Source organism: Glycine soja, chromosome 4, assembly GCF_004193775.1.
Source record: "Glycine soja cultivar W05 chromosome 4, ASM419377v2, whole genome shotgun sequence".
NCBI classification, from domain to species: domain Eukaryota; kingdom Viridiplantae; phylum Streptophyta; class Magnoliopsida; order Fabales; family Fabaceae; genus Glycine; species Glycine soja.
Window position 1 is genome coordinate 9,188,397 of NC_041005.1, and position 72,089 is coordinate 9,260,485.

Consider the following 72,089-nt stretch of genomic DNA (forward strand, 5'->3'; position numbering starts at 1 on the left):
TAAAGTCTTCTTCATTCCAACAAAAGTTGAAAGACCATAAACTTTTTCAAATTAAAAAGACGCAAGTGTCATTTTAAAATTAAACCATTTTCTTTTCACTATATTTCTTACATATTTCTCTCAATTCAAACAACACAACATTCAATTTTATTACTACACCATTTCTCTTTCTTTAAATTATCTCTTTTATTTTTATCTACTCTATCTCTCTCATTTAGATCAAATGTAGTTTTAAATTTTGGATTAGTTAAGTTAGATGCAAACTTATTAACCTTTTGTCGTTTACCTCGCGAGAAACATTTTGATATATATATATATATATATATATATATATATATATATAGTTATAGATATAGTTATAGTTATAGACCATGCGTGTGTTGTTGAAGACTAGAAATACCAATAATTCAATTCATATATATATACTATATGTTTTGCTTTGTACATTGAACATTGTATATTTATTCATCCAGATAAACAACAAATAAAAGAATCTCTTGGGTGATAGTGTAGCCCTAACATAGAAGCTAAGCACCCGAGTTTTAGAGTTACGGCAGAGTAGAACAAGCTGAAGTGGTAGGGTCAAAGAGTGCCGGCAACAAATATTTGCGGTGATTGACGGCGTTAGCATTGTAGCTAGCGGCGGTAGTGGGGTCCAGCAAGAGTTCCCCAGCGTAGCCAGGGTAAGCGCCCTTGCCGTACAGCCCTGTGCAAGCGGAAGCGGCTTCGAGAGGAGCCTCTTTGGGTCCTTGGAAGTAGCCATTCCCCCAAGGGTTTGTAACGGTCCCGGCCAATAGGGTGGCCACGTTGATGACCATTCCATCCAGGCCCACGTCGTTGTTGGGCGCTACCAATGGTGGGCTCTGTGGGCCGTAAATGGGCTGGTGGAAGGGCCATGCGCATTGGCCCGGGCACTGCGTCTCCGAGTTCCCCACCCACACGTAAGCCAACTTGCCATGGCCCACCGAGGAGCCGTGAGTCCCGCACCTACTGGAACAGAACCCCTCAACGGTTACGTCCGAGAATGTTAGAACAACGTTGATGGCGTCATTGGGAGCACCCTTGGATGCTAAACTAACGATGTTGTCGGTGGTGAGTGATTTTCCAAGGGAGTAGTTCTCGTCGAGGATTTGGGCACCGAGAGCGAGGGTGAGGCTGGGTTTTGGTGCCGACTTGATGAGTTGGTAGTATTTTTCAGTGCCTTTCCACCACGTGGCGACGGATGGTTGGGCTGTGGATTTTGGAGAAGAGGAAAGGGAGGTGATGAAATCGGAGATGATGGCTCGCTGGGAAGGCTTGAAGCTACCGTACCATATGAGATTGACAGAGATATTGCCGCTGAGAAGAGGGCCTTTGTGGTATTGGAACTGCAACTGTTGTTGGTCCTCCTTTTCACTCAGAATTCTTGCTGCTGCTGCTCCCAAATGGAGCGCAGAAACGATGAACAAGAGGTTCAAAAGAACACTTGAGGATGCAAGAGAGGCCATTGCCATTGATGATTTTGTGTAAATGAAAGCAAGTAGGTTGTGGAGAAGAGGGATGTAGGAACAGGTGTATATATATAGGTAGGGAAGGGAATTGGAAAATTGAGAAGGAAGAAGGTGTAAGGAAAGAGCCATATAGTAGGAAGTCAAATTAAGGTGGAGTGAAAGGTGCCAGCTTGATAACGCATTAACGCGTTGCTCTTTTAGATTCTAATGTTCATTGATTTGACGTTTGTGCGGCGCGTTTTCATGTTTCCACCGTATTCTTTATTAGCTGTATAATACTACTATAGTACTAGCTATACTCGAACATAATTTAAAAATACGAATAATGATCATCTTTCAAATACTATGAGAGATACGGTATATAATTAAGAAATTGTAAATATACTCCGTATGTCGTATTCGAAGAGGACATGGCCAGCTAAGGCGAACACAGACAAACAACACCGGATTAAGACAAGACAAGACAAGACAAACCAGACTGACTGGTCATGAGGGGGCAGGCATTGTGTTTTCACGGAATTTCTGCTTGATCTGCTTCATAACTTCAGGAACACTTCATGTTTTCGGTACAACTTTGTTAGAGTTTTCTATTACTTGCATTTGTTACTTCCTGTGGGCAATTTGGTAAGATTTGTTCTTAATCACTTTTCTACATATTGATGAAAGATTATGTATAATCACATGTACAAATCATTTCATTACATAATTGATTTTGCATTTATTGAAAACCATCCAAACATGTACTGTAATACTTTTCCTATTGTGGTTTATGCATGTGAATATACTTCATGAGTTTTTTTTTTTTTACACACAAATAATTAGAACATTAAAATATAAAACTTGTTTAGCATGCCGAATTGAGCAGGATATAAGAGATAAGTTAATCTATTTTTTTTTTGACAGAAAAAGATAAGGTAATCCAATAATGTAATACTAAGCCTTGGATAGATTTTAATTTGATATGCAACCTTATAGAAAAAAAATTAATTACAGCCTAAAAGTATTAATTTATTTTAAAAACAAATTAATTAATTAAAATCAAAATTAAAAGAATAATGAAATGTCTACGAATACTTATTTTACCAAAAAGACAAGAATGTAAAAATCTAGGGTGGAAAAAAAGCATATAAAAGGACCCTCTCCCTTCCAAAAAGCATAATTTTATTTTTCGGAAAATGGCCAAAAAGGACAAAAATGTATGTGATGCGGCTAAGCAAAGAAAGCAAGTTTCAGAACATTCTTTATAAGTTAGATGAGATGTTTTTGCAGAAAGCTGAATGTGGGACAACCCCATGAAAGATATTTGTTCTCTTGCAGAGTTCAGTAGCTAATTCTTTGAATTTGAAATGGTTTGCCGAAAGCTATGCAAATCACATTTTTCTATACTGTGCTGTGTCCACATACATTATTTCTGGAATTGGACAAATACTTCTCAATCATAGTGTTCGATTATCTTCATAATCATATTTTTATAACTACAGTGTAGGGTTTCATTTTATTTTTTCTAAAAATATCTCTTCATTTCAATAAAAATATGTATTTTAATTATGATATTTTATAATATTGCCTCCTTTATGTTACACTAATTATTTTAATGAAAAAAATTCTTTAATACTGCATTATTTATTTAAAATTTTCAATATAATATATGGTCTTTAATCAACAAATATTTAAACTGTTTACTATCTACTAGTTTAACAGAAAAATTTAGTAAAATTCTTAGTTTAATAAACTAACTTTAACATTTTCAGTTAAAAAATAATTTTCAAAAATTTCATCGGTTAATTTGTCAATTTTAGGCCAAATTGACATGTATGTTTTTGTTAGAATGATAAACTAAAATTGGGATAGTGGTCAACACTTTAAACATTGCTACTTTGTTACTCTCAAATGTCAATTGCTCCAACCTACTGCTACTTTTTTTTTTTTTTGGTGTGAATATTGACTAATGCTACTAGTACCAATTTGTATTGCAATCTTAAATCGCGAGGCAGCATTAACTCCAGAATTGCAGCCTCTTTCTTCTCTTTATTGGGGCAAGACCACTCAACCTGTCCCTGTACCTGTTACTGTTAGGGAGGTATGTTCCTTATTGGCTAATCCGGGCATTTTGACCTAATTGGGTTAGTTTTACAAACTTATTTTTAATATAAGTCTGTTCCAAAACTATTTTCAAGCTGGGTCTGTTTTTTACGTAGCCATGCAAGTGTATCGTCAACATGAATGGCGAGATACACAAGCCCTTAACACGTGGCTTGATACTGCCAATGGAGCTGGCGAGTTCGGTGTGGATATCGCCAGTGGAGCTGGCGAGTTTGGTGTGGCAAGTTCTCGCTACTCTCATTGGCGACTTGGCTTGAGCAACGTGCTTGACGAGACAGGTGAGGCAGGCTATGCATGGCAGGAGGCAGGCTATGCATGCTTCAGAGTAGCAGTGCAGGGTGCAGGTGAGCAGGATGGTCTCGCCAACACTGCTTGCGAGACGAGCTTATATCCGCCAATGGTATTGGCGATATAGGTGTGCATATATAGCTGCGTTTTCGGTTTAAAAATTTCTGAGAAAGTTTTGCTTTAAAATTTCTGAGTATTGAATATTAAGTGTTGAGCACTCACGGGTTTGGTTTAAAAATTTCTGAGAAAGCTTTGGCTTAACATTTCTGAGTATTGAGTATTGAGTGTTTGTATTTTTAAAGTTCATCTCTGAATCAATCAGTAATATTTTTCTTCTTTGGTATTGTTTTTATTTATTTAAAGTAATTATTTTTGAGTTTCAACTGACATTAATTTTATTTATTAATTTTTCTGGCATTGTTTTATTTTATTTATTTTAAGTTTGAAATAAAATTTGAGTTTTGAGTATTTTTTTTAATTAAATTTGTTTAGTTTGATGTTATTAATGTTAACATTAATTATTTATAATAGCAACTAAAATGTGTAGTTTGAAGGTTTCATATTCTGCCTTTAAAATTTGTAGTTTCAAAGCGTACAAGTTTTTTAAGTTTGTGCATGATATAATTAATTTTTTGTTACAATAAATTTATAATCTGAGGTATGAGTGTAGTATTTTTTTTAATTAGATTTATTTATTTTGAAGTTATTATTTTTAAAATTAATTAATTATAATAGCAATGTTGTTAATGGTTTGATGTGCCTTTAAAATTTCTACTTTGAAAGCGTATAAGTTTTTTAAATTTCTAACATGATATTTATTTGAAGTAATTAATTTTTTGTTAGAACAAAGTTTTAATTTGAAGTTTCACTAAAGACGTTTTTTGTTATTAGATTAATTTAATTTCAATTTATTATTGTTATGATTAATTATTTATAATATTATTTTTGCAGGTATATGATGAATTTGGTTATAACAATCTTGTATTTCAATGGAAGAGTATATGAAGAGACTCATGGTGTAATCTTTGAAGGCAGTAAAAAAATGATTCAGATTAAACGTGGAATTAGTTTCAATGCTTTGAAAAAAAATTGGAGATAAGGTAAAGTTAGAAAATAATGAAATTATTTCTGCTATCAGTTGTAAATTTTTAGTTTCTGGAAAATATGTTGCTTTGCAAATTTGTGATGATGAAGATATTGAAACCATGCTCGAAAGTTTTCAACAACAAAATCAAATGTCAGTTTTGGAATTGTACATAGAAAAGGATGTGACTGGTGGTTCTATGTTTCATTCTGCAAATTCTCTTACATCATGCGGAAATAATTTATCTAATTATGAGGCGCAACCGCCAACAAATGTGAGCAACTTACATGGTGATGAAGATGATGATGATGATGATTATCTTGTGTCTAACTCATACGTTGAAGAGTCTTTAGACGAAGATGATAGTGTTGACGGTATATCTAATACTGAAAATGAAGTCACCGACATGATTCAACCAGTAAGAATTGTTCACCCAGCAGAAGGTATAATTTATTAAATATAAAAATAGGTGAATACATTTATCATTTGATGTCAATTGTATTTAATGTTAAATAAGTATGATTTGATTATTTTTTTTTAACTATTAGGTGTACAACGAATTGAAAATCCATTTTGGAATGATGCTTTGCATTATAACAATATCAATTGGAGTCATCCTGATGAGGAAGACATTTGTGGTTTGGAGATGCCATCAAGTTTTAATGTTGGACAAGAATTATATGTTGGCATGGATTTTGATAGTAAAGATGCGGTAAAAAATGCACTGAAACAATATGTTATGAAGGTGCATCAAACTTTCAAAGTTGTTGAAAGCAAATCGAACAAGTATATTGTTTGTTGCTTGAATAACAGCGCAGAGTGTCCTTGCCCGTTCTATATGAGGGCAATTTTATCTAAAATAACTAATTCATGGAAAGTCACACAATGGGGTGGACCACATACATGTCTCAATATGACCATGATACAAGATCACGAAAAGCTTGATTCAGATTTAATTGCCACTTGTGTAGTAGGTACGAATTTTATGTTCATATTATGCTACTTTTGCGTTAATTGTCATTTTAATTTTGCTATTCTATTAACAGGCATGATCAGAGAAGATCCATCAAAAAAAGTTTCTTTAATTCAAGAGAGGATTAACAGTGAATTTGCCTACAAGGTGTCGTACAAAAAAGCTTGGTTGGCGAAGCAAAAAACCATTGCACTTGAATATGGCGATTGGGAAGAGTCATATGCGAAGCTTTCGTCGTGGCTAACACACATGCAAAATCATTCTCCTGGATCATATTTTCAAATACTACATGACGATTTTATTGTTGGGAACACGGTTAGTCGCGAACACTGTCAGTTTCATAGAGTGTTTTGGACTTTTGGTCAATGTAAAGAGGCTTTTAAGTTTTGTAAGCCAATCATACAAGTTGACGGCACACATTTGTACGGAAAATACCGGGGGACCCTCTTAATGGCCACATCACAAGATGGAAACGGTGGTGTCCTTCCTCTAGCATTCGTCGTGGTCAAAGGTGAGACGTTAACAGCGTGGTCATGGTTTTTGGCACACTTGCATGAACACGTCACAAATAAAAATGATATTTGTCTCATATCTGATCGTCACGCGAGTATAAATTCTGTTGTGGCTAACGAAGCACTTGGTTGGCAACCTCCCCACGCTTATCATGTTTACTGCATCCGACACATAGCAAACAATTTCAATCACAAATTCAATAATGCCAAACAAAAAGAAATGTTGAAGAAATTGGGTAAGATTTCATTTATCATGGTCACGTTAATTTAAGTTTCATGTATACTTAAAATTATTGTTGCTAACTAATTTCATGCATGCTACACTCCTTGCAACCGTATTTTTTTGTTGTCAAAATTTAGAAAAATTATGTCAACTGAGTCCAGCCATAGCAACATGGATTGATCGCATTTCAAAGGAAAAATGGACCCTGGCTTATGATATAGAAGGACGTCGATATGGCCACATAACAACGAACCTCTCAGAATGTATAAATAAGGTATTGAAGGATTGTCGCAACATATCCATAACAGCGTTGGTCAAATCAACATATAGTAGGTGTCAAAAGTACTTCTTTGATCGTGACCGCCATGCCCAAAGACAGTTAAATGAAGGACAAGTATATTGTTCTAAGATTGTTAAAGAACTTAGACAAAATCAAGAATAAGCTTGTTCGCACATCGTTCGCGTGTATGATATCCACTCGACAAGGTTTGAATTCAATCCTTTAACGCAACGTGGCGGACAAAAGTGGGCAGTTGACTTGAATGACCATTATTTAAAATATATCTTAAAAATATATCTTAAAAATATTTAAGAGCAAACTTTTAAATATATCTTAAAAATATATCTTAAAAATATATTTCACCAATCGTCTTATACTAATATATCTTAAAAATATTTATAATAAAATTTAAAATAAAGTAAAAAGAGCAAACTTTTAAATATATATCATAACATTGATTAGTGTAATAGTAAAAATATCTTAAAATATAATGTTGAAAATAATAGAAAAATAATGTAAATGGTATAATGATTAAAATAAAAAAAAGAAATATAAAAAAATAATAACATAAATAAATTAAAAATAATCTTATTATCTAACAATATTGATACTTATGTAATAGAAAATCCTATCTTATCTAAAGAAAAAGGTAATAATAATAAAACCTTACCTTATGTGCGGAAGAAGATAAATAAAATAAAATAAAATAAAACTTGCCTTATGTAGAAAAAGTAAAAAACATAAAAGTAATAAATATTTTTAAGACAAAAGGAGAATAAAAGTAAAAAGCTAAAAACTAGGAGTTAATATTTTTTAAAAATGTTTAAAATAGTGTCTCAAAAACTACTATTAACCATTAAAAAAATTGTGTATTAATTAATAAAGCTTCTTGGTTAGTAAACAAAAATTAAATACTAATTAAGATCACGTATCAAATGAAGTATCAAAATATATTCTTATATTTAACTATATACATTTTATTTGAGAGAATCAAAATTAAGTTTTAAAATATAGAGGATAAAAAAAGACAAATGGCCAAATACTAATTAGTGTTCAGTGTCTCAAATTATGCACTAAAAAAATAATAAAATCAAAATTTTGTTTAAAATTACGACAATCCAAGTTTTAAGTAATACAGTAAATTTTAATGATATGGATGAAAAAAATATAATTGAAAAAAGAGATCAATTATTAATAACTGAGAAATATTTTTCATTAATAAGAATATGATTTTCTTTTTTTAACTCACCCAAAATGAAGACACACCATAAATCGAAAACAAATATTCAAAACTCAATAACTCTATTTTACCAAGAAGATCCGTTTAGAAAACCGACTTTTTTATCTAAATTATCATTATATAAAAGTTTATGTTATAAGCGTATAAAATTTAATAAGTTATTTGAATTTGCATACAAATGTTGATAACCATTTACACAATTCTAATGTGTTTGTGTGCATTGCTAGGTAAATCCTTATAAGACATTGTCTCATTTTAACATAAGAATAAAATAATTATTAAAAATATTTTTTTAAAATTAACTTAAAAATTAATATATTAACATTATGCATCTCACAAAAATATAAAAAACTAAAAGTCACTATTCAAAATTTACCTATTTTTAATTTCTATAAAAAAATAATTAAGTTAAATAATTAATTAACATTTTATTAATGTGAATTGAAGAATTTTTCACACACATAATACAAACAAATTAAATAATTACTCAAATAATATAATCCAAAATTTATTTACACAAACAATATAAATCATTTTATAAAGTGAGAAATTGGTACTATCATTTTTTTTCTTTTTAACGTTGTATAACCAATTTTCCAAGAATCAATTTCACATGTTTTTTTTCCCTCATAAATAATGACCTTACTTAATCGGTTTCCATGGAATCGATGTCGTAAGGTGTTTTGTTTAAACACATTTGAGAATGTGTTTTTTTTTTTAATTTTTTTTTACTTATTTCAGTTTTTTTAAGTAGTTTTCTAATTTTTTTTTACCTTTTTTTTTTAAAATTATGTGTTTGTTTTTGTTTTTTTAAAATTGTTTTCGATTTTTTTGTTACAATTTTTTTAAAATATTGAGTGTTTTTTTTTAATTTTTTTAGTTTACTAATATATATATATATATATATATATATATATATATATATATATATATATTAATTTATCTAGACTTATGTAAAAACTTGAATATAAAATACATCTTTAAATTAATTAACAAATCAATTTAAACTTTTAAATAGATTAAATGAAAGCTAAAAATAGAATCTTTAATTGATTATAAACCAAACTCAATCCTTACATTTTTTTACCTTTTTATTAACATATTTTTATTTTTTTACATGTTTCTTTTGTGATCATATCATAAATCCTATAAAGTTATATTCTTTATAATCATTTTTCTCTCTCTCCCTAGATGTCTTATAATAACATTGTGAATGTTCATTAAACATTTTTTTTCCTATCAAATGTTTTGAATCATTGAGAAGAGACTAACATTGAATAAAATTTTAAAATTCAATTTTTAGATTATAAAAATATTTAAGTTAATGATCATATTAATTTTATTTTATTTTCAAATTTTAATTTAATAAAAACATTTAGCTTACTAAAAATAAGTGAAAAAAATATAAATGATCATAAAAAGAAAAAGTGCATGTAGCAAACAAGCAAAAGAAGATTAAAATATAACAACAAGTTGAATTGAACTAAAATATTTAAATTTGAATTAATACAACAAAAATTTTCAAATACAAACAACACGACATACATTCAATGTTGTTGGCTTGAGCCTATACGGTGAGGACAATATTTCTTTGAAAGACCTAGGATGTGACACACGAAAGATTGTTTTCGTTGATCCGATTCTCGGATATCCATTTCAGTGTGAATACGAGAGGAGACAGGAAGATCCTTAGTACTTCTTTTCTTTTCTGGGTTAGGGAAGATCATTGGCTCATGACACGGTGACCAATAGGTTTCATTGTGTAACTCTCCAAACAATCATTTGTATACGTTGGAGACACTTCCTAACGTATATACGAGATGTATGTAATTTTTGTACTTATGAGAACAGGAAATGTGTAATTTCTGGAATTTGCCACAGTCAAATCACCTTTCATCTAGTCGGACTGTGAAATCTCCAGCAGGCCAAACCTTTCTCGGGTTTATTGTCTCTTGGACCAAGAATTGTGTGTCATGTTGATCAAACTCAAGACATGTTGATCAAACACCGAGAATAATCCTAAAGAGGAGTGCAAGATGATTTTCACTAGGAGGGAAAGTGCTGAGAAGGAAAAGAGAATTGAAGAGGATGTGCATGATGAGGAAGGAGAAAAGAAAGAAGAGGGAGAAAAAGATAAAAGTAAGGAAAGTGGTGATGAGGTCTCAACCACTAAGACCAAGACCAAGAGCCAATTAGCTCAAGAGGCCAGAAGAGAGATACCACCAGCCTTATCAAGGGAGACACTGTACCCTATGGTGTCATCAAAGAAGGATAAGGAACACTATTTCAAGCAGTTCCTTGACATATTCCAGAAGCTGGAGATTACTATCCCTTTTGGAGAAGCCATACACCAGATGTCGTTGTACAAAAAGTTCTTAAAGGACATCCTTATAAAAAAAGGGAAAGTACATTAATAGCGAAACCATTATGGTGGGAGAAAATTGCAGTGCAGTAATCCAAAAGCTACCTCTCAAGTTTAGAGATCCAGGAAGCGTCACCATTCTATGCTTTATTGGGAGTGTATCCGTAAGAAAGGCTCTTATTGACTTAGGAGCAAGTATCAATTTGATGCCGCTCTCTATGTATAGGAGAATAGGAAACTTGAAAATTGAACCTACAAGGATGACGCTCCAGCTGCAGACTACTCCATTACAAGACCATTCGGGGTAGTTAAAGATGTTCTTGTCAAAGTCTACCAACTCACTTTTCCGGTGGACTTTGTAATCATGGACATTGAAGAAGATGCTGAGATCCCCTTGATTCTGGGTCGGCCATTGATGGTCACTGCAAAGTGTGTTGTGGGCATGAGGAAGGGTAACTTGGAGATGAGTGTGGAAGACCAAAAAGCCACATTCAACTTGTTTGAGGGAATTAAGCATCTTAGTGATAGCAAAACTTATTTTAAGGTGGAGGAGATTGAGTTAAAAGCTAACCTCGTTGGAGGGCACTTGATATTTGTGTTCCTAGAAAAAGATGAAGTCAAGCCAGTTAAGAATCCTACAGACTCTTTTAGGGTCTTTCTAGGGCCAAAACAGGTCAAAACTCGGTCCCTCCGCCAGATGTCTTTCTAGGGCCAAAACAGGTCAAAACTCGAGCCACTCCAGACATTCCACCAACTCCTCCACCAGTAGTCCCTCCGCCAGATGTCTTTCCTCCACCTGCCGGCCAGACCTTTATGCCTTTTTCTCAACCAGAGCAACTCCTCCCTATGTTGCATAGCCTCTACCATGGCCAGTACCTACTGATGCAGAGCCTCCACCACCTCTCCCTCCAATAGCCAATGATGACACCAGAGGCATTCCTAGCCCACGTTGCTTGGCCAGGAGTCCAACTTCCTTTTGTTAGAGGGGGTGACACCTTTAGTGTAACTGATGATGATTATGTTGCGAACATTAGTGATGCTCATAGAGCTTGGGATCCAAGGCCCACATAAGATTGAGACCCAATTTTTTACCAGGATTTTTTTCTCTCGTTTCTTTATGTTTCTTATCTTTAGTTTTTCTTTTCTTTAATTTCAGAAATTTAATTCCAGTAGTTTAAATTTAGTCATTAAATAAAATTGCATGATATTATGAAGTCATTGCCAAAGCTTTTTCTGAAGGACTCAAACACTTGAAATGTTGGATACCAATTTTTGTGAAAATGCTGGTTCCATGAAGGCAAGCGTCAATTCAAGTAGCGGAGTATGAATCACAACAAAGAGAGAAAATGTTAGTCTGTCTGAAAGAAATCATGGTGCGGTAAGCCACCAACTTTGTTTTGTCTCGGTGAGTTGTGTCAAACTTACTTATGAGAGAAAGTCTGTTTTTAATTTCCAAAATTTGCATCATTCTTAGGCTGTTAGATTAATTACATGAGATGGAAATGATCAAGGCCCTATTTCTTCTTATTTTCAGCTACTTAGCCAAAAAGCCAACCTTTGATGACAATTTATTCCTTGCACCTTATTTGAGCCAAAAATGATAATCATGTTATTTTTTGTACAACCCTTAAGCTTACTTTAATTATCTCCTACCTTGTTTTAGGGTTTAAGGGAGCATAAGGGTTTTAATTATGATATGTCCCTAATTTGGGGGAGGGTTAAGGTAAAAATTATCTCAGAAAGATAAAACAGCACACAATAAGGCACCCTAAAAAAAATCTTGTAAGCCCAAAGTTTCTTTCCTAAAAAAATGAGAAAAAAGAGATAAATCCTATAAAAAAAGAAAGAAGAAAGAAAAAAAGAAGAGAGAGAAGAATAATAAGGGCAAAAAATAAACAGGTGCCATAAGTGCTATTAGAACAATAAATTGAAGCTGAAAAACAAATAACCTTAGGCTGAATAAGTGGAAGTTTTTCTAAGATAAATGCTCTCTTATAATCCTAATTTTTTAAATCCTAGAAAACCATAATTTCTTTGATTAGCCAGGCCACATTACAAACCAATAAAAGTCCTTAGTGATCCACCAAGTGTAAGTAGGATAACTTTCACTAAGATGAAGTGCAAAATTGGGAACATTAATTGCAGGTTGTAGAATTTTAAACACTCACCTAAGACACTTGTGCCAAGAGAGAAACACTAAAGCCTTGTGAGGAAAAGTGAGGCAAGCCGACCTGATTGATTTTTGTTACTAACCAATTCTATCTCAATTTTTGTTTGTACTTCCATTGCAAGATCATCACAAATGCAAGAAGGTCCAGCTAAGGAACTTTAAAAAATTGCAGCTATTGAAAGTGTTGGAGCATTCGGAGTCTGCTCTCATTTTTGTTTTTTGCTCGAGGACAAGCAAAGTGTTTAATTTGGGGGATTTTGATAACTACTAAATATGAACTATTTTTTATAGTAAAAATATATTGAAAAGATCTTTAAAAATATTTAGTTAACAGTTATTTTTGGCTTAAATGCTAGGAATTGATATTTTTCTTATTTATGGCTTACACATATGAGTCCTACAAATCATTACATAATAAAATGATATTCAAATAAATTGGGGGGGGGGGGGGGGTCTTCATAACTTGATTCAAGGTTCATTACTAGAGAGATGTATTCATCCAAACCCTCAAAATTGAAAGAGTTACGAGAAATTGGTGGTGGATGTGCTCGTGTTTGTGTAGACGAGCCCGCGGTGGTAATATACAACTCCAGCCATGTGAGCTTGGAGATGTCTGCAAACATGAAAAACATAGTCATTACATCCTCGTCATCGTGCAACATGCATGCTATGTACTTCCCACAATCACCAACAAATGATACAAGTAATCGAAAATGTATATCATTGACCACCTAATAGACTAATGTTGTTTCCAATAGCTTGCATCAAGGCATCAAATGACATTTTGTTGTCAAGTTGAATGATCTTTGGTGAACTGCTTACAAACATTGAACCATGTTGAGTTGTTATGATGGAGCCATCATAATACACAATCCCATCGACTAATGATGAAGTTATGATTTAGGGTTAAGGGTTAGGCTTTACGGTTGTAGAAAGGTTCTGATTGAGGTGATGGATCAGACAACCTTATTGAAGACCATATCTATAATATTTAATGGCTTGTCAAATACACTTAAAAAAGAATGGGCAAGATCCCACTGACAAAATCAACGATCTAGATATCACTAGTTAGAGCAACGAACATTGAACGGGCAAGATTTCACCGACAAATTCAACGGCCTAGATATCATCGATTGCAGCAACGAATGTTCAACGTGGAAGATCCTTTCGACAAATCAAAGACTTAGATATCACCGATTGCAACAATGAACATTCAACGGGCAAGATTCTACTGACATAATCAACGGCCTTGATATCACCGATAGGAGCAATGAATGTATAAGGTGCAAGATCCCACTAATAAAATCCACGGCCTAGATATCACCGATTACATCAACGAACGTTCAACGAGCAAGATCCCACCGACGAAATCAATGACCTAGACATCACCAATTGTAGCAACAAACGTTTAAGATTATTTTCTTGAAAATTTTTGTAGACAAATGTGTTGCAATAAATTTATTGATATATAAGTAGTTGAAAATAAAAGTGAAATAATCAATTTATTTTTTCTAAAATCAAATTTTTAATATAAATTTTTTACAAAAAAAAACACTTACTTTACAATTTTGAATTGAGGACGGGGATACCTGATACCCAACGGGTACAGGAATGGGGTAACAAATTTCAACCCGTCGGGTATCGAGGACGGGTACAGAGATATCTTGTGAAGTCGGGGTCGGGGACTGAGAAGGAAATACCGACTACAATCAACGTTGCGATGTACTGACGACAATCAGCATCCCATAACGCATTGACGAAAACAAGGTTCATGTTCACCGGTTAGGAATCCTGCAAAGTTTTGTACTCTATGCTAGAAAAATAATGGCCAAGATTGCACTGATGACAATCAACGACCCATAACGCATTGAGGAAAATGAGGTTTCTCTTCACCCATCAGGAGTCTGTTGTGCTAGAAAAAAAATGTGACCCCACATTTCTTTTTCCCATACAATTATTACCTTACATTGTTTGTTTCGAGACGATGTGATTAAACAATGCTTTCTAAGAGACGATTTGACTAAACACTGATTTTTCCAAATAGCGCAAACTAAACATAATTAATTAAGACTCAATTTAAATTGTTTATATTGTCGATGCGATCTCAGTCGTTGATATCAGTCATGTGAAAACAATATATCACCTATTATATATAGAGCATGGGAGTTAGATGCAACTCAATACCTTTGTTTGCTACTCTGATAATTGCTAATTATAAGTATATTTTGGGGTTAAATTATATAGAAATTTGTAATTTTTCACTCCTAATTTTTCATTTTTGAACAAATAATTATTAAATTAACATCATTTAAGTTTTTGTGCAGGGAATATTAAAAGTGATGAATTTATGATGCTTAATGAGTAAAATAAGGAGAGTTAATTTTAAATAAAAAACAGAAACAAAAAAAACTCATAAATAAATACAAAAAAAGTTTTGAATTATCTTATTAGAAAAATGCCTTAGGACATCGTTCTCTAGAGAACTGATGTAATAAGGATCTTAAGAAAAAAGTAATATAACACAAAATCGATCGATTTCCTAATGTTAAAATAATAAAAAAAACATTAAGAAAATGAGCAATCAATTTTTCGCCTTAACGCACAGGAATTTATATTATGTACATAAATAATTATTGGATTATATTATTTGGATAATTTTTATTTTATTTATATTTTTAAGTCAAATTTACAAATTGAATCCTACAAAATTTAATGTTATTTAACCTTACATGGGCTTACCGTTTGGATTGAAATTTAAAAAGTCCAAAAATACTTAAATCTATAAAAGATAATCGGCATTTTTATCAATCGGGGGTAAAAAAATTTGGAATTTTCCATTTGGAGTATATTTTAAAAAATTACCAAAAACGGGATAAGTCATAACAGGTGTTATGACTTCTGAGCCAGAGGTCGTAACACATGTTACGACTTTTTAATTATTTTTTTATTTTTTTAATTGAAGTCGTAAAAATGTTTACGACTTCAGTGTAAATATATTTTTTTACGACTTTAAAGTCGTATTTTTTTTATAAAATAAAAAACCAAAAGTTGTATTTTTTTTACGACTTTAAAGTCGTAAAACTATTTTATTTTATTTTTTAAAATTTTTTAAGGTACACGACATCAAAGTCGTAACCTGCATTTTTTTTTAAAATATTATTTTATTATTTGCAGCCTGCTTTTAATTTGCTAACCTACTTTTTTTCGTAAATTTGTTTTTTTGAATTAAATAATGTTTACGATTTTATATTTTTAAAATAAAAAAGTGAAAAAAATATATTTAAATATATAATAAATAATATGAAGTTGATTTTATTATTATATTTTTTGTGATTTTATTTGATATGTTATTATTTTATTTTAATGTTTAATTATTTAAAACATGTTATATATATTTTTAATATAGTTTACTTTAAATGTTTTTTATTTAAAGTTTAAATAATCTATCAATAAAAATACATTAAAAAAATTGAAAGACTTTAAATTAAAAATTTGATTATATTTAAATAAAAATTACATATTTGTTAAACTAATAATGAGACGATGTCCCACAACTAGTTCTTCTAGATATGCGTCTGGGTATCTCATCTTGTTGGATTGAATTTGTCTGTGTTTGTTGTTCTCTCGGTCTACAGCCTCTATCTCCTCTTGTTCTAGGATGCTGACGTGTAATTGTCCATTGTTGTTGAGGAACATGATGACCACCGTTGTCATCATCATCAACACCATCACCATCATCATCGTCATCGTTGTTATTGTTGTTATCCTCATCCTTGTCCTCATCTTCGTGACTCATGTCACGTATTTGAGTAGGTAATGATGGACGATAACAAAAACTTGATGGTGCAAGATTATATGCAGATGGTGGAGTGTTGAAAGTGGTGACAAACATTTGTGAGGAGCCATCAAAAACATTTGAGATAGAAGGGACTTGAAATGAGTATTGAGGTATATATGATGAGAAACCCAGTGGTTGAAAACTTTGTTGACATCCTTGAGACGCATGACCAGAAAAACTTGTTGATTGATATTGTGCTTGTGATGGATGATGTTGGGACATAAATCTAGGAACATGCACTGGAGGTACATTGGGTTCCGCATATGATTGATGTTGGTGATGACCAGGATAATACTGTGATTCGAATTTATAAAGTTAGAAATAACAATGAATAATAATATTAAGAATGATTAAAATTGTAAAGTAGATTTACAACCTCTGTAGATACTGCTCCTTCACGCGATATATATCGTCTGGTTTGACGTATATACCATTGCATGTATTCTGAATTTTCATGTAAAAGACCTTGGTCCATTTCACCATGAACAATATAATTATTCCAATGATTCCATTTGAGATTCCAGTGGCGATGATGGTGAGGCCAAAAAATATCAGTTCTCCCTCTCATATCTATGTCGTGGATTTGATCTAGGTTTGGTGGGTCATCTGGAATAATTTGTCACAGTCCAAATTGTCTCATGACCCTATCTATTGGATGTCATTCGACAATTGCAAAACATATGAGAAGGACTTTTGCCCGAACAATCATTGATACCTCCTCATCATTAATTAATGGCCTTATTTCTGGTGTGTCATAAGGAGTCCACAAGAACTGCAACACATACATTATTATTGTAATATATTTATAATGGAATAGGAAACCGGAAAAATAGTTAATTCATGAAAATTCAAAAATGAACCTCATTAATATGTAGTTTATCAAATATGATGCGTATCAATCTCACTGAATTGGTGGGAATATTTGGTTCGGTCCTTGGATGAGACCACCTTTGTGCAAGAGGAAATCCGAGTCCTTCTTGTACTTCTTCCATGGATAGGTGATCTATCTTTGGGGTAATACATTTAATTCGGTCCCACGCCCACGACTGTAGCAACAACAAACATCCACCGATTTTTGTTTGGTCTGGCTTCACAGCCCGATCTAGAGCTCGAAAAAGGGATGCTAATACTACTGCACCCCAACTATAATGACTTTTCCTCGGTTAAATTTGATAATAAAAGAAGATACATAAAATGAACTCTTGCACCTGATGTATCTGGCATCAAACAACCGCTTATAATCATCATCATATGAGCTCTAGCATGTTGTGCAATAACAACATCATCAGCATCAACGGGAAGTTGCTGAAAATTTTGCCGCAACCAAGTTAGGTAAATCATTTTACTTTTTACATACTTATCAGGTGGAGTTTCCTCGAGTAATGTCTGACAATCAACACGTACATCGCCGGTGATGAAACCGGTTACCGACAATCCATCAATCTTCAAGCCTAACTGTAGGGCCACATCCTGTAAAGTAATGGTTGCCCCTCCATGTCGAAAATGAAATGTGTGTGTCTCCATTCTCCAACGTTCAACCAACGCACTAACCAAATGCTGGTTAATATCAACTTTTCCAACATTTATAATATGTCCGAAACCAGCTAAATTGATTAGATTTTTTACCCAATTATCTATTTGATCCAAGTGGGTAAAAGCCCAAACGAAAGTATACCTCGGACGGATGATTCTCTCTTGGTCTTCCCACACTTGATTTGAAATATAGTTGTCTTGTAAGCGCAACAAAGAACAATCAAGTGGTCCGGGTTGTGCATATGTCATTGGTAAATGGATACAAGGATGAAAATAAGAATGAGGAAAAATGAAAGGGGGAAGGTATGAAAGGAGGGTGGTCCGTGCTCAATAATTTTTGAAGTCTAATATGTTAACTTGTAGAATATTGCTTAACAATTTTTGAAGTCTAATATACACAATGAAGTTCGTACGTGCTATGATAAATCATTTGTACAAAATAAGTTAAATTTGACTACTTTATTACTTTCTATCAAGATTCCATTCTATGATAAATCATTTCACCATGTAGGTTGCTGGTAGCAGCTGCAAGATTCCCATGCTATCATAAATTGTCCATTGTCTATCATAAATCATAAAAGTTGGATTCCCTTAAGTACACACTTTGTGAGTGATTTTTATTTGACTTAAAATTAAGCAAATAAATATTTTCAAATAAATGAATAAATCTAATTTGTAAGTTTTATATAAATTAATAAATATATGATTTTATGATGATATAATAAAACTTTATCAATAATACATATATAACATTGATAACAAAAGTTGATTATTCAAGTTAATTAATTGTATCTATAACCTCTTCTGAACAACCTAAAAATTTATTTATTTTATTAATTAAAGTTAAAAATATCAATTTAAGATATTTAATTAAAGGACCAAAGCTAGACGTGATTTTAAAAAGAAAAAAATGTATAGATGTTGCAGGTCATGTATTTATATATTAGCATTTGTGTAATCATTTTTAAGTTCAAAAATAATTTTTATAAAAATAAATATTTTTGTAGTTAAATTTTCAATTCATAATTAAGGACAATATAATTGAAAAACTATACACCTAATCAAAGTTTTAAAAAATGGTATGAATTATTCTGACAAGAAAAATATTCAAAAATATTTTTAACTTCTAAAAGTTGAAGCGGCATATATCACTAATATTCTAAAATATTTTTCAACTTCTAAAATATGTTTCATGACTACTTCTATCCAAATACACCAAAGTACAACCATGAAATAGCTATAGGTGTTAATTATTGCAAGTTTGAAATTTTGTAAGCATTTTTCATGACTACTATTCATGCATGTGCAACCTTTACGGGTTCTAAAGCTATTCCCTTGCCTGATCTTTTCTGCTATTTCAGTGGTGCAATATGAGTGAACAATACACTGCATTAACATGAGTGAACAATATACTGCGCATGCTGTTTTCAAGGACCTATTTTTTACTTTTTCTTTGTCGTTTTCTGTGTTGCACAAGTGACTTAATGACCTTTCAATTTTCTAATTTTTTTTGCTGTTTATTTTCTGCTTTTTACTTTGGAGTACAACTTCATTATTAATTCATGAGACAATTGCTAAATTGTTGAAGTCATGGAATACCACACGACTTCACTATTAATTAGTTTTGCATTTTTAATATCACTTAGTTATTATTAATTTATGGTTTAGTGTTAAATTAATTTTGGTAAATTATTATTTTGTGTTTTAGAAAATTGGTGTTCAGTTATTATTAATTTACGATTTAGTTAGAGAAATTATTATACATGTTAAATTAATTTTGTTAAATTATTATTTTGTGTTTTAGAATATTAGTGTTTAGTTATTATTAATTTACAGTTTAGTTATTATTTTGTGTTTTAAAATATTAGTTAGACAAATTATTATTACATTGTTCACTCCCGTGAAACCTATAAAAGGAGGGTTCATTCTCACTTTGGTGCATCTGTTGCATCCAAACAATCAGCTTGGTTCTCTGATTTTGACGTGTTTCGTAAAGTCATACTGACATAATTTTTTTAGTGTTACATGCACGAAAAAGGTATTAAAAAAGGTTTTAATTTTTTTACGTTACATATAATCCAATGATTCCTTACTAATCAATAATTTTTTTTTTACAGATGGTTACTGAAGAACCCATAATAAAAGATAATGTTAGTGACTTCAGTGATGACGAGCAACAACATGATTTTGATGAACATGGTGAACCAACCAATCAAAGTGAGTCATCTTCATATTTTGAAACTATTAGTAGCCAACTTTCTGAAAATCAAGAGTACTCAAATCCTTATCAAAAAGGACAATGAGTGTTAGTACAAATGACCTTTATGAAGAGTTGGCATTTGAATCAAAACAAGTCGTTGTGAATGCCATTAAACAATTCCATTTTATGCATTCATTTAATTTTGATGTGGTTGAGAACAAGAGTGACAAGTACGTTGTCATGTGTAATCAATATGGTAATGAATGTTATTGGAGGGCGAGAGTATCGTTCAGCAAAATACGCAAAAGGTGGGAGTTGAAGAAATTAAACGGTATTCACACATGCATAAATTATACCATATCACAAGATCATGTTAGGTTAGATTCTTCTGTAATTACCCATAATATTGTTCATTTAGTGAAAACAAATCTAGGTATCGAAATCAAAACCTTGATTGCAGACATGCATCAACGGTTTCATTACATTGTTTCATACAAAAAAACATGGACAACTAAACAAAAAGCTCTTGAAATGGCATTTGGAAGTTGGGAACAATCACGCAGTTACCTGCCTATATGGTTCACAGCTGCTCAACACTTTATACCAGGTACCATAGTAAAATACAAAACTTCATCTTCAATGGAGGAAGGTGATGATAACCCTCTTAGGGTGATTCTTAACCGTGTATTTTGGGCGTTTAATCCATGCATTGAAGGCTTCAAATATTGCAAGTCACTTGTGCAAGTAGATGGGACATTTTTAACTGACAAATACCATGGTACTTTGTTGACTGCAATCAGACAAGATGGTAGTAGGAACAATTTTCCACTTGCTTTTGCAATTGTTGAGAGCGAGACTAAAGAAACTTGGATGTGGTTCTTGCATTATTTGCGAAGATATGTTACTCCGGAACCAAATTTGTGTATTATATCAGACAGGGGAACCAGTTTGCTAGCAACTTTACAATTCGAACACGTTGGCTGGAATGGACCAGATGTTTCGTCTGTGTATTGCATTCATCACATTGCATCAAATTTCAACCAACAATTTTAAAATGTTGACTTAAAAAAACAAGTCATCAATATGGGTATGTTTCTTCCTATTTCATGCATCATATTATTGCTTTATTACATATTCACCAAATTTATTAGTCATTATTCTATCTTTTCGCAGAGGGTATGAGATGAGGAAATCACGATTTGAGGCTAAGTTGCTCGCTATGCGAGTAGAGTTTCTACAAGCAGCAGATTGGTTGGATCAAATTCGTAAGAGTAAATGGACTCAGGCCTACGATGAAGGAAAGCGGTATAGCCATATGACTACCAACCTTGCTGAATGTATGAATTGTGTTTTGAAAGGAGCCCGAGCATTACCTATTACTGCCTTAGTCAATGAAACATTTAATAAAATAAATGATTCATTTGTCACTAACGGCATCAAAATCATGAATATGATAAAGGCATGGCATAGGTACTCCGAAGACGTATATGTCATGATGCAAGAAAATCAACACATTATTACCTCACATTATGTTCGCATGTATGTTCGAGAAACAGGGGAATTTGAGGTTCAAGAAATTACAAATACGCAACTTGGTCGACAAGCAATGACATGCACTGTCAAATTGAATGAATGGTCGTGTGATTGTGGACAATTTCAAGCACTTCGACTACCTTGTTCGCATGCAATTACACCGTGTGCTTTTTGCAATTTAAATTTTGATGACTTTGTTGACCTTGTATACAAGTTGGAAAATATTTTCAAAGTTTATCAACATCATTTTCATTCCCTTGGAAGTGAAGACACATGGCCTCAATATTTAGATCCGCATTTTATGTCTGATCCTTTGAAACGGCGACAGACATCAGGCAGACCGGACACTAATCGAATACATAATGAGATGGATGAACCAATTTCAAATACGCCTAATAAATGCTCATTATGTAGAACTGAAGGACATAATCGGAGTAATTGTCCATACAAACAAATATATAACTAAAATAACTTGTAGTTTTTATGTTTTTCTTTCATTTGTATTGTGCGTTTTATATTAATGTATTAATTATATTATTTTTAATTTTTATTGATAGATTATTTAAACTTTAAATAAAAAACATTTAAAGTAAATTATATTAAAAATATATATAACATGTTTTAAATAATTAAACATTAAAATAAAATAATAACATATCAAATAAAATCACAAAAAATATACTAATAAAATCAACTTCATATTATCTATTATATATTTAAATATATTATTTTAAAAAATAAAATCATAAACATTATTAAATTCAAAAAAACAAATTTACGAAAAAAAAGTAAGTTAACAAATTAAAAACAGGCTATAAATAATAAAATAGTGTTTAAAAAAATAGCTAATTACGAATTTGAAGTGATATACCTTAAAAAAATTTAAAAAATAAAATAAAATAGTTTTACGATTTTAAAGTCATAAAATAAAATATGACTTTGATTTTTTTTTTTTAAAAAAACATTTACCCTTAAGTTGTAAATAATTTTAAGACTTTAGTTAAAAAAATAAAAAATTAAAAAATCATAACAAATGTTATGATTTCTGACTCAAAAATTGTAAAATCTGTTAGGACTTATTTCGTTTAGAATAATTTTTTAAAATATATCCCGAATAAAAAGTTTCAAATTTTTTTAACCCCGATTAGTAAAAAAGCCAAGATGGGAGTTTAATCCATGCATTGAAGGCTTCAAATATTGCAAGCCACTTGTGCAAGTAGATGAGACATTTTTAACTGGCAAATACCATGGTACTTTGTTGACTGTCATCAGACAAGATGGTAGTAGAAACAATTTTCCACTTGCTTTTGCAATTGTTGAGAGCGAGACTAAAGAAACTTGGATGTGGTTCTTGCATTATTTGCAAAGATATGTTACTCTGGAACCAAATTTGTATATTATATCAGACAGGGGAACCGGTTTGCTAGCAGCTTTACAATCCGAACGCGTTGGTTGGAATGGATCAGATGTTTCGTCTGTGTATTGCATTCGCCACATTGCATCAAATTTCAACAAATAATTTAAAAATGTTGACTTAAAAAAACAAGTCATCAATATGTGTGTGTTTCTTCCTATTTCATGCATCATATTATTGCTTTATTACATGTTCATCAAATTTATTACTCATTATTCTATTTTTTCGCACAGGGTATGAGATGAGGAAATCACGATTTGAGGCTATGCGAGCAGAGTTTTCACAAGCAGCAGATTGGTTGGATCAAATTCCTAAGAGTAAATGGACTCAGGCTTACGATGAAGGAAAACGGTATAGCCATATGACTACCAACCTTGCTGAATGTATGAATTCTATTTTGAAAGGAGCCCGAGCATTACTGCCTTAGTCAATGAAACATTTAATAAAATAAATGATTCATTTGTCACTAATGGCATCAAAATCATGAATATGATAAAGGCATGGCATAGGTACTCCGAAGACGTATATGTCATGATGCAAGAAAATCAACACATTACTACCTCGCATTATGTTCGCATGTATGTTCGAGAAACAGGGGAATTTGAGGTTCAAGAAATTGCAAATACGCTACTTGGTCGACGAGCAATGGCATGCACTGTCAAATTGAATGAATGGTCGTGTGATTGTGAACAATTTCAAGCACTTTGACTACCTTGCTCGCATGCAATGGCATGCACTGTCAAATTGAATGAATGGTCGTGTGATTGTGGACAATTTCAAGCACTTCGACTACCTTGCTCGCATGCAATTACAGCGTGTGTTTTTTACAATTTAAATTATGATGACTTTGTTGACCCTGTATACAAGTTGAAAAATATTTTCAAAGTTTATCAACATCATTTTCATTCCCTTGGAAGTGAAGACACATGGCCTCAATATTTAGGTCCGCATTTTATGTCTGATCCTTCGAAATGGCGACAAACATCAGACAGGCCGGCCACTACTCGAATACATAATGAGATGGATGAACCAATTTCAAATAGGCCTAATAAATGCACATTATGTAGAACTGGAGGACATAATCAGAGTAACTGTACATACAAACAAGTATATGACTAAAATAATTTGTAATTTTTATGTTTTTCTTTCATTTGTATTGTTCGTTTTATATTAATCTGTTTTTAATTTTTATTGATAGATTATTTAAACTTTAAATAAAAAATATTTAAAATAAACTATATTAATATATATATATATATATATATATATATATATAACATGTTTTAAATAATTAAACATTAAAATAAAATAATAACATATCAAATAAAATCACAAAATATATACTAACAAAATCAACTTCATATTATTTATTATATATTTAAATATATTTTTAAATTTTTTATTTTAATAAAATAAAATTATAAACATTATTAAATTCAAAAAAAAATTTAAGAAAAAAAAGTAGGTTAACAAATTAAAATTAGACTGTATATAATAAAATAACATTTTTTAAATAAATAAAAAAAAAGATTACAACTTTGAAATTGTATACCTTAAAAAAATTTAAAAATAAAATAATTTTTTTACTAAAATCGTAAAATTATTTATGACTTCAATATAAATATATATTTTTTTTAAAAACAAAGTCATATTTTATTTTACGACTTTATTTTTTTAAAATATATATATATATATATATATTTTTTTTTTTTAGATTAAAATCATAAATAATTTTATAACTTCAATTTAAAAAAAAATTAAAAAATTGTAACGATTTCTAACTTAAAAATTATAAAACCTTTTACGATTATTTTCATTTTGGATAATTTTTTAAAATATATCTGTAATGGAAAATTTCAAAATATTTTACCCCAATTAGTAAAAAAGCCAAGATAATCTTCTTTTTAATTTAATACATTAAAAGAAGATTTTACACTAGTATTCACAAAATATTTTGCATACTTAAGATCGAGTCAAACTCCAATAAATAACAGTAACACCGGCTGTACTTGGCTCAAGCTGGTTCGAATTTTGAATTAACTTTAGTAACCAGATGGCTAACCAGTAAGTATCACATATTGATTAACTCGCCCGATAAGTGTTTCTAATTGCGAGAATCATCCAGAATCAGTATAAATATAAACTGACATTATATTAGTGTCTAAACCCCAGGCCCAGAAGACCAGAAAAAAGAAAATGCAAGCAAGGAAGTTTTGGTGAAGAGTAATAAAAATAAATTTTTTAATATTAAAAAGCAAAGGGAAGAACATTTGCTTCTACTACATAACATCCTTAATCCGCGTACATATCCAGAAGATAGTATAAACAAACAAATAAATGAAATAATTCTACAAAAATGTTTATTAGAAGCTTTGTACACCTCCCTAATCCGTGGTTTCTAACATCATCGTAGTAGCAGCATGGAACAGAACGATCGGCATCACCAAAATAACCCTTCTGATCACACGGGCGTTGAGCAAGACGACGTAGAAGGATCATACAGAGCAGGAACAAGGTACTTCCTCCCATTAGCCCCCTTTACATTGTAGCTAGCACCAGTGGTAGAGTCAACCAGCAAGTCCCCAGCATAACCAGGGTAAGCCCCTTTCCCATAAACCCCAGGGCACGCCGACGCGGCTTCGAGCGGAGCCTCCGCGGGACCCTGGAAGTAGCCGTTTCCGAAGGGGTTGGTGGCGGTTCCGGCAAGGAGGCTGGCGAGGTTTATGACCATTCCGTCAAGTCCCACATCGTTGTTGGGAGCAACCAAGGGTGGGCTCTGGGGCCCATAAATGGGTTGGTGGAATGGCCACGCGCATTGCCCCGGGCATTGGGTTTCGGAGTTTCCCACCCAGATGTAGGCGAACTTGTAGCTCTTGCTGTTCTTCTTCAGATGAGAAGCGGAAGAGCCGTGGGTCCCACATCGGCTCATACAGAAACCTTCGACCGCCACATCAGCGGATGTCAGAACAACGTTGATGGAGTTCCTCTGTCCGCCTTTGGAAGCCAGCTGGACGAGGTTCTTGCCGGTTAGTGACTTCCCCAGCGAGTATGTCTCGTCGAGAATCTGATCGCCGAGAGAGAGGGAGAGAGAAGCCTTCCTGGGACTCAGGTGGTAGTACTTCTCCGTGGTTTTCCACCACGTGGCAACAGAGGGTTGGCTGCTCTGAGACGCTGGGGATGACAGTGAGGTAACGAAATCGGTGATGATAGCCTTTTGGGATGGTTTGAAGTTACCATACCAGATGAGGTTGACGGCGATTTTGCCGTATAGAAGAGGACCATTGTGGTAATGGAGCAACTGAGACTGGTCCTGAACCAGCTCATTCAACCTCCTAGCAGCAAAGGAAACATGAAAGACTGAAACTACAAGCAAGAGTTTGAGAAAGCATTGGGAAGAAACAACAAGACCGGCCATTTTTTGGATGGTAACAACAATAACGGCCCTTTTTTTGAAACGAGGGATGGGTGGGTGTTGTGATGTGGATGAAGGGGATAGGAAGAGAGGTATATATAGGTCCAAGGAAATGTGTGTTTTTAACTGTGGAGAGAGATTAAAGAGTGACTTTTGTGCGTGGGAAGTGGTTAGCCCCTCTGGCATTTACGAGCCACGGCTTGCTGAGTAAGTTAAGTGTGGGACCCACAAAAAGTAACGTTTCTAAATCCCAGTTGAGTACTCATAGAGTGAAATAGACGCGCAGGACTAGAATGTGTAAAAACAGTCTAGTGTTGGAGGCGTGAGAGGGAAGGCAGTGGAACGCGGATTGAAAAAGAGAGAAGGCATTATGGAAATAAGTGAAGAAGGCTTTGGGGTGACAAAAGCGATACAGCTTGGGCCAGTTGTTGTTGTTGTTGTCGAAATTGACCCTGGGAATGGATAAGAACTGAGGGGGATTAGGTGGGAATGGGAGGGTAGAACGGGAAGAAGAGTAGTGGAATGATGGAGAGAGACGTTGAGATGACAGTCTGGATGGCTCCAACTGGCACTCACCCAATCGCAGCTTATGGCATCCGAGGAACCACGTGATGTAACGTCACACACACACCGCCCCCAATTTCATTTAATCCACGCGCCACTCACGTGACCTCCCAAAATCTGAATATCAAATACTACTTTACACTCTTTCTAGTTTTTATAATTTAGTTTTCTTTTTCTTTGTAAAATTATTTTAATTTATAATATATAAAAAAAGTTTCGTTTACCTCCTAGATCAATAAAGTTCTCTTATTAAATTCATCATCTACTATTTAACAACAGTTGCCTTGTCCTTTCATTCTACATGCCAGGTTGGATACATTTCACCTAAGAAATACATAATTTAAAATCACGAGAACAAAACTATCATATAATATGATCTTCAACATTAGCCATAAAGTTTGATTCACGAGGCAAAACTCTATGCTTCTTTTTATAGAGCTTAATTAACATATAGTATACGAAATAAATATTTGTTTGATGTCCGCATACAATGGCCTAAATTCCCGATAGTCGCAAAGACAACCTAATGCTAGTGGTAATTCATTCACCTTTTGAAAGACCTTGGCCTGATCCCAGTTTTGCAGACAGAGACATGACTTTTAACGTATATAATAAGGTCCCACAAATCTAACCCTACATTTCTTTTTCAAATTAACAATTAACCACACAAGCATGCACGATGGATCCGTCTTAAATATTTTATATTTAGGAACTTCAGACTTTGACTAAATTATTTGTATATTATTGGATTCTGTCTGTCCGTGATCCAGAGAACTAATAGCTGTGAACTGGTAGGTGCAAGAAAAGATTGTAATCAATGGAGTCAATTGATCTAGAATGCTCGTGTTCTCCCTTTGAATGTTTGGTGGAATTTATGAGTTTTTATTTGGGGGTGGCAGATAAGTGGGGGGGAGCTGCTACCTTGACCGAACAAGTTTGGTGCGTACCACTGTACCTTTATGTTTTCAAGTTAGCTCCCCTTAAAGACAACATCTACCTTAGCCTTTTAGTGAGTCCTCTCCGATAAAATAGTACGCAAATTCGTAGGAATTAAAAAGGAAGGTAGTAAAGGAAAATCATCAAGGGTAGAGTTGGAATGACCCATCTTAAACGCTTGTCCTGCAGCAAGAAATAACTCCATTTACCACTAAGTTATTGTGATTTATTTGTTTATTAGATGCAGTTTATGTTTATTTATAATTTCTAAAAGATAAATCATTTATATACAAACTGTTTAAAATTGCATGTTTCTAAGTTATGTTGAACAAGAAATAAATATTATGTTAAATACTGGTATGTATTGAATTTGATCCTTTAAAGTTTATTATATGTTGAATGAATATACGTATAATGTTGTTATTATGAATTAGTATACATGTAATTTTTATGATTTAATGTTGAACATGTTTGCATTATTAAGTATGTTATGCAAAGATTATTTTTGAATGTTATGTGATTAATATAATTTTATTAAATTAGAGAGTAGCCACAGCATCTTTAATTGAGTAAAATTATATGCTAAATTTATAATCACATTAGAAATATTAATTGTGATTAATCATATATAATGTGATAAAATTTACCCACAGGAATTTTGATGCATTTATATGATTAATTAGGATAAAATATCATATTATATTTCTTAATTTACCCACAAGAATTAAGGAAAAGAACATGATTTAATAGTTTTATCGTAAAGTTGCATGATAAATCTAATTGAGTAGGACTTTAACCCACATACAAGTTTTGTGTCACTAGATTCATATATTGAGACATGATTTGCATTGGCAAAACATGACATTTATTTAGTCTCAAATTTTCTTAATGAGCATGTGTATTTGTTTGCAATTTCACAATCTATGAATATTTCTTGTGACCTTCCCATATTGAAAGGTAATAATTATAAGATTTGGAAGGAAAGAATTCACCTTCATTTGGGCTGGATGGATATTGACTGCTATAAGGAAGGATGAGCCACCGGCTATTACTGAAACTAGCGAACCTGATGTTGTTGACCTTTATGAAAAGTGGGAGAGATCTAATCGTCTCTCCGTTATGTTCATAAAAACCAACATATCCGCTAGTATCCGAGGTTCAGTTGACCAGCATGATAAGGTCAGAGATTTGTTGAAAGCCATTGATGAACAGTTTACGACCTCTGAGAAGTCGCTTGCTAGCACACTCATTATGCAATTCTCTTCCATTAAGCTTACTAGAATGAGAGGTGTGCGTGAACATATCATGCACTTAAGGGACATAGTGGCTCAGTTGAAAACCCTGGAAGTTACCATGTTTGAATCCTTCCTGGTACATTTCATTTTATGCACCCTACCTCAACAGTATACACCCTTTAAAATCTCCTATAACACACATAAGGATAAATGATTTATTAATGAACTGATGACCATGTGTGTTCAAGAAGAGGAGAGATTGATAATGGAAGAGGGTGAGAAGGTAAATTTGACTACTTTTACTTTTGGAAAGGATAGGAAGAAGTCTGTAGGCACCAATAAAAGAAAGATTCCGACTCAAACAACAATTAAAAAGGAGTCAAAGTGTTTCTTCTGTAAAAAAAAAGGACACATAAAAAAGGACTATCCCAAATTTAAAAGTTGGTTTGAGAAGAAAGGTACACCATTTACTTTTGTTTGTTATGAATCTAATATGATTTATGTGAATCATAATACATGGTGGATTGACTCTGGTTCTACAATCCATGTTTTTAATACCTTGCAGGGTATGGAAAGCCTAAGGAAGCCAGTGGGAAGTGAGCAGTGCATCTACTCAAGGAGTAGGATGAGCTCGCATGTAGAGGCCATTGGAACGTGTGTCTTAGTTTTAAGTAGTGGCTTTAAATTACATTAGGAGAAATTTTTTTATGTTCCTAGTTTTTGTAAAAACTTAATTTTTGTTTCTAAACTTGCACCTTTGGGATTTTATTTAATTTTACAGGCTTTGGTTTTAATTTACTAAATAAATATGAAATTATTGGTTGTGGTCAATTGGTTGATGGTCTTTACTCGATTGAATTGAAAAGCGACGCTACTTATAATTCTATGCACGTTTCTGTTGGGTTAAAACGATGTATTGTGAATGAATAATCCTTTATGTTGTGGCACCGGAGATTAGGACATATCTCTATTGAGAGAATCAAGCGATTAGTAAATGAAGGAGTACTTAGTACTTTGAATTTCGCTGATTTTGAGACTTGTGTAGATTGCATTAAGGGTAAGCAAACTAACAAGTCTAAAAAGGATGCAAAGAGGAGTTCTAATTTATTAGAAATCATACATACAGACATATGTTGTCCAGACATGGATGCAAATAGTTCGAAATACTTCATAACCTTTATAGATGATTATTCACAATATATGTATCTCTACTTACTTCATTCTAAGAATGAAGCTTTAGATGCCTTTAAAGTTTTTAAGGTTGAAGTTGAGAAACAATGTGGAAAACAAATTAAGATCGTGAGATCAGATAGAGGTGGGGAGTACTATGGTAGATACACAGAGGATGGACAAGCACTAGGTTAATTTGCGAAATTTCTTCAAGAACATGGGATTGTTGCCCAATACACTATGTCTGGTTCTTCGGATCAGAATGGTGTGGCAGAACGAAGAAATCGAACCTTATTAGACATGGTGAGAAGCATGGGGAGTAATGTAAAGCTTCCTCAATTTTTGTGGATTGATGCTCATAAGACGGCTGCTATATATTAAACCGAGTTCCAACCAAGGCTGTCTCAAAGACACCTTTTGAGTTATTCAAGGGTTGGAAACCAAGTTTGCGACATATACGCGTTTGGGGATGCCCGTCTGAAGTAAGAATTTATAATCCACAAGAGAAGAAACTAGACCCTAGGACTATTACTGAGTATTTCATTGGATATGTTGAAAGGTCTAAAGGGTATAGGTTCTATTATTCATCCCACAACACTAGGATTGTGGAATCAAGGAATACAAAGTTTCTTGAAAATGACTTGATCAATGAGAGTGATCAATTTCAAAACATTTCATCTAAAAGGGATCACTATGAAGCTGAACCTTCTAGGACAAGTAATAGGTTGGTAGTCATTCCCACCCCTCAAGTTAAAATGGGTGTTAGACAACTAGTGATTGAAGTTCCATAAGTTGTTGAAAGTGATCATGTAGATCAAGTTGTTTATGAGGAACAACATGATGATATTGAACAAACTGGTGAAGAACCGGTTGAACAAGTTCCTCAACAGGATGACCAAGCAGCATTAAGAAGATCTACTAGAGTAAAAAGGACAACAATTCCTAGTGATTATGTAGTGTACCTACAAGAATCAAACTACAACATTGGAGCTGAAAATGATCCTGAGACGTTTTCACAAGCCATGAGTTCTAAGGAATCAAATTTGTGGTATAATGCTATGAGATGAGATGAATTCTATGACATCTAACCAAGTTTGGGATCTCGTTGAGTTGTCTGTTGGTGTAAAAGTCATCGGATGTAGATAGGTCTTCAAAACAAAGAAAGACTCAGAAGGCAACATTGAGAGACATAAGGCAAGACTTGTTGTTAAAGGATTCACTCAAAGAGAAGGAATCAGTTACAAAGAGACCTTTTCCCCTGTATCTAAGAAAGACTTTCTTCGAGTAATTTTGGCATTAGTAGCTCATTTTGATTTTGAGTTGCATCAAATGGATGTGAAAATGGCGTTCCTGAATGGTGATCTAGAAGAAGAGGTTTACATGAAACAACCTGAGGGATTCTTATCTAGTGTTGGTGAACACTTAGTCTGCAAGCTTAATAAGTCCATCTATGGATTGAAACAAGCCTCTCGCCAGTGGTATTTAAAATTTCATGAGGTTATTTCTTCATTCAGCTTTGAAGAGAATGTCATGGATCATTGTATATACCAGAAGGTTAGTGGGAGTAAGATTTGTTTCCTTATATTATACATAGATGATATTCTGCTCATGACTAATGATAAGGGTATGCTATATGAGGTGAAACAATTTCTCTCAAAGAACTTTGGTATGAAGGATATGGGAGAGACATCTTATGTCATAGGCATAAAGATCCATAGAGAAAGATCTCGAGGCATTTTAGGCTTGTCTCAAGAAACCTATATCAACAAAGTTTTAGAGAGATTTAACATGAAAGATTGTTCACCAAATGTAGCTCCCATTGTGAAGGGTGACAAACTTGCTTTGACTCAGTGCCCCAAAAATGATTTTGAGCGGGAACACATGAAAAATATTCCATATGCTTCAGCATTTGGAAGCCTTATGTATGCTCAGGTTTGCACTAGACCTGATATTGCGTTCGCTGTTGGAGTCTTGGGAAGATATCAAAGTAATCCAGGTATTGACCACTGGAAAGCTGCAAAGAAAGTGATGAGATATCTTCAAGGAACAAAGGATTACATGCTCATGTACAAACAAACTGATTGTCTGGAAGTGATTGGCTACTCCGACTCAGACTTTGCTGGTTGCGTTGATTCACGAAGATCAACATCTGGTTATATTTTTATGTTAGCCGGTGGAGCTGTATCTTGGAGAAGTGCCATGCAAACTTTAACTGCTACTTCCACTATGGAGGCTGAGTTCATTTCCTGTTTTGAGGTTACCTCACATGGTGTATGGTTGAAGAGTTTCATGTCTGGCCTTAGAGTTATGGACTCTATTTCTAGGCCATTAAAGTTGTATTGTGACAACTTTGCTGCGGTGTTTATGGCTAAAAACAACAAAAGTGGAAGTCGAAGTAAGCACATCGACATCAAGTACTTAGCCATAAGAGAACGTGTTAAAGAAAAGAAAGTGGTCATTGAACACGTCAACACTGAGTTGATGATTGCTGATCTTTTAACTAAAGGCATGCCACCAAAGAATTTTAAGGATCATGTAGTACGAATGAGACTTGGTTCCATGATGTAATTTCATTGTACGTACATTTGTTATTTTCAATGAAACTCTTATTCAATTAGATATTTTCTCATATGGTTTTTTGCACATATTTATTTATTTCGAGAAAAATCATTCGGTTTAGATATAGAATAAACATATGGTTTATTCATTAAGTTGAGAGCTAGTATTGAGAGACTTGATATATTGTGGTACATGGAAGATACTACTCATCATCAGAGAACCTATCGCCATGACTCATATATTATGTTTCTTATTACGGTTGATGTTGAGTTCAATGGACCAAGTGGGAGAATGTTGGAATGACCCACGTTCAGGGTCACATTCCACGTTCTATTTTATTTTATTCCCATTACATTATTTTGGAAATTTTGTTATTTCTGAATTTGATCCATTTTCCATCCACATTCAACCCATATATTTGCAACATATTTGCAACCATCTTCAGTAACAAATCACGTACTCATCCTTTATCTCACGTACTGATAACAAGTTGATTGAGCTCTGTGATGGACAAACTCTATAAATAGGATGAAGTGCTCTCAATTTTATATCACCAAACTCACTTCTCCATTCAGAAAAAATACACCATTTATTCAAAGCGAGTAAGGGTCTGGAAGAACAAAACTGCCTTCAGGTTCGTGTATACGCCGCTTCACGTTCGACTTGCAACTGGAGGTACGCTCGTAATATTTAGTTTCCGCTATTTGATCTGAATATATCATTTAAATTGTTTTGCATGTTTAGATCAGTACCTATTTATTTACAGGATAGAGTTGTAAGTGGCTTGTAATCGGTGACACGAACATGATTAACTCAACACACCTCAATTATATTTCAGCCATCTAGATTGTTTTGAGTTTATTTTGACTGAATAAATTATAATTAAGTCATATTAACTCAACACACCTTAATTATATTTCAACCATTTAGATTGGTTTGAGTTTATTTTGGCTGAACAAATTATAATTAAGTTGGGTGCAATCCATTACGGCCTCCACAAGATTTTTTTTCCCATAAAAAACAAGTCTTCCCCATAATATATATATATATATATATATATATATATGAATAAAGAAAATTATAAGATTAAAAAAAATGTTGATATTAATTTTACCATTTTATTATTTTAATTTTTATCATTTTCACACCTCTATTATTAAATATGTAGTAAGTTAGTGATACAAAAATATACCTTAACACAATCCCAAACAAATAGAGAAAAGAAAAAATTGACATCACTGGTTGCTATTTCTTGGATCAATTAGGTCTTATAATTTTTTTATAAATGATTCAATATGGTTTTCTACTTTTAAAATATCCAATTAGATCTTTTATTTTATAAAATGTTTTAATTTAGTCTCATTGTTCTTTCATTTGCTCCAAAAGTTTTAATAAGTAAAACCTAAATTGGTTTTAAATAAGACCAAATTAAATCCATTTTAAAAAATAAAGTACCTAATTGAACATTTTAAAAATAAAATATCTAATTAACTTATCTAAAAGCAAAACACATGACCTAATTGAACATGCAAATAATAAGAGTACTAAATTGAACTAGCAAAATAATTTAGAGGAAACAAAATTAAACCATTTTATTGCAGACTATTTTCTTACTTCTACTAAGTAAAATTTCTAGATCCATCACTCGTTGGGTGTCAAGCGAATATGTTTCAAACCTGATTAACTCGATCCAACCCAATATACATATAGTATTAACAATAAAATAAATATAAATATGATTCTAGCATGAACAAACAAGGAAAAAATGAGAATCAATAGTCATTGATTGAGTTTTAGATAATTCATCTCTGCTATATAATTCAAGTGATTGTGAATGTTCTTTGGGACATGTATCATGCCATTTAGGGCATATATTTTTCTAGTAATAGTGTTGGATTAGGAAAGTTGGACAATGGAGGTGGTTTATTTCTGATTCCAAACTTATTTTATAGTTTACACTTGTCATTTTGATTTTGAGTAAGTTGAAGTAATTAGGTATTTTTTTTATTTAATTAGTCAACTTGACTATTCAACTTGAACCAACATGATTAATGTTGGGATGATTTGGGTTGAATTACTTTAACAAATAATAGTAAATCCAATCCAACTCAACACAATTGTGTTTCATTAGATGAGGCTTAAATTAGACTAAACTCAAATCAACTTGAATAACTTATATCCTTAATATAAAGTATTTTTATTGTGATAATTACCTAAATGATTTAATCATAAAAAAAGTATATGTATTTTTACTCAATGGGACAAAATTGATTTTGCTAAGCATAAGAATCTAGTAGATCATTTCACATCATCCTAGACCTTATGCGAGTTTTGGGTTGCTCCTAACTCACAATTAACATGCAAATCTTATCTTACTTCGTAGCAAAATATTCTTCTTCGCCACCTAATTTCGCGTGTCATTGAAGGCTCTAAATGATGATTTATTTTGAAGCTTGTATGCGACGATGTCTCTACCACATGTCTGTTTCTTCTAAAAGAGAAGTGATTCAACAAAATCTCCTACATATTAGAATCGCAAAGCTTAAGAATTCAGTTTCCTCTCTAGTTTGTTTTTTGCCAAGCATATTTTCCCCTCTAGTAACTTGATTCCTATTATTTGAACCTTCCTAATTTCTTTTACATTTTCTTTTTTCTTTTTCCTAATTTTGGGTTGTTTCCATTGACTGTGTAAAGCAAGGTGCACTATTCTAGCTAGGGCATGTTTAAATATATATTGAAATCCCGTTCAACGTAAAAGTTTTAAAATTTTACAGTCACGTTTGGTGTTTGAGAATGTGAAATCCCAATCAGCGGAGGTCAAAATGCCTCACTTATTGTTATTACAAATCATTATTTACTACTATCTTACTATATGTACTGACTTGTTTTCCTTTCACATTTCATATACGTATGCCATCACATTTCAAGACTTCCTTTAATTTGGCAACTCCCAGGGGGCAGGGCATTGCATTTGTACGGTTTGGGCTTAGAAGATTTAAGGGTTTTTTTTAGTGGGTCTTGTTTGGACCCAAGAGGGTTACACTCATTTTTTTCTCTGCACACATTCGCGGCACCAATAAAGCCCAAACTGCAAGTCCACTACACCATTGAGCATTTCCTCCCCACTGAAAATTTAAGTAGCATATTCTGAATAGGATAGCAGCTACCTGAAAAATGTTCATTGCATAATGTTAATGCATACATATATCTTACAAAAGAACCACCGAAATTGAAGTTAAAAAAACAGTTTGAAAGTGTGAAAGGAAGGGGTGTTAATATTAGAAGTTGAAAAGGAGGCGCCCCTGCTGCATCCGTCACTGTTTGTAAGACTTGCATATCTCATATTTTTGCATGCTATGAATTGCACCTCTTACTTAGCTAAAAGAATTTAGTTTGTATGACTTAGATCGCTTTTATTCAACTTCTTGTTAGCAAAATAATTTTATTTAAAAAGAAACTTCCCCAAGGCACTAACATAATAGAGTAAGTTCACTTATCCTCCAATTATAATTTTTTAATTCAATATTTTGAATAATGGATCATTCGTGGATAAGATAAAATATATGTTGAATATTACATCCACGGCTACTCAGACTCATTGGATCCGGTCTATTTTATTTTGTTCCACCCCTTAAATGAATTAGCTCAACTTGACCCATTTAAAATTGATTCTATAAAAAAACACTTTGGCTCAACCCACCATAGGTTGTGGGTTAATTGAGTTAGATCAATTCATTTGAAATTAAAAAAAAATTATTTTTTTAAAGAAAATTCAATAAAAAAATCAATTTTCTTGCAAAAATAAAATTAAATAAATTAAAAAATTAATAATTAAATTAAATTTTTCGGTACACTATAATGAGACATATTATCAATCGTTAGAAGCTTACAACTATAATAACAAATATTTAAAGTATAGTTTGAAATAAAATATTAAATAAAATAATATTAATCAATATTACAAAATACTAAAAATGTATTATAGATGAGTTCTACTCTATTTGTTAGTTAAATGAATAAACACTTTAAAATTATAAAATAAATTATAAAGTAATAATGTTATTTTTAAAGTGGATTAATTGTATCAACTAAATTCATTAGGTGTGGCCGAATTGTAAGTAGGTCAAGTCAAATCTTACAAACAAGTGTAATTCTTGGCAAATTTTCCCATCTGGGGTAGTTTTAGAAACTATTTCCCCAAATGGGGTCGTTTCTAAATTATTTCCAAGGGGGGCAGTTATTTACGTGAAAACCATGCATGTAGGACCCAAACCGCCAGAACCAGTGGCGAGTTTGGTGCCCTTGAGCAAATCGCCAGCGTCAATGGCGATACGTGCATGCAGAGACCAAATCGCCACTTGGAATGGCGACATGCACAGATGTTTGGGAACCGCCAGTCAAACTGGCGAGTTCCGTGGACTGAGGGTGCAAGTTAGGTTTCAGGCGTAGGGGGCTGCTTTTCAGTGTTAGAGGGACAGCTTTTTCAGAGAAAGGGGAGTTGCAACTGCCATTGGCGAGTTGCCTGCAAGTTGCAACTCCCATTGGCAATTTAGGGCAGAAAAAATAGTCATTAGGACTGGCGATTTTGTGCTTATAAATACGAAAACTTGTTTCGGTTGTGTGCTCACATTCACAAGTAACGTTTTTAGTTGTGTTCTTGAAATCACAAGTAGCTTTGAGACGAAGAATTCTTTCCTCTTTCAGCTGTGTGTGCTCACAATCAGTGGCTTTGAGTTTTCTAAATGCACAAGGAGCTTTGAGTTTTCTGAATGTTTAGGGATTTATCCGCATAAAGTTTTAAATTTGTTTGCTTGAACTTAAATATTTGAATCAGGTTTGTAATTTTGAAATTAATAATTTGTGTTATAATTTTTTTTAACTAAATTTTTATAGCAGTTAGAAGGTATAGTTTTTAGTAATTCTTTAATTAAATTAGTTTTATATTTTTATTTCGTAATTTCCTGTAAAATAATTTGTATTATAATTTTTTTAAAGTAATTTTTTGTAGCAGTTTGAATGTATAGTTTTTATGAAATTTTTAATTAAATTAGTTTTATATTTTATATGATTGTTTGTGTGTATAAAATAGAAAAAATTTGTCATGAAATTTTTAATTGGTTTGAAATTTGGTTCTTGAGGGTTAAATTTGTGAATGAGGTTCGTAAATTTCAGTCAAATAAATTATATTATAAAATATTTTTGAAGTAATTTTTGAGACCAGTTTGAATTTATAGTTGTTAATAATTTTTTAATTAAATTAATTTTATATTTTATATCCTTGTTTGTGTGTATAAAATAGAAGAAATATGTGATGATATTTATTTAAAGAAAATGTTTAAGTCCCGAAAAAATTTGGTAAATATAAAATTTTTAGTATATTTTTAATTAGATTAGGTTGGTGTTGATAGTTTGTTAGTGTGTTAAAAATTAATGAAGCATGTATTGTGAAAAGTGTGTGAAAGTAAACAAATTTGTAACATTATAATTATTTTAAGTAAGTATTTTGAGTGTGGAAATATATTTTAATATAAAGTTATATTATTTTTTTAATTAGATATGGTTGATGTTCATGATTTGTTGGCATGTCTTAAAAATTTATTTGCATTCAACTTGAACGATATTTAAAATTTAATTTTTTTCCCATTATATTTATTTGAAGTACGTATGTTGAAGTTATTATTGTGAAAATTAATTATTTATAAATAATACTAACTTTGTTTATGGTTTATTTGAGCTTTAAAGTTACTACCTTGGAATCGTATTTTTTTTTCAAGTGTTTACCATCCAAAATATTTCAAGTTAATAAATTTTTTATAGAAGAAAGTTTTAATGTCAAATTGTGTTGAAGATAATTTTTGTGATTACATTTTACTATTTTGAATTTATTATGATTAATTAATTAAAATATTGTTTTTGTAGGTACACGATGAATTCGGTTATAACAGTGTTGTATTTCAATGGAAGGGTATATGAAGATAATGATGGTGTAATATTTGAAGGCAGTAAAAAAGTGATTCAGATTAAACGTGGAATTAGTTTCAATGTTTTGAAGAAAAAAATTGGAGACAAGGTAAAATTACAAAATAATGAAATTATTTCTGCTATCAGTTGTAGATTTTTAGTGTCAAGAAAATATATTGCCTTGCAAATTTGCGATGACGAAGACGTTGAAACGATGCTGGAAAGTTTTAAACAACAACAAGAAATGTCAATTCTAGAATTGTACATAGAAAAGGATGTGGCTGGTGGTTCAATGTTTCATTCTGCAAATTCGGTTACATCATGTGGAAATTATTTATCTAATGATGACATACAACCGCCAACAAATATGAGCAATTTACATCTTGACGAAGATGATGATGATGATGATGATTATCTTGTGTCTAACTCATACGTTGAAGAGTCTTTAGACGAAGAAGATAGTGTTGACGGTATATCTGATACAGACAATGAAGTCACCGAAATGATTCCACCAGTAAGAATTGTTCACCCAACAGAAGGTATAATTTCCTCTTAAAAAATACTTCACTCAATACATTTATTATTTCACGACAATTGTATTTAATGCCAAATAAGTATGATTTGAATTTTTTTTGGACTATAAGGTGTACAAGGAATTCAGAATCCATTTTGGAATGATGCTTTGCATTATAATAATATCAACTGGAGCCATCCTGATGAGGAGGACATTTGTGGTTTGGAGATGCCATCCACTTTTAATGTTGGCCAAGAATTATATGTTGGCATGGAATTTGATAGTAAAGATGCGGTCAAGAATGCGCTCAAACAATATGTTATGAAGGTGCATCAAAGTTTCAAAGTGGTTGAAAACAAATGGGACAAGTATGTGGTTTGTTGCTTGAATAAAAATGCAGATTGTCCTTGCCCTTTCTACATGAGGGCAATTCTATCTAAAAAAACTGATTCATGGAAAGTCACTCAATGGGGTGGACCACACACATGTCTCAATATGACCATGACCCAAGATCACGAGAAACTTGATTCAGATTTAATTGCCACTTGTGTAGTAGGTACGTATTTTATGTTCATATTATGTTATTGTTTAGCCTTAATTGTCATTTAAATTTTGTTATTCTATTGACAGGCATGATCAGAGAAGATCCATCGATAAAAATTTCTTTGATTCAAGAGAGGATTAACAGTCAATTTGCGTACAAGGTGTCGTACAAAAAAGCTTGGTTGGCGAAACAGAAAGCCATTGCTATTGAATATGGCGATTGGGATGAGTCATATGCGAAACTTTCGTCGTGGCTAACACACATGCAAAATCATTCTCCTGGATCGTATTCTCAAATACTACATGACGATTTTATCGTTGGAAATACGGTTAGTCGCGAACACCGCCAATTTCATAGAGTTTTTTGGACTTTTGGCCAATGTAAAGAGACTTTCAAGTATTGTAAGCCAATCATACAAGTTGACGGCACACATTTGTACGGCAAATACCGTGGGACCCTCTTAATGGCCACATCACAAGATGGAAATGGTGGTGTCCTTCCTCTAGCATTCGCGGTGGTCGAAGGTGAGACGTTGACAGCGTGGTCATGGTTTTTGGCACACTTGCATGAACTTGTCACAGATAAAAATGGTATTTGTCTGATATTTGATCGACACGCGAGTATAAAGTCCGTTGTCGCTAACGAAGCACTTGGGTGACAACCTCCCCACGGTTATCATGTCTACTGTGTGCGACACATAGCAAGCAACTTCAATCGAAAATTCAATAATGCCAAACAAAAAGAAAAGTTGAAGAAATTGGGTAAGATTTCATATTTGATGGTCACGTTTATTTTACTTTCATTTATTCTTAAAATTGTTATTCATAACTAATTTTATGCAGCCTACACTCCATGCAAGCACAATTTTTATCAAAATTTAGAAAAATTTCGTGAATTGAGTCCAGCCATAGCAACATGGATTGATCGCATCTCAAAGGAAAAATGGACGATGGCTTACGATAGAGAAGGACGTCGATATGACCACATGACAACAAACCTCTCAGAATGTATCAATAAGGTTTTAAAGGATTGTCGCAACATTCCCATAACAACATTGGTGAAATCAACGTACAGTAGGTGTCGAAAGTACTTTGTTGAGCGTGGCCGCCAAGCCCAAAGACAGTTAAATGAAGGCCAAGTATATTGTTCAAAGCTTGTTAAAGAACTGAGGAAAAATCAAGAACAAGCTTGTACGCACATCGTTCGCGTGTATGATATCCACTCCACAAGGTTTGAAGTAAAGGAGAGCTTCAACCCTATAACGCAACGTGGCGGACAAAAGTGGGCAGTAAACTTGAATGGTCGTCATTGTCAATGCGGAAGGTATTCTACGCTTCACTATCCATGTTCACACATTATTGCAGCTTGTGGTTACGTGAGCATGAACTACTACCAATATATAGATGTTGTTTATACAAACGAGCACATCTTAAAAGCTTACTCCGCACAATGGTGGCCTCTTGGGAATGAAGCAGCTATTCCTCCTTCTGATGACGCATGGACACTTATCCCTGACCCAACTACAATTCGTGCGAAAAGTCGGCCAAAATCAACAAGGATAAGAAATGAGATGGATTGGGTCGAACCATCTGAGCACCGACCAAAATGTAGTAGATGTGGAGCCGAAGGGCATAACAGGCGTCGCTGTCCAATGCAATCTGAGCATGGGAGTTGTTCAAATCGTTGATTTATGTATGTTACCTCATGAGTGACTTGTATTTGTTTACGTTCTATTCAATGTATTGAATTTCTGGGGTTCAAAGAATTCGGTAGTTAAAAACATTTTGCCTTTTGTACATGACGTATTTGTGGGGTTCAATGAATTCGTTAGTTAAAACCATAAACATAAACCCTAAACCTAAACCACTAACCCTAAACACTAACCACTAAGCCTAAACAGTAACCACTAACCCTAAACCATAACCACTACCCCTAAACCTAAATCGTAACCACTAACCCTAAACCCTAATCACTAACCCTAAACCTTAACCACTAACCCTAAACCCTAACCACTAACCCTAAACCCTAAACCCTAACCACTAACCCTAAACCCTAAACACTAACCCATAACCCTAAACCCTATCCACTAACCCTACACCTAAACCATATACTTAGTTTGATGCGCGACATAAAAATAGTCATTATGATTACTACCATTACTTATTTTGATTTGTCTACTTTAATTTTTCGTTATGACTTTATTTATTATTCTAGTTTGTTGCGCGACATAAAAATAGTCATTATGATTACTAACTCATAACCATAACCCTAACTCATAACCCTAACCCATAACCTCTAAACCAAACTCATAAACCCTAAGTCATAACACTAACTCATAAACCCTAACCCTAACTCATAAACCTAACCCTTCACCTTAACCCCAACTCATAACCATAACCCTAACTCATAACCCTAACACTAACTCATAAACCTTAAGTCCTAAAACTAACTCATAAACCCTAACCCTAACTAATAAACCCTAAACTTAACTCATAAACCTAACCCTAACCCATAACCCCTAAACCAAACTCATAAACCCTAAGTCCTAAAACTAACTCATAAACCATAACCATAACTCATAACCCTAACCCTTCACCCTAACCCTAACTCATAACCCTAACACCAACTCATAAACCCTAAGTCCTACAACTAACTCATAAACCCTAACCCTAACTCATAACCCGTAACCCTAACTCTGTATTTGTCAACTTTAATTTTGTTGTATGACTTTATTTATTATTCTAGTTTGATGCGCGACATAAAAATAGTCATTATGGTGTCCGCGATGGTGATTCAATAACAAATTGTGATTGAAAACGCAATTCAATAACAAATTCCATAACAAGTACAATGAGATACCATAAATTAAGTCTGAAATTCAAATTACAAAGATACAAAACAAATTTCAAATAGAGACATCAAAATCAGTCATTATGGTGTCCGTGATGGCGCGAGGATGTGCCACATGGTCGATCCCACCTTCGGGCTTGACGATCCGGATTTCTTCTTGCGCGCTGTCTCCGCCCTTGTTGCTCAGCCTCTGCAGAAAACTCGTAACGCAAATCAACATTTAATAAGTCACCCATATCATGTATTGCTCCGGGTACATCCCATTGCGGAGCTAATGGGGCATTAGGTGTTGCCATTGGGGCATCATGTTGCTGCGAAGGGGTCATGGTCAGCCATGAAAAATGAGGATGTGTTTCCGCAACACCACCAAACGAATGTTCCCTTGCAGACATATCGGTGTCATGGCCTTCGAAAGGATATTGATACATCTACGAAGGATACTGAGAAAATGTTGGTGGCGTGCAATACATTCCATGGCCACGCTGCTCCATTTGTTGGGAAAAATCTTCCGCTTGAACAATCACCCTTCGTCTGTCAAAACCTCGAGTTTCAACGCTTGACTGAAGCATGTCAAACTATTGTGGGGGAAATCGACGCTCTGATGCTGGACCATGTGCCACAGGCTCAGTGATCCTCTCTTGCTCTTGGGATAAAATCGCTAACTTTTCCACATATGGCACGAGATCATCAACTGTCCATGTGTTTCGCCCTTGTGGTGACACCATATACTGCAATGTCTCGGCAACTTCACCCTACAATTATTAGGATAAGGAAATTAATGTCGATGCTTTAAAAAATAAATTGAAGTTAAATAATTAAAAAGAAATAAATATCAATGTAGCCGTGTTTGCATTGTTTGGGTCGACAAACATTTTTGTTTTGCGCCTATACCACACCATGTAATCCGAGTTAAAACTCAATAGGCCCTCTTGTCGAGGATAAACGTCGACCCTAAACTCAGCTCGATTATTCCACTGACTGATAAATGGGGCCAACAGCTGGAACCAATTTTCATCTTGTTTGCCTTTCAGTGTTGGCCCATGGACATTCCATGGTTGCGAAGGAGACTCCGGAATAGGTTGTTGCATTCCAAATTGTCGCAACACTCTATCCGGTTGGTGCCACTCTACAACATGGAAACAAATGAGTGGCACCACTGCGCACCACGCCATACTGCCAACCAAACAAATGGGAGGCAACATCGACATAACAGTTGCTGTGTAAGGCTCCCACAGAAACTGCATAGAATAACACAATTGTTAATTTATCTTAAACCATGACATTTTATTTATTATTTAACGAATACATGATGATCTTGTTATCTCATGTCGTTTCATGATATCCAATTTGCGACGGAAAACTATTAGATCATTATTGCCAATATGTTGGTTTCCACGTCACAGCCACCTACAAAAAAAATATGAAATAGTTAGTGCCGACGCGTTACATTATTGATTATTTTCAAATGAATTTTTTTTCAAAACAACTAACCTGTGTCCGAGTGGTTTGTTTTCTATTATAGGAGGAGTTCTCTTTGGAGCCAAAGTCGTGCAACGTTCCCATGCCCACATTTGGATTAAGATGCACATACCTCCGATTGATTTTATTTTGTAATTGGTGGCGCTGCACATCTCTCTGTATAAATAAGCAAGCACGGCAGGTCCCCATGCATACGTGCTGCACTGTTCAAAGTCCCGTAAAAATTAGAGGTACCTTAGGGAAACTTTATTGCTGCTTTTGTCAACAAATAGAACTCCTCCTATGAATCTGAGGATGCATGCACGGATAAACCTTTGTAATTGTTCTACGTTACCGTCATGGATATTTATTTCTGAAAAATGGTGAGCCAGCCAACTTAATTTGACCACACTGCCTTGAAGTTCACCTTCTTGTGGTCTGACTCCCAATAATTCTTCACACAATTCAGCCAATCAAGATTAGTCTGACCAATTAATGGTGTCCCCTCAGTACTAACAAGACTGACACATCTTGAAGAGTAATCATAGCCTCTCCGCATCTCAAGTGAAACGTGTGTGTCTCGGGTCTCCATCTTTCAATCAAGGATGTAATTAATGAAGAATTAATTTTTAGGTACTCCATTTTCATTATCCAATAAAATCCTGATTGGCGAAGCAGAGGAATAATTTCCTCTGGTATTTCTTCTTGTCCTTGATAGATGGGTATAGCTCGTCTGATATGTAGTTTTCGATCTGGTTTCCCATTCCAAACATGTTCGGAAACATGTTTAGGTTGCAACCATAAAACGTCTCCATCTATTGGACCAGACTTAATGTGTATACTAGATGAAGATGATGACGAAGATGTCATTGATACTGTAAAGTTAAATATAATACAAAAAATTGACAACAAAAATTTTACATTAAAAAAATTAACTACATTTAGAAAAAATTAATTAAATATACATACCACATAATTAAAATCTGAATAAATAACAAAATACATCAATTTGAACAAATAACAAAATTAAAAATAACAATACGTACACAAATTTAACTAAATGTTCTAAAATACTCTACAAATAACAAAATTACAAATTTAATAGCTACACAAATTTAAATAAATGACCAAATTAAAATACATATATTTGTTACACGTACAAAAATTTAACACAAAAAAACTTAAAATACTACCTAAAATAGTCTACAAATAAAAAAATTAAAAATTACATACCTACACAAATTTAAATAAATTACCAAATTAAAATACATAACAAAATTAAAAATTTAAACACGTACATAAATTTTACACAAATAAACTTAAAATACTACCTAAAATAGTCTACAAATAACAAAATTACAAATTAAATAACTACAAAAAATTAAATAAATGACCAAATTAAAATACATAACAAATTTAAAAATTTAAACACGTACATAAATTTTACACAAATAAACTTAAAATACTACCTAAAATAGTCTACAAATAACAAAATTAAAAATTAAATAGCTACAAAAATTTAAATAAATGACCAAATTAAAATAGATAACAAAATTAAAAATTTAAACACGTACATAAATTGTACACAAATAAACTTAAAATACTACCTAAAATAGTCTACAAATAACAAAATTAAAAATTAAATAACTACAAAAATTTAAATAAATAACCAAATTAAAATACATAATAAAATTAAAAATTGTTACACGTACATAAATTTTACACAAAAAAACTTAAAATACTACCTAAAATACTCTTTAAATAACAAAATTAAAAATTAACATAGCAACATAAATTGAAATAAATGACCAAATTAAAATACGTACATAATAAAATTATAAAATAAAACACGTACATAAATTTAACAGAACAAAAATTAATTTACTAACTAAAATACTCTATACATAACAAAATTAAATATTAAAATACGTACATAAATTTAATTAAATGACCATATTTTTTTATTATACACAAAAAATGGTATTAAATCAAAAAAATTTCATGGAATAAAAAATTTAAAGAACATATATATATATATATATATATATATATATATATATATATATATATATATATATACAATTAATAAAATATCATATATTTCAATAAAAACTATAAATAAGTCAATTAAATAATATTCACATTCTAACTATACCTAAAATATAATATATAAAATACAAATAATATCATACAAACCTAATAAATCTAAACCAAATAATAATAACATAACAACTAAAATTAACGTACAAATAATTTTATCACAAATAATAACATACAAATTTAAAAAATCTTAACAAAATCATTTTAATAAATCCACTACAACTAACGTACAAATCATAATATACCAACTCAAATTTGTAACATAACTAACCTAACATATATCTATATATATAACGTCCAAATCATAAGAGCCTAACTTAAATCATAATATACCACTACAATTAAAGAAAATAATATATATCAATTTAACTATAACTAACCTAACATATATCTATATATATAACACAACTAATAACATATTATTTTTAAAACCTAACTTAAATAATATTAACCTATCAACTAGAGTTACCAAGTTAAGAACCACTTACCAAGTACAGAGAAGTCACGTAATATGAAGAGGAAAAGAGGAGAGAAACCACGTACAAGGAGTGAAACAAAGCACAGCCCTACAAACATTAACAAAATATTTACCATTCATATATATATATATATATATATATATATATATATATACACAATAAATATTTATCATTCAAAAATACTTACCAAAAACAAAAGACAGCAACAAAATAAGAAGAACGCAGCCAGTCTAATGGAGAAACTTATGAAGAAGAATAGCAAAGCAATGGAAGCAAAGGAAGGAAGCGCAGCTGTGCACTCTCGGAGCTTCTGCTTTTATAATGGAAGAGGGCCAAAATTTTCAAGCAAAGGCAACCCGCCAGTCATGCTGACGATCCATGTGCAAGGCAAAACGCCAATGGTAATGGCGATTTGGCCTGCACTGACGCGTCTCCGCTGCTGCACTGCCATGGCCTGTGACTAGCCCTGCACCCTCAGCTATTGGAACTCGCCAGTTTGACTGGCGGTTCCCTAGCGTTCTGCATATCGCCAGTTCGAATGGCGATTTCAAACTTGCATGCACGTATCGCCAACGTCAATGGCGATTTGCTCAAGGACACCAAACTCGCCACTGGTTCTGACGATTTGGATCCTGCATGTATGGTTTTCACGTTCAAAGCTGCCCCCTCTTGGAAATAACTTAAAAACAACCCCATCTGGGGAAATAGTTTCTAAAACAACCCCAGATGGGGAAATTTGCCGTAATTCTTTTCCTTTTATGGGTCCCACTCGACCCAAATCCGTGATGAGCTAATTCTATTTGGATATTGGCATAAGCAACATCCACCGTTTCTGCGTCCATACACGAGATAATAAGAGAAAGCACACACAATTCACCATCACTTTCTCATTCAGTACTTATAAATTTGAGCAAACAGAAGCATGCATATCAATATCAACAGAAAAATGAATTCTTCGGATATTACTACAGCTGAGAAGCCTCATGCAGTTTGTATTCCGTACCCAGGTCAAGGCCACATAACTCCAATGCTCAAACTAGCAAAGCTTCTCCATTTCAAGGGTTTTTAGATCCCTTTCGTTAACACAGAGTTTAACCACAAACGTCTTCTCAAATCCCAGGGTCCATATTCCCTCAACGGCTTCCTTTCCTTTCGTTTTGAAACAATCCCTGACGGTCTACCAGAGTCTGATGAGGAGGATACACCTACCCTTTGTGAGTCCCTGAGAAAAACATGCTTAGCTCCGTTTAGGAACCTCCTTGCCAAACTCAACGACTCCTAACACGTCCCTCCTGTTAGTTGCATAGTTTCTGACGGTGTCATGAGTTTCACCTTAATTGCTGCTAAAGAACTCGGCATTCCTGAGGCCTTTTTTTGGATCATAAGCGCTTGTGGGCTCTTGTGTTACCTTCACCATGGTCAACTAATCAAAAATGGCCTGTACCCCTCAAAGGTGTCGTAAACTCGTAATATACTTTTAGACTCATATATACTCACGTATAAATAAATAAAAAATCATCTTTTAAGTTAGACTTAAATATAAATAAAATTAATTAATTTTATCTTATTTAATATTATTATTTTTAGATCAACAACAACAACGCCTTATCCCACTAGGTGGGGTCGGCTACATGGATCAACTTCCGCCATAATGTTCTATCAAGTACCATACTTCTATCCAAATCATTAAGTTCGAGATCCTTTTTGATAACCTCTCTTATAGTCTTTTTGGGTCTTCCTCTGCCTCGAATTGTTTGCCTTCTCTCCATCTGGTCTACTCTCCTCACTACAGAGTCTACCGGTCTTCTCTCTACATGCCCAAATCACCTAAGTCTATTTTCCACCATCTTCTCTACAATAGGCGCTACTCCAATTCTCTCTCTAATAGCTTCGTTTCTAATTTTATCCTGTCGAGTCTTACCACACATCCACCGCAACATCCTCATCTCCGCTACACCTACTTTATTCTCATGTTGGCTCTTGACCGCCCAACATTCTGTTCCGTACAAAATCGCCGGTCTTACCGCAGTCCGATAAAACTTTCCCTTTAGCTTGATCGGTACCTTTGCATCACATAACACCCCCGATGCTTTTCTCCATTTCATCCATCCTGCTTGAATGCAATGATTCACATCCCCTTCAATTTCTCCATCATCTTGTATTACAGACCCAAGATATTTAAACCGTGTGACTTGAGGGATAATATGGTCTCCTATTTTCACCTCTGAGTTAGAAACCCTCCTTCTTTTGTTGAACTTACATTCCATATATTCCGATTTGCTTCTGCTTAGGCGAAAATCATGTGTTTCTAGAGCTCGTCTCCAAGTTTCCAACCTCTCATTCAACTCCTCCCTCGACTCTCCAAGGAGGACTATGTCATCTGCAAAAAGCATGCATCTCGGCGCTATCTCTTGGATTTGTTCCGTGAGGACATCCAGAATTAAGGTAAAAAGGTAGGGGCTAAGGGTTGACCCTTGATGCAAACCAATTGTGATGGGAAAATCGTCTGACTCTCCACCCTGTGTCCTAACACTAGTCGATACCCTATCATACATATCTTGGATAGCTCGAATATATGCAACCCTAACCCCTTTCTTCTCTAGAGCTTTCCACAAAATCTCTCTAGGCACTCTATCATACGCTTTCTCCAAGTCAATAAAAATCAAGTGCAAGTCTTGTTGGTCCATGCGACATTGCTCCATCACCCGCCGTAATAAATAGATCGCTTCCATGGTCGACCTTCCCGGCATGAAACCAAATTGATTCTCAGTAACTTGAGTCTCCTTTCTTAATCTCCGTTCGATCACTCTTTCCCATAATTTCATGGTATGACTCATGAGCTTGATTCCCCTATAATTTGCACAATTTTGTATATCCCCCTTGTTCTTATAGATTGGCACTAACGTGCTTCTCCTCCATTCCTCCGGCATGCGTTTTGACCTCATAATTTCATTAAAGAGTTTGGTGAGCCACTCAAGACCTCTATCTCCAAGAGTTTTCCACACTTCAATAGGTATGTTGTCTGGCCCCACCGCCTTACCGTTACTCATTCTTTTCAACGCTTCCTTTACTTCCTGTTTCTGAATCCGACGATAGTACTTATAGTTCTGGTCCTCTTCTCTTGTGTCTAGACTGCTAGAGTCATATCCATATCCATCATTAAATAAGTTGTGGAAATACGCCTTCCACCTTTCCTTGATATCTTTTTCATGCACTAAGACTTTGCCTTCTTCATCCTTAACACACTTTACTTGATCCAAATCTCTAGTCTTCCTCTCTCTACCCTTAGCAAGCCTATATATAGATCTTTCTCCGTCCCTGATTCCTAGAGCTTGGTATAGTCCGTCAAAAGCTTGGGCTCTTGCCTCACTCACCGCCTTTTTGGTTTCATTTCTAGCTATCTTATACTTATCCCAAGTTTCAGAATTTCTACACCTAGACCACTCCTTGAAACACTCCTTTTTTACTCTAACTTTGCTCTGAACACTTTCATTCCACCACCACGATTCTTTACCCCTAGGTCCAAAACCTCTAGATTCACCCAACGTCTCTTTAGCCACTTTAATAATCTCTTGGGACATCTTGTTCCACATATCATTTGCACTTCCTTGTGATTGTCCACACCATCCCTCCCATATCTTTTGTTGGAAGATTCCTTGTTTCTCACCCTTCAAGTGCCACCATTTGATCCTTGGTGCTACCATAGGATTTCTTCTCTTTGCCTTATCTCTAATTCTTACATCCATGACCAAAACTCTATGTTGGGTAGTCAAGCTCTCTCCCGGGATAACTTTACAGTTCAAGCAATACTTCCTATCAGACTTCCTGATAAGGAAGAAATCTATCTGAGAACATGTCCCTCCACTTTTGTAAGTGATAAGATGTTCCGCTCTTTTCTTAAACCATGTATTGGCTATAGAAAGATCCAAAGCCTCCGAAAACTCCAAGATGGATTTACCCTCCCCATTCATCTCCCCTAGGACAAAACCCCCATGCACCCCCTCAAAACCTCTAGCCACGCTACCTACATGTCCATTGAGATCCCCTCCTAGGAAAACTTTCTCTCCTTGGGGTATATCCTGAAGTACCCCTTCTAGATCCTCCCAAAATTTTACCTTAAAGTGTTCTGCTAACCCAACCTGAGGTGCGTACCCACTAATAACATTAAAGGTGTCCTGTCCCACTACCAATTTTAAGGTTATGATACGATCTCCTACTCTTCTTACATCCTTGACATCCTTCTTCCACTCCTTGTCCACAATAATCCCTACCCCATTTCTTAATCTGATTTTTCCCGTATACCACAACTTAAATCCCGAGTTGTCTAATTCTTTCGCTTTTTCACCTGTCCACTTAGTTTCTTGTAGGCACATAAAATTGATCTTCCTCCTCACCATAACATCCACTATTTCCATAGATTTTCCAGTAAGTGTGCCTATATTCCATGTACCAAAGCGAATCGTCCTGTCATGAACTAGCTTCTTTACCCACACTCGTTCACGAAAATGTGGGAACCCTTGCTTACTTTTCACTACATCCGGGCGGCGATGCAGCGGCCCTTGCTCTTTTGACACTGTACTCGAGCCATACAGCGCGTTGCTTCCGGGCAACGACCTAGCATTCACATTATTACGTAATTGATCCATGTCATAGAGATTCGACAAAGTTTTACGTTGACCGTCGAAAGCCTAACACAACCCTCTCCTTTTATCCGGGCTTGGGACCGGCTAAGAATAGCAAAACTAACCTAGGCAGGATTATTTTTAGATCAATCATTACTTAATTCTAATTTTATTTTCAATGACTCCTTTTTATTTATAAATTATAATGAAAGATATTTTAAAAATAACTGTGTCAATTAACTTTCTTAATATGTAAAATTAGTTATATTTATTTATATACGAGTCTAGAGGAATATTATATACTTTCTCCATTTCATATTATATTGAGAAAAAATTGTTCAAAAGTACATGTTTTTAGATAAAATTAATACTACATTAAATACTTTTTTTAAAGACTGCCCTTAATCAACATGGGAGTAGTGTATAAAAAGAATAATTGAGTTATTAATTACAGAAATAAAAGACATTAAAAACTATCTAATATTTTCTTTAAAAATTCAAAAAATTAATTATATTTCTATGTCAAAATCTTAAACATCATATAATTTTGAATAGAGAGATTATTAATTTTTATTCTTTCATGAAACACATTAAATATTTTAATATGAATTTAGTGTATGTTTGAACGAGGATTAACAGAATCGATTAAGATGAAATTTTTTTATTAAAATTAATTTTGGAGTAAAGTAATTTATTTTTTGATGTTTTTTTTTTGTTGAACTCAAAATTGACCGTGTATTCAAAATCAATTTCTTAACATGAAATTAAAGACCTAAATATCTATAAATATTATACTAACTGATGTTGCAACGTGATTTTCCATATAACATGAATTCATAAATGCACTCAATTTATTGCATGCCTATGCTTGCAGAGTCGACTGATATAACAAATGGCTATTTGGAGACTGCCATCGATTGGTTACCTGGCGTCAAAGAAATTTTGTTGAGATTTACCAAGCTTCTTCAGAACCACAGACCCACAAGACATTATGCTGCAGTTTTTGCAGGAGGATTTCGGGAGAGCTAAGTATGCTTCTGCAATCATTTTGAACACATTAGAAGCTTTACAGCACGATGTTTTGGAGCCACTTTCGTTCATTTTGCTTCCTGTGTACCCCATTGGCCCCCTAACTTTACTCTTGAGTCATGTCACGGATGAGGACTTAAACACAATTGGGTCGAACCTTTGGAAGGAAGATAGAGAGTGTCTAAAATAGTTTGACACCAATGAACCCAGCTCTGTAGTTTACGTGAACTTTGGGAGCATCACAGTCATGACGAGTGATCAATTGATTGAGTTTGCGCGGGGACTTGCTAACAGTGGCAAAACCTTTTTGTGGGTCATTAGACCTGATCTTGTGGATGGAGAAAACATGGTTCTTCCATACGAATTGTGTCAGAGACTAAAGATAGAGGTCTGTTGTCAGGTTGGAATTCAACCATTGAGAGTTTGTGCAATGGAGTGCCAATGATATGCTGGCCTTTCTTTGCGGAGCAACCGACTAATTGTCGATTCTGCTGAAAGGAATGGGGTGCTGGGATGCAGATAGAAGGTGATGTTACGAGGGATAGAGTTGAGAGGTTTGTGAGGGAGTTGATGGAGGGGCAGAAGGGGGAAGAGTTGACCAAGAAAGCCTTGGAGTGGAAGAAACTGGCAGAAGATGCCACCATTCACAAAGATGGATCTTCATTTCTTAATTATCATAATATGTTTCGTCAAGTTCTTTTGAGTGACAACAATCGAAATCAACTTAAAACAAGTTCAGTATGGGGTTTGGATTTCATTTAATTTGTAGCATCTTTCCTTTCAAGGATTCAAAGCGAACTAATATTAACGTTATAAGTAATCTGTGTGCCTATCTTGTGATTTTCAATTTTAAATGTCACTCAATACCATGTCCATATGCATACATATTATCTGGTTGTTAATTTCCACTCTAGATAATATAATCTTGTTGACGATTTTCCCAGTGCTCTCTACATATAGACAAATAGATATTAAATAGAAAAGGGCAGTCATAATTTAATCCCACTTGTTTAGTAAAACATTACAAGAAATAATTAAGATTTTAACTAATATATGAAACCGGCTTGATCAAGCATCAGTTGATGAAGTCGTCTATGTCTCAATAGTAGACAGCTTGATTGCGTATAATTTAATTCAACTGTGAACTTTGACATTGTCTTTCAGTTTCTCTCCAAAATAAAACTTAAATCGATCAATTTTGCTTTTGAAATGTAGCTCATGTCGCCACATTTTGGTGCATCTGCACCAAGTTGGCCACAATTTTATTAATAAAACTGACATTTTCTTGACTCACAGAAAGTTAATTTGATAGTACATCCATAAAAATTATTGGGAGTGAAAAATTATGAAGTTTAATACAGTTATTCATCTTAATGCCATGCCAATCTCTCAGACTCCAAAATACTTAAGAGCATGACGGCAATTCAAGATGTGTGGCGCAACACCTCAATAATTGAATTTAATAATGGTAGATATACATTTGTTAGGTTTACGTTTGGTGAAATATGAGTAAAAGAGAGTAGTTAAAGATGTGATATAAATGATATATTATCCATATAAAAACAGAGAATAAAATAAAATATATAGATACATGAAAATCATTGTTATTCTTAAATAGTGGTGGACCGTGGTTTCTGATAGATTGGTAAATATTAGATCTTGAGATATAAGAAAAAGGATGAGTGAAAGAGTTGGAAGTGAAAAGTGACAGGAGAATATTGCAGTGGAATGAAAAGAACCTTCATGGATTGGTTCAGTATCGTCTGCGGTATATTCTCTTCATCTGTTACTGTTTTAGGCTTCCATCAGATTTATATTCTTAAGATTAAGATTTGACACGTTAGAAGATAATATATTTTTATTAGAATAAATCCCAATGAGTTAGGAAATCATCTGTTGACACTTCCATTGAAGAATTAAACATAAAAATTCGTGATTATATAGCGACGTCATTTTTTTAACATTATCATATGTGTATCAGTACGTGTATATCCTACTGTATTTACTTAAAAACAAAGTGATAATATTTATATTTTTAAAATATGAAATTACAAGTTCACTTTAAATGAAAGAGTTAACTAGGTATTCTCTTCGACAATAATGTCAATCATCATATCTGAGACGCATTCTACAAAAATGATAAAAAAAAAAAAAAGCGTATTCTACAAATACTCAGCATTAATTTTTCCTGTCCATCATCTCAATTTAAAAATGGAGAGATATGTGCTTATGTTTAATAACTTTTATGACATTTTTTCTAACTTTTATAACTTTATTTTCTATAAAGTAATAAAAAAACATGTATAAATAATAAAAAAAGACAACATGATTTTTATAATTGTTGACTAAAATATATATGAATTGATTTATATTAGATATGTTTGAGATAATATTTAACTGGAAATAAAATAGAAAAACCATTACAAGTTCGAAAGTGAGCGTATCTATATCTAGACGAAACAGGATCCAGGATACTTGCGGCTAGAGAAAACACCCATTTACTAAGTTAGACAATAGAGCATCTCTAATAGGTATTCTTATACTTTAATTTTAGAATCAAAAACTGATCTGGGAGGGAGGAGCTTGATCTCCATGGTAAGGTTATTTTTATAGAAGACACTCTAAAATTAACACAAATTTTAAAAAAGAATTTAATTCAACCCTCTAAGAAAAAAATGTTTTTAATATATTTTAAAATAAATTATAAATAAATATTAGAAGGTGGATCTCTTGTAAGACCTAAACAAAATAGTTTAAAATCATAAAATTGGATTTCCTTTTAGAAAAAAAATTGAAAAGATCATTTTTAAAATGATATGATAACACAACATCCACCAAAAAATTGATTAAGATCACAGATATCCTTATGCTCTTAGAACCGTCTAATGAAAATATGACAATTTACAAATCATTTTAATATCAATCGTGAAACGATCCACATTGTTAGCTGAGTGATAACATATAATCCAAATCCCACGAAATACACCATAAAATAGAAAAATGAATGAATTTTTTTTATCCATTTGTTAAAAGCATCTCAACTAGAAAAATACATCTCTATTAAATGATAATATTTTCTATATTAAATATTTTTTTGAGTAAATTTCCTACATTAATTAACTATTAAAACTTCTTTTGTTGGCGAGAGTTTTTAAACTAACTAAAGATGAGACAGAGTAGAGTAAGAAAAGATGATTCGATTTCCTAACACGTGACTCTAATGCTGACCATTGTATGATGAATTTTTTAAAAAATAGCATCTCTATCTTTCACTTGTATATTAACTTTGAGATTTATAAATATGACCATATCATAAATAAAATTTGATTCAACAGACTGTAAAATGAAATATAATTATTTTTAATTTTTATATAAATATAAACTAGTCAATGAATAAATAGTAAAAAAAAAAAAAACAAGTATAAGAGTATGACTGTATTTTTCTCCTTTTCTTTTTCCGGTGTTCCTTAGCGTGGTGAGTTATGGATTCTCGTATGTTAATTTATTTATTTATTTTAAGGTAAAGTATGGGTCAAGGGTGAAATTCCAATTAGGTTGACACTCCACCCTTCAAAGATCCAAGCCGTGCACCGAAATGATATTGAAATGGTTGATAATTATGAAATTTGAATTTAATTAATAGAGAATTTTGATTAAAAATGATTAAAATTTTTTTACTTTAATGTTGTTTTTTATTGAAATAACGAAGATTTTAATATCATTTTAAATCTTGACTAGCAAGATTCAAAAGAAAAATCACAATTACTTTTTGAGAAAAAAATTAATGCAAAAAACGTTAACAAAAAACCTTGAAGAAAAAATTGAAGATTGAGTCCACATAAGAAAGCTCACGAAGAAGTCCAAAGACAAGCTTAACGCGAATCCTACGCTAAGCATGTGATCATCGCCATATTTGCTAAACTCGGAAAGCCCGCTTAGGGCGAGTTCGTGTGAATTATAAACTATCTTACGACTATAAGAGTAGTAAAGTTCTTAATGGGATTATTTCATCTTTACAAATGAATTTGGGAGAAAAATAGATAAATTAAACTTTTCGTATGCACAGAACCAAAGACAGAGTATCATAATAGATATGGGTGGAAACTGACATAACATTAGATAGAGAAAAATTAGTAAAGTTCCATCACATGTATTTTTGGCATACTAGGCCCCAATATATTTTAAATTCTAAATTTATCGTTGAACATTCAAACTATTATTATTATCTTTATCTTCTAATTTTCTTATCTTGTACCTTAAAATATCTTATATGTATTATCTTCTACTTTCTTATCTTTAAATTTTTATCTTATCTCTTACATCTCTTTATCATTTATTTTAAATTTTTTTATCCTCCTTATTCATTATTTTCTTTAAATTTTACCTCTACAATTCCTTATTTCTTTTACTACTCTGTTGCTTAAAAATTGAGATATACATCAACTCAAGTACCAACAAAGTTCGTCTCGATTCGACACTCAAACTTTTAAATAATTTTACTATTTATGACAATTTAATATACTTATCAATGAGTTAACAATAACAAAATAACAAAACACTTAGGGGACCAAACAAAACCCAAGGCAAAACTAGGTACAACATGAATAGTTGGGTTCACCAAACTGATAGCTGATTGATATTCTAGTATGAACATAGGTCTGATTTTATGTGCGCTTGTTAGGCAAGAGTGCTGTACCGTGATAAGTTAATCTTAATAATGGATTTTTATAGAGGGCATTTATTCATATTACTTGTCACACTTTTACTAATTAAACACGTACTACATGTGTGAGTGGGTATAATCTTAGATATAAAAGTGAAAATCCCTAAAGAAAAGGAGAAGAGAATGATAATATTGTGAATGAAGAAGTTGATGAGTCCATCTTTTGAAAATGCCATAGCTGTGGAGAACATCGGTAATCAGCTAACTGAACCATTATTTCCTAAAGCAAAAGCTTGTGGACTAAAAAAATTATAATATAATGAGGATAAAGATGAAGAATTAATGTGACTTGAAGATTAAACAGTTGAAACTTAGCAGGTATATATATTTATTAGTTCTTCCCTTGGGTATTCGATCTTTCTGATGTTATAGCTACCCCGGCTGCTGTTTCAGAGGAGGTACGCTGCTGACTCTGTGAATCTGATCAACACCAACCAATAATAACTAATAATTAAAATTATGCTAAAACATAAAAGATCATAAGGACAAGTGTGTATATATATATATTAGCATCTATATTTTGGGCACAGAAGCAAAAATAGCAAGCAGAATAAGGTCGCCACTAGTCTCTAATGAAGCCACTCGTGGCATGCATGCATATGCCACCAAGCCAATAATTGACTCTTCTAAACATGCATATGTTCCACCCATAACTAGTTTATGTTGGCAGATATGAAAAATGGAAATCTGAAAATTTTGAAGAGAAATGAAAATTGAGTGTAATGAAAAAACTTCACTTTTTTATTGCTATTAGTAGATAAAAAGTATTTCAATTGGATTTAGTTTCTCAAATATAAAGAGATGTGTAAAGTAAAAAAAAAAAAGATTATATCTACTATTAACTTAATTGAACTATTTTGTAAACTTGTTTTGTTTAAAATTAATAGTAAATGCATCTTTACTTCATCATTTTACATATTTTCTCATGTATGTCAGAGAAACCAAATGCGTTTCAATCATTACTTTCATACCATCAGCAAGATCCAAGTCTGTAAAACGAAGTGCAAATAAAATATGTACTAGCTCATATGTTTCAAGAGTATGAAATAATAATTTTTTTTAATTCTGTCAAATACAGAAGTTAGAAGTTGATCAGCATAAGTTGTACTCACAAAAGGGTAGACAAAAAAGAAGGCTTTGTTAGCTTTTAACTGTATAATGGCCGTATTTGTTTAAAATTAAAAAATTACACCAGTTGGTATATAGTATCTAACATGCAACGTGGGCCAGTGGATGAATGACAACATTTGACTGCTCTAAAGAATTAACCACCACAATATATATATATATATATATATATATATATATATATATTATTTATTTATTTTTCCTACTGAAAAACCACATGTATCCACTGTTACTTTACACGATGACCCTCTCTCCCTCTGTCATGACTTTCCACATTGACCCATTATACATCATTCGATTCATGGCACAACCGAGACAGCTCATTCACATGGCTCTGTGGTTGCCCATGTGGACCCCTATAATGGCCATATATATTGCAGCCAAATCATAATATATATTGTGTGTCAGTGAGTGCATCATAATTCATAAATCTCTATGTGTGTGCATCTCTGTCTCTCATCTCACTCGCGCACCATGTGTGTATGTGTGAAATATAAGTAGTTGGAAGAAATAATAATAATTATATGATCAATAGTAATTAAATGAAATAAAGAACATAAGAGAATTAAATGTACCATTAGGGGAAGCAAAGGTTTGCCTCATTGGTATTTGTTGGGGTGGACGATATCCAGAGAATGAGACTTCCATTGGTGTAGGGTAGTATAGATAGGATGGTCCAGGTGATAGGCGATTTGCTTGGGGTGAAGAAAATGCGTTTCTTGGTGCTTGCACAGAATAACTATAGTAATATGGGGTGCTCATGGTAGAAGATGATGCTCCATAAAGTTGTTGATAGTATTGTGGTTGCTGAATCTGTGGGTTGTACATTGTGGCCTGTATTAATTCCCTCATTAATTAAAAGTTAACATTATCCAACTATTCTCCACTATTACTAACCAAATTGAGATATGATCATTAAAGCGATATAATCTACATGATGCCAATTAGTGATCATTATATTAAATTGAGAAACAGACTTACTTGGTGGTACCCATAATCAGGAGTGTAGGTTGTATAGCTGCGATAGAGTAAAGTTGAAAGGAATTTAATTAGTTGGAAAATATGAAAGGAAATATGTAAATTGCATTAGTGCATTTCTTTCTTTGAGAACAAGTAATGACTCAAAATAGCATGGACTTGAGAACTTAATATGTAATCTTTTTTCCGGTAACTTCAGTGTACGTCGTATATTGTCGTGGGTCCCTCATTGATCAGTATATAAAGAGAGGAAGAAAGAGATTTCGATTAATGTTTGTGTGCCAACATGGAGGTCTAGTACATATCGTCCCTAAGTTTGAATTTACTATGACTTCAGTGATTGCTATCTTTTAATAATAATAAATTAAAATGACTGTGCAAACTATACAAAACCTTATATCTTTCTGTTAATGTGACTTTGTTATATTACTAATATGATATGATAAAGATACAAAGAAGAAAGAATGCCAAAGGTGATATACTAATTAATATATTTGGATACATGCACACATACATAAACAGTGATGACTGTGTAAACTCATAAACTGAGGTTAAACTGACGAGTTACTCGCTTTTTAAGTAATCAATCTTTGATCAGTGTTACTTTAATCACCACATTTCATTATTATATCTTTTGTTTTAGAGTAAAGAATGCAACTAATGTTAATATGAACATTTTCTAGTCAAACGCACCAACTTGAAAAGTCTGCTTCTCTATACTTTTTCATACAGTTTTCCACGCCTAGTCTTGTACTTGAAGCTAAATTTTACATATATAGTATTTTAGAGCCCTGGCATGCTGGTGTGAAAATGACTCAATGGTTCAGAACATGCAAAAGTACCGAGAGCTGTGGAATTTTATCTTGTACAAGATTTTATTTCAAATTAATTGATGCAGGACCACTGAGACAAATATACACGTATATGCACCAACAGGGATCACACATATCTACTCGTCTGTTGCTGTTATCACTAGCATTTTTACTATTACCATAGTTGTATAACTATCTACATCATTGATACTATATATATAATAAATTTAAAAATATGACAAACGAAGGAATATATATAGATTTATAGAAGGAATCAAGCGAAAAATGTTAAAAACAATTGATTAAGGAGCTAAAAAATGCAATTGATTAAGCATTACATGAGTGAGATGAGATTATGCAAAATAGAAAGAGCAAAAATGCACGTTAAGTGGATGTGGATGGCAGAGCAACCTTTTTCCAAATGTACTTTTATTACGATATGATTCTTAGGCTGACACTGGTGCCTACTATAACTGATGAGTAGGAGTGAGCAACATATGCAGTAGACAATAACATGTGGTGCGTCTACATGCACTTCCCCATTAACATCATGGACCAGTTCCTTTGACTAGGAGTGATACCAAATTATGATTTTATTAATGACTCTAGTAAATGAACAAAGCTAACTCAACTCACCCATATGGTGGGTACAGAACAGGTGGTGGCGGGGGCAGCGACGGTGGCAGTCCCACTCCCGGAACACCCTGTGCTGTTCCTCCTCCACCTTGAACTACATTCCTCCCTGAGTTACCAAAAAAAACCTTGTCATATAAAATGACGCGTGTATATACATACATACATATATATATATAAACTTTGTACCCCATTGATACAGAAAGTATTAATTAAAAAAAAAACCATATAGTAAAGGATGAAAATTAACCTCTAGGTGGTGATAGTCTAGTCCTTCCAAGAGAAGCAATATTACAATTTGCTCTTCTTCCATCTATTATTGGGTTTGGATCAGCACATGCCCTTCTAGCTGATTCTTGATCACAGAATGTTACCTGTTGTTTAATTCATAGGGCATGTATAGAGTTACTCATACTATATAACAAGGATGAAATGAATAAGTAAATAAATATTAAGTTGGCATTGAAGGTAAGTAATTTGTACATACGAATCCATAGCCTTTGGATTTTCCGGTGTTCTTGTCAGTGATGATGACAGCTTCAAGAATGTTACCGAACTGCTCGAAATATTTGCGCATTTCTTCGGTGGGAGTCTCCCAAGCTAGTCCTCCAACGAACAATTTGGTGAACGTTGTGTCTCCGAAGGGTGACCGATAATGCGGGTGGTGATGAGCCATTGAATCCAAAGAAGAAATGGGTGTCCTTGTTTGTGCATGAAGAGTCGCTGTCTCACTCATTTAAGCTCTTTCTTCACTTTGTTTGCCTTGGCCAAAATTCCATAAAATGTCTCTGCTCTGTACTATATATGTGCGATTGGCAGCAGTGGAATCATTGCATTTGAAGAGGGTAGGTATGGTTTATGATGGTGTATTATGGTTATTATTTGATGGTTGTTTGAAACAGAGGTGTTGGTTGATTATGATTGCAACAAAAATATATAAGGAAAGGAAACAAATTTATTATTTTTTTTAAAAGATGTGAGTGAGAGAGAGAGAGATCTGACAGCCTAATTTGCTGGCCAAAAAAAGAGAAGGAAGAAAGACAAGGGATTTGTGACAGCTGCGTTACTATCTCTCTCTACGAGTGTAAGTGTGTGGCCTCACTGTCTCTTCTTCTCTGCATTAATATACTCTTACCATCTTATCACTTTTCCGTTTTCGCTAGCTTAATAACTACACTCTTAATATGCCTTTCCTTCTGTTCTTCATTGGTAGATTTTTGGCTTCGCTTTTTCTGTAACACAACCACATATACCAAACTTCCTTTGTATTTTTCTCTCTCTCTCTCTCTTTTTTTTTTTGACAAGGATTCCTTCTGTACCATCCTTACTTAATTTACCCTTTAACCAAATATATAAAAAAGGAGATACGGACCCTCTCACCATAATTCGATGGGTCATTTTACATTTTAAACATATTGTGCAAATAATGGATGGGGAAGGACAAAGGTGCCTGTTTTGCTGATAAGATTATTTAGAATGTAAAAAACAAAATATCATTGTGTGAAATCTTAGAAGTAATTTTTTTTATTTTTTATGCATGCATCTCAAAATTCTTCCTAAACTCTTTCAGCCTTGACGAACCTTTTCCTTCGCCAAATGGGATGAATGTTTTTCCAAATTTTTATTCCATCCACATCTTTCCGTGTGGTTTGTTACTGCAGGAGACAAAAGTAAAAATGAGAAAAGAAAAATTGTTTAAGTATTAAATTTAACCTCTACAATTTCTTCTTCCATACCAGTTTGTTTTGTCGATTATATTTGACTATGGTAATAAGCATGTACTACGCTTATGAATTGCACCAATCAATATTACACACCCTTTTCCTTGTATGTTGGGACCAAAATACATGCCACATGATCCCATATTCCTATGCCTCATCAATCCGAAACCAAAAACTATCGGCAAATCAACCAAAACGAATAGGAACGGTCACTGTTAAGGTTTGATAGGGAAAGCAAAAAAAAAGGGTACATTTCATTTGAGTTCTTGATTAAGGTCATTAGGAAATCATGTGAAAAAGCGAGGCATGCATTTAGCGGCTGCGATGAGAACAAAATTAAATTTTGTTATGAGTTATATATGTATCAATCACCACCGTATCATTCCCTTGTCAATCGTGATTCGTGACAGTAACAATCTCTAATACCGACCATCAAGCCTAACATATATAACATAACATGCCACATATTTTATTAATAACGGTAGACCATTATCTTGTGTCCACAAGCCCCACATGAAATGAGAACCACAAAACCCTTCTTGCTCCGTTCACTTAATTAATAATACTTTTCGAGGATGATTCTCCCACAGTTATAGTTGGACCATGTTTGGCACTCATCTTGTAGAGCTAGCTAGCTTGGCCTTAAAGATTATGCATTGCATGACTATGAGCACACGCACATACACACATACAATTTGATAGTATTATTATAGAGATGAGAAAAGAAAAGAAGAGGGGCCTCAGATGAAGTCATTATCTAACTTCTTGGCAGCGTTAGGGACGAGGATACAGCTATAAGGATCCTTTTTTTTTCTTTTTTCTTTAGAAGTCTGCACTGCAGCAATACAATAAGTTATTAGTCCGTGAACTGGCAGTCCTCTCCACATGGGATCATATCAGTGCTGAAGAACTATGAGCTGGATTTCTATCTACTCAAGGGATTTTAGGAAGCACACACACATTATATGTGACCCCCCACCCCCAACCTGGCTTGCTTTCATCAAACCAACACCCACCAATCAATCTCCATTTAATTAACACTTGCAAATTTCTATTTCTTCCTATCTTTCACCATATAAGCCATCCTTTTCTTTCTCATAGACTTCCTCTTTTAATTTTCTTTATTAACAAATGTTAGTGTGTGAGTTTTGTAAAAAATATCAGTTGAGGGTTTGCACCTGCCACTTCTCTTCCTTTTCTTCTCCCTTCATCCTTCCTCAACCACTCAGCCAATCTTATATCTCCATGGCTTCCTCTTTCATTTCTTCTAACCACAATAGATGCTTCTTTTGGCAAGTGAATGTGAATCCATATATCAATCCTTGTTATGTGAAAGTGAATTCTTCTCTTAACAATGTCTACAATTGACATCATTTCCCCCCATATTGTTATTTTGGCAAATGGGATTCAAACATATTCGTTATCTATTTGTCACAAACTAAGATAAAGACCTTACACAATCTAACTAGCTAACAGAATAATGTCTAACAATTTATCGCCTGCTTGAATTTTTTTGTTTGAATAGGATTATTCTGACATTCTTATTACTGCAAGATAAGAAAACGTATACATTTTGGGCAATAAAACATTTAATTTTTTTCCCACAAAAAAAACATTTAATTTTTTTACATTTTCATTTAATAGTGTAGGTTTTTGTAATTAAGGAGATATCATTAAGATTTGTCAGGGGTACTTCATAAACTCGGGTAGAAAAATATAGCATTTGAGGTGGAAAATAAATTCTACCTGCAGTGAGCAATAGGTATCTTTCAATGATTCCTATTGCAACTGAAGAAATTAGAGAGGGTGGCATACTACTATTGCAAATAATCTAATCAACATTACTCTCGTAAGCTAGTTCATTGATATTTTGATTTCCGTTGTTCTGCAATATCTACAATATGATTAATAAATAATCGTATCTTCTTGAGCATGTGATAAAAAAAATTTATTCACCTCAATGCATAAGATTATAAGAAAATATGTGGGAAAGAATTAGTCTGCAAATAGATCTTCATATTTCTAGAATTAATCTCTAGCTCCAAGAATATCTTAAACACCCAATAAAAAGAAAATCCAATCCATTATTGCGTAGCCCGACCTCATATTTTAAACATTTAATTTTTTCAAACAGCTAATTACTATTTCTTTTTTTCTATTACATCATATCATGTCATATATTATATTTATATTTTTATATATTTTATTTCTCATTCACTAAAAGTTAAATAACAAGTAATGATTAAGAAAAAAAAAACATATTAAGTGTCCAAATATCTTTTTTTTATATACATTTTAGCCCCAAGAACGATCTGATAGGAAGCTCTTTCTTGAAGAATAGAAGAACTGTTGTTACGAAAAAGAGACATAAATTATATTATTCAGGAACGCATCATTACTTTCATTTTGGTCTACCATTTTTTTATAGTAGCATTTTAAATCTTTCTCAATTTGCCAAAACAAATCCTCTACTCCTAGAGGGGCAAAAGAGAGGGAGAGAAAATAGAGATCCGTAAAAATCCATTATTTTTACCGTAAAAATATGGGCCATAAAATATGTGTATCTCAAATGTGGCGCATAAAGGTCAAAACTCTAAAATATATTAATCTAAGGATGAGTCTCATTTTGTTTATAGGAACTGTTATAGTTGAAATTGGTTCTCCTCAAAGAAGGCTTTTATCTCAATTCTCAACACATATATAAAGCCTTTCAAACAAGTTACCGTTGCCAACTTCCCTGTAAGCTTTTAACTGAAAGTGTGTTAATCCGTAGATGCCACAACACAACGCTTTCAAAACTTTTTCTCTTCCGAGCATTTTTCAAGTCAAACAATTTATCTCAAATTCACAAATCATTAACTGTAACATCAATCATAGTAACTCTATGATAGAGGACTTGGAATTTTAATTTCCAGCAGTGAGGTTCCACCCCAACCGTTGGATCTCTTCTCCTTTTATAAGGTTAAATTTGATTACCACATATAAATAGGAGACGGATATATAAGCGATTGTGAGATAAGTGCATACCGCACATCTTGTGTAGTTGTATCAATGGAAACATGTTTTCATCAGGGATATTTTGTGAAAAAGGAAAAAAAAATACAACTATCATAGGGTGTGAACCTAGCAAAACCGGATGTGGAAATAACAGTGCACTTATGAGTTTCGAGTTCGATTTAAAAGGCTTGGACCAAAGAAATAGGCCTCTGTAGAAATAGGATCTCACATAATGGTTGGGCTTAAAGTCGAACCCTATAAATTGAATTTTAATGGACATGTTTATTTTAGCTGGAAACTCCGAGAGAAAACCTGAATTCTTTGTTTTTTTACGATGAAAACCTGAATTGGGAAATATTTCCAACTTCGAAAAAAAAGCGAAAAAGACCAAATATAACACGAGTCTTGACCATTGAAGATTTGAAGTCATGTGTATATAGAGATTTTAATATACTACGGAACATAATTTCATGTGGGGTGGTGGCGCAGTTGGCTAGCGCGTAGGTCTCATAGCTTCTGAGTGATCCTGAGGTCGAGAGTTCGAGCCTCTCTCACCCCAAATTCTTTTTCACCACTTTATTAAAGTTTAATTTAACAATGCTTCGCGTTCACAAGCTATCCATATTTTTGGGCTAATAAATTCGCAAAGGTTTCGTCCACTTAAAGACCAAGATTCTCTCCACCTTTAACCCATGAGTGTTGCTAGATGCACCCAGCATTATTGCTGGTGCACCAGCATTCTTAAAAAATGGCGTAAGTCTCTTATTGATCCGTAAGAGAAAAAATAATTATAATATATTTTAAAGATACAACATATTTATTTATAATATAATTAAATCTATTTTTTATTTTATTAATTATAATATATTTATAAATATTGATTTATTATAAATAATTAATTTTTTAATATATTTTTTTAGAATAAATTTGTTTAGAAGATGATATTAAAATACTTACTCAGTCCTATTATAATTATTGTTTAAGGTTATTTTATACATATTAATAAAAATCAATAAATACATAAAAGATAATATTATAAAGAATTAATCATATCATTAATATTATAAAGAATATAAAAAAATAATTAGTATTATATTAAAAATTAAAATACTAACTAGTTTATAATACATTTTTTACATGATCATTAGTATAAGTGGGAAAATAGTAATTATAAGAGAATTTAAAAATATTAGTACATTATATAAAATAAGGATCTTAGATAACGAATGATGTCCATTTTTTGTTTAATTTTTTTTTACACCTTTTTCAACTCCTTTGTTTCAATTATATTTAAAGTCATATTTCAAATTATTTTTTATTAGTTGGTAAACTAAGTTAACTAGACCATTTATAATAATTTACATATACTATAACTAAGTTAACTAGACCATTTTAATAACACGCGTGTATATAGACACAAATAGAATACACAATCAATGAAAATAAATAAAACTAACATTACTAATGAAAATAAATAAAACCAACAATACTCATGAAATGAGTTCATGTACAATATATGTATATACATGGAATATCAATATAAAATATGTACATAAACTACGCCTGATCCGTGCGCTGCCTGCGTCTAGACCTAACATATACAAGATGGTCATGTGTCACACTCCTGGCCAACCTGAGGCATTCTTCGATCACCTCATGTGTCGATGAGCCAGGCGTGACCACTCCTAGACTCAAATGGCGCTCCAACCTCTCAGCAATGTCATCACAAACTTCCTGTTACATACAAAACAAACTAATTACACAAATTATTATGCAAATATCGAGGTAAGTGACGTAAATTATTAGTATTACTTACCATTGCATGTCTAGGCTCCTCCGCAGATGTCGACGATGCTCTTGGCTCCGGCACGTGAGGGATATCCGTCTGCGGGGCCTGAGGGACGACTCGGGGCTGCGGGGTGTGACCATGAGGCAGATGATCTAATGTGTGGCCTGGCGACGTGAAAGGATGGGAGATGCGGAAGAACCAGTCCATGTAGTCACTGGAACATGCCCCTAGCACAACGCACACCTCACCTGCTGGTATGATATGATCCTTGTAGTGCATCCACCTGTCGTGAATATCACCATACGAGACCCATGAATCGACAGGAGGAGCAGAAATGGTCTGCGTGTAGCCAAACTGCCGTACGACCCTCTCCGGTCGGTAATAAACAACAACAAGCCCCCAGCGCAAGAGACCGGAATAGCATAATCTGAGGTAGAAGTCTCGGACCTCCCGATGCTCCCCATAAGGGATCCAACAGACATCCGGAATCCGGAGTCGGTCCAGGCGATCCCTGTACGACGGCGTGCGAATGCTCTTCAAGGTCTTCTTCGTCGCAACCCACCTGCACGCACGCGGGGAAGCCTCGTCGTAGTCCTGATTAAAGAAAGCACATCAAGCATGAGGTGCCCTTTCTTGGCCTCTGGCAATAGAGAGAAGTGCTAAAGAAATGAGGAAGAGGAAGGACAAGCCAATGGGACTCATGGTTGTCTCTTTGGTTTTGCGCAAATGACTTGGAAGCAGAAAAGGAGGTAGCTTTTGGATAAAACTTGTAGGTGATTTCTAAGAAAATTATGTCACCAATGGATTGTCCTATAATCGAAAGTACTCACATAACCAAAAGGACCACAAAGGCAATCGACAAAATAATACTTATACTTGAGTAAGAACTAGAGTACTTATTTTTTTCATGGTTGTGCTCGAGTGTCTTACTCTAATGCATACAATACTTGGTAAGCAATAAGCAGGGACTAGTGGATAAAATCATGAAACATTAATTTCCATCCTTACACAATTAGAGCATTAATCATCCACCTTGAGAGACAGGGAGAAATCTGCATATGTGCATAGTATTAAAGCTTTATTTGTAGTGCATTCAATTGTCAACGTAAATGAAGTGTCTATGAGGAAGTAATTTGCTTTTTTTTAAGTCAATAATCAATTCCAAATCTTTCTTATAATTATTTCTTAGTTATTTATCTCAATGTTAAAGATTATATTGAGAAAAGGAATAGGTTTGAGCATAAAAGATTGCATGACTTCGTAACCAACCCTTAAGCAAACCATAAGGATGAAGTTGATGCAATTAACCCTTAAGCTCTCTCTAGTTGTGATTTTTATCTTTGTAATAATGAGACTAGTTTTAGTAGCAATATATGGTTTGGAATATTTGGATAATTTCTGACAAGCACTAGGTATCTTTTGGAATTTTTTAAATGAAGAAGAGGATACTATTTCGATAATCAATATATAATCATAATTCATGCTAATCAATCTAATCTATATAATCAATATAATCATAATTCATGCTAATCAATATATACTATTTCGATAATTCCCTGACAGAGGATACATCTATATATAATCATAATTCATGCTAATCAATCTAATTCATCCCTGAAAGAGGATACAATTTGTAAAATGAAGCTGTGACTATTTACGGATCAGGTGATCCGTAAGCATTTTCCTCTTACAGATCAACTTGATCCGGAACATGCTTACAGATCACTTGATCCATAAGCTCCTCCAAGCTTTCCTACTCCGACATCAATGGCGGAAAGGACAGTGGTGCTTACCTCGACAGCCGACACTGACGATGCTCCCTTGACGGTGGACACTGGTTCGTGGTTCGTGGCTCCTCTTCACGACAACACGGCTCCTCTTCACGGTGGTTCGTGGTTCGTGGCTGCTCGTGCTTTGTCGTTCGTGGCCGAGGAAGAAGAAGAAGAATCAAACAGAGAAGAAGAAGAAGGTATCACGAGGAAGAAGAAGAATGACTCTGGGGAAAAAGGTAATAGCGCGAGGAAGAAGAAGAATGGCTCTATGCGAGGAAGAAGAAAAGAAACTACTGGGTGCGAGGAGAGAGAGTAGCGGGAAAGAGAGAGTCAAACATTTTTTTAAAAAAATAACCCAGGGACATAAAAGACTTTTCATCTAAAGTGCTGGGTGCACCAGCAAAAATGCTGAGTGCACCTAGCAGCACTGTTAACCCATTAACAGTTTCAATGAGTTGTCCATTATATATATATATCTCCAACTGGCTTCGGAATGTCTCTCTTTCTTTCAATAATAAAAAAAAATTATATATTAATATACGTAAGTATTAAATTTATTAATATTGTGTTTTTAATATAGATGAGTTCTATAAAAAAAATCATGCATGTAACAAATACATGTTGTTTATGAGTTTAATAAATATATTATATTTATTATATATATATATATATATATATATTATATTTAATGATAAAATAATTAAAATTATATAAGTAAAAATCCCTTGTAATAAAAATTAGTATTTTTTTAATAAATTTATTTTTTGTCCCTTAATTTATTTATTAGGTTTAATTTGGTTCTTATTTCTCAAGATGTGTTCAATTTAGTCCTATCTTAAACTTTAAAATATTTTGGAGTTGATGAAAGGAAAATGAGACTAAATTGAACCTAATAAATAAAATAATAGACTACAAAGAAATTTTAATATATATATATATAATATTTTTACATTTAACTATATATATATATATCATATATCATTATTAATAAATACAAAAATAAATAGTAAATAAAGATAAATCTGTTTAGTTACATATTTAGATAAATACTATTTATGCTAGAGTCTACTTACTTTTTTTAAAAAAATGATTATTTTAAAATATTTTTATGAACTAGAATAATTAAAAATATGGCATTTTATGAATAATAATAATTAAAAAATGGTTTTTAATTATATGAAACTTCTTTCAAAAACTTATATGAAAACTGGAAAAGTCAGAACATATATTAATTAACTATATATTGCCTTATTTTTTTTAATTATATGAAATATGCTAAAAATACATTTTAATTATTGTATTTATTAAATATAATATATAATTATGTTTTATAATATTATTAAATATTTATTAAAATTCATAAACAAAATATATATTTCTTAAATGTATAACTTTTTAATATGAACTTATGTATATTAAAATCATATTACTATTAATTAAAAAGTAATTATTATTAAATTTAATGCTTATATATATATATATATATTAAAATATATATATTAAAAATATTATATTTTTTATTAGCGGCTGAAAGATGGACATTGTCTAATGTCTAATGTTTATCCACATTTTTAGCTATGCAGAGGAATTGTTTTATTTTGCCAACTTTTATTATCAATCGCGAGATACATCCAACGACCCAGAGTGCTGCTGTAGAGATGTTGGAAAGAGTTCTGCTGGAGAGGATCCGAATCCATCCAACTGCTTGTTAAAATTTGTAAATTCAGAAGTAGGTGTAACTGATAATTGGAATTGAGGCACGTTGAGATTCTTTTTTCTTTAACATGAGTTAATCCTGCCTGATCATGATCGAATTGATTTAAATTGAGTTATTAGGTCAACTTTTTTAGATCAAATTATATTAAAATGACTTTTTTTATATTATTAGTGGGTAGTCAACGATTGTTTTTTAGGAGTGACATCCATGAAGATCGGTGTAAGGAGACTAAACGGGTCAATTGGTCAATAGTTGAGCAAATTCACTCGAATTGAATGTATCAAACTTTCAAAATAAAAGCAAATCATGTCTAATTTAATCAAATTTGAGATCATTATTTAAGTTAAAATAACTTTTTACCCATTGATTCACACACTTAATAGTTGTTATTATTATATCTTAAACTTTTCGGGCTTATATAATTTTGTATTCATTAAAGAATTGGTCATTTAAGTACATTGCTCTTTTATTAAGTTAGTACAGTATTAATTTTCCTATTCCACTTAGTGAAATATACCCAAAAAAATAAGAAAAAAAGCTTAAAAATAAATTTCTTTTTAATTTTTTATATTGATAAATAATTTAAAGTAAACTAAATCTTCAAAACGATAATTATTTTTTAAAAAAAGAACTAAAAAGGTGTTTAGAAGAGAAAAAATGCTGCTCCTACCAACGAATACGTAGAATAAAGATGTATAGATATTTTTGTTATTTGACACCTTCAGAGAAAAAGAAAGAAGTATAAGTATAATATATGATATGATTTGATAAAAATAAAGAGATAAAAAGAATATAAGATTATTAATAATGCGTATATAATATACGAGTGTTAAAAATACCAAAGTGCTGCAGCCAAGCTAGTGCGAAAAAGAAGAGATAGAGAATGAGACTGTATAGACGAAGAGATGTTTGTGGTAGACGCACCCTTCAATAAAGGATACAATAATACGTCGACCAACAGCTTTTTATGAGAGTTCTTGCCTTTTGTTTTATGTTGGGGTCCTGCTTGTACCAGATTCAGATACGAGAATACTACTTCTCAAGTTAAACGGTACTTATTATGGTTGAAAAACACCACGAAATAGGCACTTAACCCGGAAATGGAAAAACAATAATAAAAAGTAAAAAAAAATATAAAAAATT

General features: G+C 33.0%; 5 protein-coding genes, 1 non-coding gene and 1 pseudogene across 7 annotated transcripts; 3 read left to right on the forward strand and 4 right to left on the reverse strand.

Moving 5' to 3' along the window:
- Window positions 1-397: 397 nt before the first annotated feature.
- LOC114409270 (protein EXORDIUM-like 1) lies at window positions 398-1,580 on the reverse strand. The gene has a single exon (XM_028372672.1). It carries the CDS (start codon window positions 1,491-1,493, stop codon window positions 549-551), a length of 945 nt encoding a protein of 314 aa, XP_028228473.1. The 5' UTR covers window positions 1,494-1,580; the 3' UTR covers window positions 398-548.
- Window positions 1,581-20,827: 19,247 nt separating this feature from the next.
- On the forward strand, window positions 20,828-23,951 carry LOC114410521. Its single transcript, XM_028374506.1, has 4 exons — window positions 20,828-21,303; window positions 21,470-21,633; window positions 23,477-23,594; window positions 23,753-23,951. Exons 1-4 carry the CDS (start codon window positions 20,828-20,830, stop codon window positions 23,949-23,951), a joined length of 957 nt encoding a protein of 318 aa, XP_028230307.1.
- Window positions 23,952-25,454: 1,503 nt separating this feature from the next.
- LOC114409271 (protein EXORDIUM-like) lies at window positions 25,455-26,738 on the reverse strand. Its single transcript, XM_028372673.1, has one exon. The coding sequence runs from the start codon at window positions 26,656-26,658 to the stop codon at window positions 25,705-25,707; it is 954 nt and encodes a 317-aa protein (XP_028228474.1). The 5' UTR covers window positions 26,659-26,738; the 3' UTR covers window positions 25,455-25,704.
- Window positions 26,739-47,838: 21,100 nt separating this feature from the next.
- On the forward strand, window positions 47,839-53,492 carry LOC114409272 (annotated as a pseudogene).
- A 3,792-nt stretch (window positions 53,493-57,284) lies between these two features.
- On the reverse strand, window positions 57,285-62,090 carry LOC114409273 (RNA-binding protein 38-like). Of its 2 annotated transcripts, none has more exons than XM_028372675.1 (6): window positions 61,438-62,084; window positions 61,201-61,324; window positions 60,954-61,059; window positions 59,509-59,545; window positions 59,103-59,361; window positions 57,285-57,819 (listed from the first exon to the last, which is right to left on the reverse strand). In XM_028372675.1, the coding sequence occupies exons 1-6, from the start codon at window positions 61,684-61,686 to the stop codon at window positions 57,731-57,733; spliced, it is 864 nt and encodes a 287-aa protein (XP_028228476.1). In that variant the 5' UTR covers window positions 61,687-62,084; the 3' UTR covers window positions 57,285-57,730. The 2 variants fall into 2 exon arrangements, with proteins under 2 accessions (XP_028228476.1, XP_028228477.1); XM_028372676.1 differs by having other exon boundaries at window positions 57,504-57,819; window positions 59,103-59,340; window positions 61,438-62,090.
- Window positions 62,091-66,142: 4,052 nt separating this feature from the next.
- Window positions 66,143-66,227, forward strand: TRNAM-CAU. Its single transcript is given in 2 exon segments — window positions 66,143-66,180; window positions 66,192-66,227. It is a non-coding gene; the product is annotated as a tRNA-Met (tRNA).
- A 998-nt stretch (window positions 66,228-67,225) lies between these two features.
- LOC114410522 (serine/threonine-protein phosphatase 7 long form homolog) lies at window positions 67,226-69,192 on the reverse strand. Its single transcript, XM_028374507.1, has 3 exons — window positions 69,157-69,192; window positions 67,485-68,051; window positions 67,226-67,402 (listed from the first exon to the last, which is right to left on the reverse strand). Exons 1-3 carry the CDS (start codon window positions 69,190-69,192, stop codon window positions 67,226-67,228), a joined length of 780 nt encoding a protein of 259 aa, XP_028230308.1.
- Between the last annotated feature and the right edge of the window lie 2,897 nt (window positions 69,193-72,089).

Coding starts and splice junctions, on each gene's coding strand:
- LOC114409270 (XM_028372672.1), bottom strand. CDS start 1,493: ATGGCAATGGCCTCTCTTGCATCCTCAAGTGTTCTTTTGAACCTCTTG.
- LOC114410521 (XM_028374506.1), top strand. CDS start 20,828: ATGGCATTTGGAAGTTGGGAACAATCACGCAGTTACCTGCCTATATGG. Junction 21,304..21,469: donor GGACCAGATGTTTCGTCTGT/GTATTGCATTCA, acceptor ATCTTTTCGCAG/AGGGTATGAGATGAGGAAAT. Junction 23,595..23,752: donor GCTTACGATGAAGGAAAACG/GTATAGCCATAT, acceptor GGCATGGCATAG/GTACTCCGAAGACGTATATG.
- LOC114409271 (XM_028372673.1), bottom strand. CDS start 26,658: ATGGCCGGTCTTGTTGTTTCTTCCCAATGCTTTCTCAAACTCTTGCTT.
- LOC114409273 (XM_028372675.1), bottom strand. CDS start 61,686: ATGAGTGAGACAGCGACTCTTCATGCACAAACAAGGACACCCATTTCT. Junction 61,060..61,200: donor TAGACTATCACCACCTAGAG/GTTAATTTTCAT, acceptor TTGGTAACTCAG/GGAGGAATGTAGTTCAAGGT. Junction 59,362..59,508: donor CTGATTATGGGTACCACCAA/GTAAGTCTGTTT, acceptor GAATTAATACAG/GCCACAATGTACAACCCACA.
- LOC114410522 (XM_028374507.1), bottom strand. CDS start 69,192: ATGGATCAAGTGATCTGTAAGCATGTTCCGGATCAA. Junction 68,052..69,156: donor GTAAGCATGTTCCGGATCAA/GTTGATCTGTAA, acceptor TTCTTTAATCAG/GACTACGACGAGGCTTCCCC. Junction 67,403..67,484: donor AGGAGCCTAGACATGCAATG/GTAAGTAATACT, acceptor TGTATGTAACAG/GAAGTTTGTGATGACATTGC.